The sequence below is a fragment of the Lolium rigidum genome, chromosome 3 (genome assembly GCF_022539505.1).
Source record: "Lolium rigidum isolate FL_2022 chromosome 3, APGP_CSIRO_Lrig_0.1, whole genome shotgun sequence".
Lineage (NCBI taxonomy): Eukaryota > Viridiplantae > Streptophyta > Magnoliopsida > Poales > Poaceae > Lolium > Lolium rigidum.
The window spans coordinates 61,794,621-61,866,709 of NC_061510.1; the positions used below are offsets into that span (position 1 = coordinate 61,794,621).

The window sequence follows — 72,089 nt, forward strand, 5'->3', positions numbered from 1 at the left end:
CATCACTAATTCTATACCAAGCATCTTTAAAGCTTTCTCCCCCTTGTTGCTTAAACGAACGAACTTCAACTTCAGGATTACTCATTTTAGCAATAATAAAGATAAACTAAGCAAAACCGAATTAAATAAAGTAAAACAAGTAACTAATTTTTGTGTGTTTTTGTTATAAAGAAAGCAAACAAAACAGAAAATAAAGTAAAGTAAAGCAACACAATAAACAAAGTAAAGAGATTGGGTGTGAGAGACTCCCCTTGCAGCGTGTCTTGATCTCCCCGGCAACGGCGCCAGAAAAGTAGCTGCTTGTGACGGTAAAGCACACGTCCGTTGGGAACCCCAAGAGGAAGGTATGATGAGTACAACAGCGAGTTTTCCCTCAGTAAGAAACCAAGGTTATCGAACCAGTAGGAGATGAAGGCCACGTGAAGGTTGTTGGTGAAGGAGTGTAGTGCGGCGCAACACCAGGGATTCCGGTGCCAACGTGGAACCTGCACAACACAATCAAAATACTTTTCCCCAACTTAACAGTGAGGTTGTCAATCTTACCGGCTTGCTGAAAACAAAGGATTAAACGTATGGTGTGGAGAATGATGTTTGCTTGCAGAAAACAAAAGAGAACAATGATTGCAGTAGGTTGTATTTCAGATGTAAAAGAATGGACCGGGGTCCACAGTTCACTAGTGGTGTCTCTCCAATAAGATAAATAACATGTTGGGTAAATAAATTACAGTTGGGCAATTGACAAATAGAGAGGGCATAACAATGCACATACATATCATGATGACTACTATGAGATTTACTTAGGGAATTACAACAAAGAACATAGACCGCCATCCAACATGCATCTATGCCTAAAAAGTCCACCTTCGGGTTAGCATCCGCACCCCTTCCAGTATTAAGTTGCAAACAACAGATAATTGCATTAAGTACTGTGCGTATGTAAACAATACAAATATCCTTAGACAAAGCATTGATGTTTTATCCCTAGTGGCAACAACACATCCACAACCTTAGAACTTTCTCGTCACTCGTCCGCAGTTCAATGGAGGCATGAACCCACTATCTAGCATAAATACCCCCACTTGGAGTTATAAGTATCAACTTGGCCAGAGCCTCTACTAGCAATGGAGAGCATGCAAGATCATAAACAACACATATATGATAGATCAATAATCAACTTGACATAGTATTCCATATTCATCGGATCCCAACAAACACAACATATTCATCGGATCATGATAGGCAGCTCACAAGATCTAAACATGATGGCATAATAGGAGAAGACAACCATCTAGCTACTGCTATGGACCCATAGTCCAAGGATGAACTACTCACGCATCAATCCGGAGGCGGGCATAGTGATGTAGAGCCCTCCGGTGATGATTCCCCTCTCCGGCAGGGTGCCGGAGGTGATCTTCAGAACCCCCCGAGATGGGGTTGACGGCGGCGGCGTGATGTCTACGGGTGCTTCTATTCTACTAGACAGTGTTGGGCCTCCAAGAGCAGAGGTTTGTAGAACAGCAGCAAGTTTCCCTTAAGTGGATCACCCAAGGTTTATCGAACTCAGGGAGGAAGAGGTCAAAGATATCCCTCTCATGCAACCACTGCAACCACAAAGCAAGAAGTCTCTTGTGTCCCCAACACACCTAATAGGTGTACTAGTTCGGCGAAGAGATAGTGAAATACGAGGTGGTATGAATAAGTAGTAGCAACGGCACTCGGAAAAGTGCTTTGCCCGGACGATAAACAAGCGGTAGTAACGCGAGCAGGTAGTAACGCAAGTAAAACAAGTAAACAAGCAGCGATAGCAGTATTTAGGAACAAGGCCTAGGGATTAGACTTTCACTAGTGGACACTCTCAACATTGATCACATAACGGAATAGATAAATGCATACTCTACACTCTCTTGTTGGATGATGAACACATTGCGTAGGATTACACGAACCCTCAATGCCGGAGTTAACAAGCTCCACAATTAAATGTTCATATTTAAATAACCTTAGAGTGCAAGAAAGATCAACACGACTAAACCAAGTACTAACATAGCATGCACACTCGTCACCTTCACGCCACGTAGGAGGAATAGATCACATCAATACTATCATAGCAATAGTTAACTTCACAATCTACAAGAGATCATGATCATAGCATACGCCAAGTACTAACACGGATGCACACACTGTCACCATTACACCGTGCAGGAGGAATAAACTACTTTAATAACATTGCTAGAGTAGCACATAGATAAATTGTGATACAAAATACATTGCAATCATAAAGAGATATAAATAAGCACTTCACTACGCCATCCATAACAGTGAGTAAGTATTCTGTGAAATATAGCCTAAGAGACCCACACGGTGCACACACTGTCACCTTTACACACGTGGGACAAGGAGTCTCCGGAGATCACATAAGTAAAACTCACTTGACTAGCATAGTGACATCTAGATTACAAGCATCATCATATGAATCTCAATCATGTAAGGCAGCTCATGAGATTATTGTATTGAAGCACATAGGAGAGAGATTAACCACATAGCTACCGGTACAGCCCCGAGCCTCGATGGAGAACTACTCCCTCCTCATGGGAGCAGCAGCGGTGATGAAGATGGCGGTGGAGATGGCAGCGGTGTCGATGGAGAAGCCTTCCGGGGCACTTCCCCGCTCCGACGGGTGCCGGAACAGAGACTCCTGTCCCCCAGATCTTGGCTTCGCGATGGCGGCGGCTCTGGAAGGTTTCTGTGGGTTTCGTCCAACGTAATAGGGTTTTCGCGACGGAGGCTTTAAATAGGCGGAAGGGCAGCCTCGGAGGGGTGACGAGGGGCCCACACCATAGGGCGGCGCGGGCCCCCCCTTGGCCGCGCGGCCCTATGGTGGCGGCGCCTCGTCGCCCCACTTCGTATCCCTTTCGGTCTTCTGGAAGGTTCGTGGCAAAATAGGACCCCGGGTCTTGATTTCGTCCAATTCCGAGAATATTTCGTTACTAGGATTTCTGAAACCAAAAACAGCGAGAAAACGACAGCGGCACTTCGGCATCTTGTTAATAGGTTAGTTCCAGAAAATGCACGAATATGACATAAAGTGTGCATAAAACGTGTAGGTATCATCAATAATATGGCATGGAACATAAGAAATTATCGATACGTCGGAGACGTATCAAGCATCCCCAAGCTTAGTTCTGCTCGTCCCGAGCAGGTAAAACGATAACAAAGATAATTTCGAAGTGACATGCCATCATAACCTTGATCATACTATTTGTAAACATATGTAGTGGATGCAGCGATCAAAACAATGGTAATGACATGAGTAAACAAGTGAATCATAAAGCAAAGACTTTTCATGAATAGTACTTCAAGACAAGCATCAATAAGTCTTGCATAAGAGTTAACTCATAAAGCAATAAATCAAAGTAAAGGCATTGAAGCAACACAAAGGAAGATTAAGTTTCAGCGGTTGCTTTCAACTTGTAACATGTATATCTCATGGATAATTGTCAACATAGAGTAATATAACAAGTGCAATATGCAAGTATGTAGGAATCAATGCACAGTTCACACAAGTGTTTGCTTCTTGAGGTGGAGAGAGATAGGTGAACCGACTCAACATAAAAGTAAAGAGAATGGTCCTTCAAAGAGGAAAGCATCGATTGCTATATTTGTGCTAGAGCTTTTATTTTGAAAACATGAAACAATTTTGTCAACGGTAGTAATAAAGCATATGAGTTATGTAAATTATATCTTACAAGTTGCAAGCCTCATGCATAGTATACTAATAGTGCCCGCACCTTGTCCTAATTAGCTTGGACTACCGGGATCATCGCAATACACATGTTTTAACCAAGTGTCACAATGGGGTACCTCCATGCCGCTCGTACAAAGGTCTAAGGAGAAAGCTCGCATTTTGGATTTCTCGCTTTTGATTATTCTCAACTTAGACATCCATACCGGGACAACATGGACAACAGATAATGGACTCCTCTTTAATGCATAAGCATGTGGCAACAATTATTATTCTCATATGAGATTGAGGATATATGTCCAAAACTGAAACTTCCACCATGATTCATGGCTTTAGTTAGCGGCCCAACGTTCTTCTCTAACAATATGCATGCTCCAACCATTAAGGTGGTAGATCTCTCTTACTTCAGACAAGACGGACATGCATAGCAACTCACATGATATTCAACAAGGAGTAGTTGATGGCGTCCCCAGAAGCATGGTTATCGCACAACAAGCAACTTAATAAGAGATAAAGTGCATAAGTACATATTTAATACCACAATATTTTTAAGCTATTTGTCCCATGAGCTATATATTGCAAAGGTGAATGATGGAATTTTTAAAGGTAGCACTCAAGCAATTTACTTTGGAATGGCGGATAAATACCATGTAGTAGGTAGGTATGGTGGACACAAATGGCATAGTGGTTGGCTCAAGGATTTTGGATGCATGAGAAGTATTCCCTCTCGATACAAGGTTTAGGCTAGCAAGGTTATTTGAAACAAACACAAGGATGAACGGTGCAGAAAAACTCACATAAAATACATATTGTAAACATTATAAGACTCTACACCGTCTTCCTTGTTGTTCAAAACTCAATACTAGATGTTATCTAGACTCTAGAGAAACTAAATATGCAAACCAAATTAGCAAGCTCTAAGTGTTTCTTCATTAATGGGTGCAAAGTATATGATGCAAGAGCTTAAACATGAGCACAACAATTGCCAAGTATCAAATTATCCAAGACATTTTAGAATTACTACATGTAGCATTTTCCAATTCCAACCATATAACAAATTAACGAAGAAGAAACTTCGCCATGAATACTATGAGTAAAGCCTAAGGACATACTTGTCCATATGCTACAGCGGAGCGTGTCTCTCTCCCATAAAGTGAATGCTAGGATCCATTTTATTCAAACAAAACAAAAACAAAAACAAACCGACGCTCCAAGCAAAGTGCATAAGATGTGACGGAATAAAAATATAGTTTCAGGGGAGGAACCTGATAATGTTGTCGATGAAGAAGGGGAGGCATCCCCAAGCTTAGATGCTTGAGTCTTCTTGAAATATGCAGGGGTGAACCACCGGGGCATCCCCAAGCTTAGAGCTTTCACTCTCCTTGATCATATTGCATCATACTCCTCTCTTGATCCTTGAAAACTTCCTCCACACCAAACTCGAAACAACTCATTAGAGGGTTAGTGCACAATAAAAATTCACATGTTCAGAGGTGACACAATCATTCTTAACACTTCTGGACATTGCATAAAGCTACTGGACATTAATGGATCAAAGAAATTCATCCAACATAGCAAAAGAGGCAATGCGAAATAAAAGGCAGAATCTGTCAAAACAGAACAGTCCGTAAATATGGATTTTATTAGGGCACCAGACTTGCTCAAATGAAAATGCTCAAATTGAATGAAAGTTGCGTACATATCTGAGGATCACTCACGTAAATTGGCATAATTTTCTGAGTTACCTACAGAGAATTAGACCCAGATTCGTGACAGCAAAGAAATCTGTTTCTGCGCAGTAATCCAAATCTAGTACTTACTTTACTATCAAAGACTTTACTTGGCACAACAAAACACAAAACTAAGATAAGGAGAGGTTGCTACAGTAGTAAATAACTTCCAAGACACAAATATAAAACAAAGTACTGTAGCAAAATAACACATGGGTTATCTCCCAAGAAGTTCTTTCTTTATAGCCATTAAGATGGGCTCAGCAGTTTTAATGATGCACTCGCAGGAAATAGTATTTGAAGCAAAAGAGAGCATCAAGAGGCAAATTCAAAACACATTTAAGTCTAACATGCTTCCTATGAAAAGGAATTTTGTAAATAAACAAGTTCATGAAGAGCAAAGTAACAAGCATAGGAAGATAAAACAAGTGTAGCTTCAAAAATTTCAGCACATAGAGAGGCATTTTAGTAACATGAAAATTTCTACAACCATATTTTCCTCTCTCATAATAACTTTCAGTAGCAACATGAGCAAACTCAACAATATAACTATCACATAAACCATTCTTATCATGAGTTTCATGCATAAAATTATTACTCTCCACATAGGCATAATCAATTTTATTGGTAATAGTGGGAGCAAATTCAACAAAGTAGCTATCATTATTATTCTCATCAAGTGTAGGAGGCATAGTATAATCACAACAAAATTTATTCTCTATAGTAGGTGGCACCAAAAGACCACTATCATTATAATCATCATAAATAGGAGGCAAAGTATCATCAAAGTAAATTTTCTCCTCATTGCTTGGGGGACTAAAAATATCATGAAAACCAGCTTCCCCAAGCTTAGCATTTTCCATATCATTAGCAACAATGGTGTTCAAAGCGTTCATACTAATATTACTACCAGCATGCAAATAAGATTCCATAGGTTTTTTAATTTTCGCATCAAACCATCCATGTCTTAAATCAGGAAATAGAATAAGAAGCTCATTGTTGTCCATTATGCCAAACTAGTGTAAACAAGAAACAAAAAGATGCAATTGCAGGATCTAAAGGAAATAGCTTCGAGCACACACACAACGGCGCCGTAAAAGTACTTTACCTAGGACCGGAGTATGAGTGCCTTTTACCTTTCCTCCCGGCAACGGCGCCGAGAAAAGTGCTTGATGTCTACGGGTGCTTCTATTCTTGTAGACAGTGTTGGGCCTCCAAGAGCAGAGGTTTGTAGAACAAGCAGCAAGTTTCCCTTAAGTGGATCACCCAAGGTTTATCGAACTCGGGGAGGAAGAGGTCAAAGATATCCCTCTCATGCAACCCCGCAACCACAAAGCAAGAAGTCTCGTGTGTCCCCAACACACCTAATAGGTGTACTAGTTCGGCGAAGAGATAGTGAAATACGGGTGGTATGAATAAGTAGTAGCAACGGCACCAGTAAAAGTGCTTTGCCCGGGACGAGTAAACAAGCAGTAGTAACGAAGCGAGTAGTAACGCAGAGAAACGAGTAAACAAGCGAGTGATAGCAGTATTTAGGAACAAGGCCTAGGGATTAGACTTTCACTAGTGGACACTCTCAACATTGATCACATAACAGAATAGATAAATGCATACTCTACACTCTCTTGTTGGATGATGAACACATTGCGTAGGATTACACGAACCCTCAATGCCGGAGTTAACAAGCTCCACAATTAAATGTTCATATTTAAATAACCTTAGAGTGCAAGAAAGATCAACACGACTAAACCAAGTACTAACATAGCATGCACACTGTCACCTTCACGCCACGTAGGAGGAATAGATCACATCAATACTATCATAGCAATAGTTAACTTCACAATCTACAAGAGATCATGATCATAGCATACGCCAAGTACTAACACGGATGCACACCACTGTCACCATTACACCGTGCAGGAGGAATAAACTACTTTAATAACATTGCTAGAGTAGCACATAGATAAATTGTGATACAAAATACATTGCAATCATAAAGAGATATAAATAAGCACTTCACTACGCCATTCATAACAGTGAGTAAGTATTCTGTGAAATATAGCCTAAGAGACCCACACGGTGCACACACTCGTCACCTTTACACACGTGGGACAAGGAGTCTCCGGAGATCACATAAGTAAAACTCACTTGACTAGCATAGTGACATCTAGATTACAAGCATCATCATATGAATCTCAATCATGTAAGGAAGCTCATGAGATTATTGTATTGAAGAACATAGGAGAGAGATTAACCACATAGCTACCGGTACAGCCCCGAGCCTCGATGGAGAACTACTCCCTCCTCATGGGAGCAGCAGCGGTGATGAAGATGGCGGTGGAGATGGCAGCGGTGTCGATGGAGAAGCCTTCCGGGGGCACTTCCCCGCTCCGACAGGGTGCCGGAACAGAGACTCCTGTCCCCCAGATCTTGGCTTCGCGATGGCGGCGGCTCTGGAAGGTTTCTGTGGGTTTCGTCCAACGCAATAGGGTTTTCGCGACGGAGGCTTTAAATAGGCGGAAGGGCAGCCTCGGAGGGGTGACGAGGGGCCCACACCATAGGCGGCGCGGGCCCCCCTTGGCCGCGCGGCCCTATGGTGGCGGCGCCTCGTCGCCCCACTTCGTATCCCTTTCGGTCTTCCGGAAGGTTCGTGGCAAAATAGGACCCCGGGTCTTGATTTCGTCCAATTCCGAGAATATTTCGTTACTAGGATTTCTGAAACCAAAAACAGCAGAAAACAAGAATCGGCACTTCGGCATCTTGTTAATAGGTTAGTTCCAGAAAATGCACGAATATGACATAAAGTGTGCATAAAACATGTAGGTATCATCAATAATATGGCATGGAACATAAGAAATTATCGATACGTCGGAGACGTATCACGGCGTCTCTGGAACTTTTCTCGTATTTTGGCTCTCGGTACTAGGGTTTTCGCGACGGAGAGAATAAATAGGCGAAGGGGCAGAGTCGGGGGGCGCCCGAGGGGCCCACCCCATAGGGCGGCGCGGCCAGGGGTGGGGCCGCGCCCCCCTAGGGTGTGGCCGCCTCGCGTCCCCTCTTCGTCTCCTCTTCGGACTTCTGGAAGGCTCCGTGCAAAATAAGACCGTGGGCTTTTGTTTCGTCTAATTCGGGAATATTTCTGTGTAGGATTTCGAAACCAAAAACAGCAGTAAAACAGAACCGGCGCTTCAGCATCTTGTTAATAGGTTAGTGCCGGAAAATGCATCAAAATGATATAAAGTGTGTATAAAACATGTGTGTATTGTCATAAAACTAGCATGGAACATAAGAAATTATAGATACGTTTGAGACGTATCAGCGCACCACCAGATCTATGCTATCCTCAATGCAGGAAGTGCGAGGAACGGAGGAGGAGAAGAAGGAGATCGCACTTCACGCGCCAGCAGGAGACGCAACTCCTAAAATAGCGCCAGTAATGACGATAGCGATTACACTATCGCAGAGGAAGAGTGGGAAGCAGCTCGAGATGCTATAACCAACAACACGCCGCTTCCCACCGGAACTTCGGTTGGAACTCTTAATGCGCATCGGTCTATCTTGGAGAGGAATCGAGTACGGTTATCAAACGAGCAGGCCAATCTCAATCGTCGCCTACTCACAGCAGATCAATCTAGTGAGCGTCGGAGGGCCTCGCATGGAAGCGCGTCTCGAAGCAGTCAAGGTGTAGGGAGGCATCGTTCGAGGTTATCTAGACTCTCAAAGGATGATGCAAGGGAAATAACATGAACTTGTCCAAATCTTTTATGACTATGGACACTGCGGGTATGTTGAGACCAAAGACAATTGAAGGGGCAACTGCTAACCTCGCGACTTACTTGATCAATCAGCAACCAGCACCCGAAGGTCCTATGGCACAAGCTCATCGAGGTGCTCTGGAAAGCCTTGCGATCCTCGGAGACAAACTTGTTCCACGGAAGGAGAAATCTACACACCAAGCTAGTGGCTCCAGGCATCGTTTGAGAGATGCTCGAGACGACATTACTCAGAGCAGGATCGACAAAGCTCGACGACAGCGAGCGGCAAGGGAAGAATATGATAGTGATGATTCTGAAGTGAGTCAGGAATACGACGGCGAATTAAGAGGAGCCGATTGTTTAAGCTACAAAATCAGGGATATAATGCCGCCTAACAGATTCAAACCTACTCCCACTGATGCTGCGAAATACGACGGGCAGTAAGAGCCAAGGTCCTGGTTAGATGATTATCTACAGACCGTGATCCTGCATAAAGGGAATCAGACAGCGGCAATGCAATGTTTGCAGCTTTACTTAAAGGATTCAGCAAGAGCTTGGTTAAGAAGTCTGCCGAAGGGTTCCATCAAATCATGGGAAGATCTGGTTGACGCCTTCGTCAAGAATTTCCAGGCAACGTATAAAAGGCCTCTTGGAATCGACGAGTTGCGTCATTGTCAGCAAAAGCCGAAAGACTCGATGCGCACGTACATCAGAAGGTTCACTAAACTCTTGAACGCTGCCGAAGATGTCTCTATCGATAGAGCAATCGACGCTTTTAGTGATGGAATTTGACGAGAATCTTACATAGAGGAACTTGGACGAAAGAAGCCGAAGACCTTAACCAAGTTAATGGAAATTACCAATAGTTGGGCTGATGGCGAGGATAACGTACGAAAGCCTCGACCACGCAGCGACGATGAAGACGACGACCAGTGTTGGGAGGAAGACCCCGGGTATGGCAAAGAACTGGGAACAGTTGGCTCGAGGCCGGCTGGCCCGCGGCAAAGTCCAAGAAAAACAAGGCGAACAAGGTTGACGAGGAGACTAAACTTCTCTAGAACATCAACTTGCTTCGACCATTTTACACTTGAGGAAAGGAATGTATGTATCCCTTGTATCCCCTTTTGTGACCTATGATAATAAAAAAACTTGCGCCGAGTGCGCCAGGTACCAACGATTTTTTCGCGTACTTTACTACTTTCGCCAATTGGCTTGAACCCTCTCACGCGGTTGGCTTAGTACCGTGATCCGGCTTCCGGACAGCCAACTCCCGAACAAGCTACAGACCGCAACCCGGCTGTCAGACTGGCGGGGGTAGAAGCTTAAGGAACCGGTACGCGAAAAACAACTAAGGGAAAGAGTAAAAGCGAGTTGATTCTCGTTCAACATTTTCATATAAGCACCGGCGCGTTCAACTCGGCCTGATTGACTGAATTATTATCGGCCTCCCTCAGCGGCCTGCTCTTGATCCGGCTACAGACCGCAACCCGACTATATGGCCGGTAAGAGCATAGCCAAAGAGTGGAGCGGATGAGAAAAAGCAAGAAGGCGGAGGGAAAACAATTCGGAGCACAAATGAATAACAAACACACTAAAGTGTGACTTCATAAAAAGATAATAATACTGTCTTTACAGCTACACCCGGCATACCGGGGATTTAACCATTATCTTTGGCAAAAGCAAATTGATAAAACAGGTAAAGATTCAAGCGCCGGCTGGAGATGGACCAGCCGGGGGAACATCGGAGTCGGGAGCCGGATTCGCCTCCGACATTTCCTCCTCCGCATCCTCCATGTCCTCGTCCTCGGCCTCCTCCTCCTCCTCAGGTGGAGTTGGGTCGCTCACGAAGTCATTGTGGTTGACGAAGTCGGCGATGGCGCAGGCCCGGGCAAGCCGGCGAGTCTTCGTCTCCGCGCTGAGCGTACCCTCCATGCCAGCCCGGCGATTCTCCAGCTGGTCCAGGTCCACCTCCTCGTACCAAGAAAGCACAAAGGAGAGGGCCATGTCGGCGCCAGCGCGGGCAGCCGACTCCTTCCGGTCGAGCAGGTGGTCGGGTGCGGTCTCAAGCCACTTCACCAAGTTGGCGATCTCGCCCGACAGCGTCTCCGTTGGCCACAGCATCCGGTAGAGCTCTTCCGCCCGCCTTCCGGAGCTCATACCCCAGCTGGGTGATCGGCTCGATTAGGGCGGCCATGGAAGCGAGATGGTCATCCATTGAGAAGTACTCGGAGCTCTCCTCGCCAGTCGCAAGCCGGCGCGCCTCCTGCGGCTTGCCAGCCGCCTCCAGTGCCGCTTGCTGCGCCTCAGGGAAAGCTGTTGAAAAAGTACGAAGATTGTTAGAAGCCTGTAAATCCGGCTGACAACAACCGGCAGGTCCCTGCCAGCGGTATCAGCCGCAAGCCAGGGAAAGAACATAAAAAAGCAAATTTTCGAAGTAAAAGACTGGTGGCAGGCGGCGAGCGCGGCAGCCGGCGAGCAAACGCCGCCTGCCACCAGCCCGAAGATGGAGAACATCGAAGTAACAGGCCTGGCATCAGTTGGCGAACGAACGCCACCTGCCACCAGCCCGAAGATGGAGAACATCGAAGTAAACAAGGCCTGGTAGCAGCCAGCAAACGAACGTTGCCTGCCACCAGCCCGAAGATGGAGATACTCGAAATTTTTCCGGCTGCCAGCCACCAACAGAGTTCCTGCCGAAAGCCGACAGCCGGAAGCCGGGAATGTGGTGGAAGAAAAATTATAAGCAAAGGACTTACCCGCCAGGCCGCGGTCGAGAGCGCTGATCTCGTCCACCCAACGCTTGGCCGTAGCCGTCAGCACTTGGGACTTCGCGGTCATATCCTCGCGGAGCTTCCGGCACTCGTCGTCCAGCTCATCCAGCCGCTGGTTGAGGTTATCCACCTTCTCCTGCTCAACCCGTTTGACAGAGGCAAGTTCAGTGAGGTGGTTGGCCTCGAGCCGGCGCAGGCGTGCTAGCTCTCCCTCAGTCTCCTTCGCCTTGAGGGTGGCGGCCTTGACCGCCTCCTCGCTCTTGGCGCACTGCGTGCGCGCGGCTCGGAGATCCGCCTCCAGTTGAGGAACTCGGGCAGCGGCAGCTGCAAGCCGGCGAAATCCAAGACGTCAGCCGGCTACACCAAGAAAGCAAAATACAGACAAATGCAAGGAAAAAAGCCTTACCCTGGGCAACCTCCAGCTCGCGTGCCATGTTGGCGCCCTAAGCCTTGGCCTTGTGGTAGCTGGCCACAAGCCGGTTGTACAACCCGGTCCGCCTATCAGTGACGGACTACGGAAAGCAAGTCGAAAAATCAGCACATGAGCGAAACCCGGGCCGGCTCCACAGCAGCCGGCCCGTGCCTCGGAGGGCTACCAAGACTACCAAAATTGCAAAAATCGAATAAGGACCAAATTACCTGGTTGATCTTCTCCATCCGCTTCAGGCGGTTGCTGGCTTCAACAGCGGTGGCGTCGGCGAAGGCACGGAAGTCGGAGAAAAAACATCTCCATGGAGGCTATCCCCTTCCGCTTGTCCCGGCTCGTCACCTCGTGCACGTCGGTGTCGCGCCACTCCTTCTCCATGGTGCCGGCTGAGCCCAGGCTGGAGTCGGGGGCGGAAAGGACATTCATCAGGGGTGGCGCAGGCTGGAGTCGACGATACATGAAGGCTCACCAGGGGCGGCGCAGGCTCCTCCGCCGGGCCGTTGGCCTTGACTAGCGCCCTGGCGTCCGGGTCGGCTGAGACAGCCAGCTCCTCCCTGGACGGCTCCGAGGCTGGAGGCGGCACGTCTGACGTGGGCATTACCCTTCGGGTAACCGACATTGCCCTATCGTGTACAATCTAGTTGGAGGCCCATGAAGGCACTTGAAGGCAAGGCGGGCCACTTGGATGGCGCACCAGAAGGTTCCTTGGCGAGCAAGACAAGGAAGGAGCCGAACAAGGAAAGTTTGGATTTAGAACTACTTTAAAATCTAGTCGTACTCAGTTAGACCTCTTGAGACCTGGCCCCCAATATAAAGGCCAGGAGAGGGGCTGCCGAGGGACACGATCAATCTTAGCAATCTTAGCCACCAAAAGTCTAGAGCTAGGTCATCATAGCACTTAGCCTCTCTATGAGAACACAGCCGAACCCTTCGGCACCCCATTGTAACCCAATATCTTCATAATCAAGATCGGACGAGCAGGACGTAAGGGTTTTACCTCATCGAGGGCCCCGAACCTGGGTAAATCGCTCTCCCCGCTTGTCTGTGAACCGATGTCTCGTGTCAGCTTACAGGATTCCATCAACCCTAAGCCCCAATCGGAGGGCATTGCTGAGGAGTACCCTCGACAATTGGCGCCGTCTGTGGGAAGCCTGTCGGCACCAGGCAAGTCATCGGCAGTACCAGTCACATCTGCGGCGTTCTTACTCGAGTCACCAACGCCATCAGATCCAAGAGATTCGATCCGCTGCGGGTCCTTCGAGTTCGTGCCGCACCCTGAAGCGCCGCACCTGATCCCTGCAGGATCGTCAGGCGACATGGATACTACTTTCGGTGGTGTTCACTTCATCATCGACTCCGGGGGCTTCCTTCGCCTCCCTAGGACCAGCGCATCCGGCCCAAAGACCGCAGTTTCGGAAGGTGTCACTCCAATGACAACCCTAAAAATTCCATCCAGGAAAATACAAGAGAGCAACCGAGGAAGTTTCGACGTCATGACAGGGCGAAGGAAAAGACAAAGGGACTCGCACCGCGAGGGGGAAGAACAAACAGCAGCTCACCTTCGTCAGGTCGAACGAGGATGCCACGACACGTTATCAATCAAGGATCGCACTCGCTCACCATATCTATCGGCTACAGAGCAGCTCGAGGCATCATGTTACCTCCACTCTTACATCGATCCGAAGGATGGTCGAGAGAAATCTAGCCACCTATTAAGGAATTGTCGACATTTTCTGGAAATTCGGCAGTTCTGCGATGACCTCAGAGCCGAGGCCATGTCAAGAGTTCGCACAATGGAGAGAAGGGCAGGATCTTACAGTTATCCACCAGAACCATACGTACCGGAGCCGTACGTACCAGCAGGAGGAGGTGGGCATGAACCAACCGAGGTGTTTCCGAAACATGCGGGCAAGTCAACATGATCCATAAAACCAGCTTTTCAAAGAGAGAAATCAAAAAATTCTCCCGAGAAGTAAAGTATGCGGAAGTTGCCATGGTCGATGCACCCGAATTCATCGACTGGTCAGATCAGAGTATCTCCTTCAGTAGGGCGGATCACCCGAAAGCTGTTCTGAGGCCTGGTCACGCAGCCCTTGTCCTTGAAGCACAGATTGGAGGGTACAGTATGAGCAAAGTATTCATGGATGGAGGAAGTGGCCTGAACCTGTTATTCGCCAGCACAATGAGAGCAATGGGTTTGACAGTCGATATGCTAAGAGAGTCTGACACCGGATTCCACGGCATTATACCGACTCGACCCGCATATTCTCTTGGTAAAACATCATTGGATGTGGTCTTCGGCACGCCTAACAATTTCAGGAAGGAGAAGATCGAGTTTGAAGTAGTTGACTGGGAATCTCAGTATCACGCCATCCTCGGCAGGCCTGCGTTTGCCAAGTTTATGGCCGTACCCCATTATGCATACCTAAAACTGAAGATGCCAGGCAACAACGGGACCCCGATAACCGTTCATGGAAGCTTTACCCGATCAGACAACTGCGACAGGAACTTCCAGAAGATCGCCTCGAAGTTCGGAGCCAAGGAATAACTCAACGCAGTCGACGCCGTTACAGATCACACGCAGCCACCAGTCGACAATCGAAACGTAAGATCCGACGAGTTTGACGCTGCGAAGGAAGCCAAGAAGCTGCAGGTGCACCCCACTGACCCGAAGAAGACGGTCAATACGTCGGCTGACCTTACTGACGCATAGGAAGGCGTGCTCATCGAGTTCCTCCGTGAGCGCTGGGAGATATTTGCATGGGAACCATCCGACATGCCAAGTATCCCCAGGGAACTCACTGAGCACGCCCTTAATATTGACCCAACAGCCAAACCAGTACAGCAGTCAATGCGCCGATTTTTCGAACCAAAGAGAAGAGCAATTGGCGAAGAAATCAGTCGACTCCGTAAAGCAGGATTCATTCGAGAGCTCAAGGAAGCCGAGTGGGTGGCCAACCCTGTCATGGTGCCCAAAAAGGACACAACCGCTCTGCGCATGTGTATCGATTACACCAGTCTTAATAAACACTGTCCGAAAGACCACTTTCCGCTGCCTCGTATTGACCAGATAGTTGACTCCACGCCTGGATGCGATCGCCTCTCCTTCCTCGATGCATACTCCGGGTATAATCAGATCAAGCTGAAGAAAGAAGACCAGGAGCTAACTGCGTTCATCACCCCACACGGCGTTTTCTGCTACAACGTCATGACCTTCGGGCTGAAAAACGCAGGGGCAACTTACCAACGGTGCATGCAAGCTTGCCTCGGAGAGCAGATTGGGAGGAACATCGAAGTTTACATCGACGATATCGTGGTGAAGACGAAGCACGCCGCCACTCTCATCGACGATTTGCGGGAAACCTTCGACAACCTAGACAAGTACAAAATCAAGCTCGAATCCAAAGAAATGCTTCTTCGGAGTGCCGGGGGGACAAGTACTCGGGTACTTCATCTCAGCTAGAGGAATTGAAGCCAACCCTTTGAAGATCAAAGCTATTCTCGACATGGAGCCGCCAAAGAATCTGCACCAAGTGCAGCAATTGGCAGGACGATTAGCAGCGCTTAGCAGATTCATCGCCAAGCTAGGAGAAAAAGCTTTGCCTTTCTATAACTTGATGAAAAAGTCAGAAAAGTTCGAGTGGACGAAGGAGGCGCAGGAGTCCTTCGACAATCTGAAGAAAATCTTGTCGACGTCCCCAGTCCTCGTAACCCCACGCGAGAAAGAAACGCTGCTTATGTACATAGCCGCAACAGTACAAGTCTTCAGCAGCGTTCTGGTCGTTGAACGAGAAGAAGCAGTGAGAGTCCACGGTGTGCAGAGACCCGTTTACTATCTCAGTGAAGTACTCACGCCTGCGAAGCAGAGGTATCCTCATCACCAGAAGCTGGCATATGCGGTATGGAGGTCTGTGATGGCGTGTGACTCACACGTTCGTTGGGAACCCCAAGAGGAAGGTATGATGCGCACAGCAGTAAGTTTTCCCTCAGAAAGAAACCAAGGTTTATCGAACCAGGAGGAGCCAAGAAGCACGTTGAAGGTTGATGGCGGCGGGATGTAGTGCGGCGCAACACCGGAGATTCGGCGCCAACGTGGAACCTGCACAACACAACCAAAGTACTTTGCCCCAACGAAACGAGTGAGGTTGTCAATCTCACCGGCTTGTCTGTAACAAAGGATTAGATGTATAGTGTGGATGATGATTGTTTGCAGTAAAATAGTAAAGAACAAGTATTGCAGCAGATTTGTATTCGGATGTAAAAGAATGGACCGGGGTCCACGAGTTCACTAGAGGTGTCTCTCCCATAAGATAGCATGTTGGGTGAACAAATTACAGTCGGGCAATTGACAAATAGAGAGGGCATAACAATGCACATACATCACATGATGAATATTGTGAGATTTAATTGGGCATTACGACAAAGTACATAGACCGATATCCAGCATGCATCTATGCCTAATAAGTCCACCTTCAGGTTATCATCCGAACCCCTTCCAGTATTAAGTTGCAAAACAACAGACAATTGCATTAAGTATGGTGCGTAATGTAATCAATAACTACATCCTCGGACATAGCATCAATGTTTTATCCCTAGTGGCAACAAGTACATCCATAACCTTAGAGGTTTACGTCACTCCCCAGCATTCACGGAGACATGAACCCACTATCGAGCATAAATACTCCCTCTTGGAGTTAAGAGCAAAAACTTGGCCGAGCCTCTACTAATAACGGAGAGCATGCAAGATCATAAACAACACATAGGTAATAGATTGATAATCAACATAACATAGTATTCTCTATCCATCGGATCCCGACAAACACAACATATAGAATTACGAGATAGATGATCTTGATCATGTTAGGCAGCTCACAAGATCCGACAATGAAGCACATGACGAGAAGACAACCATCTAGCTACTGCTATGGACCCATAGTCCGGGGGTGAACTACTCACTCATCACTCCGGAGGCGACCATGGCGGTGAAGAGTCCTCCGGGAGATGATTCCCCTCTCCGGCAGGGTGCCGGAGGTGATCTCCGAATCCCCGAGATGGGATTGGCGGCGGCGGCGTCTCCGGAAGGTTTTCCGTATCGTGGCTCTCGCATGCGGGGGTTTCGCGACGAAGGCTTTAAGTAGGCGGAAGGGCAACGCGGGGGCCACACGAGGGCCCCACACACCAGGCCGGCGCGGCCAAGGGCCGGGCCGCGCCGCCCTAGCGTGTCGGCGCCTCGTGGCCCCGGTTCCTTTCCCCCTCGGTCTTCCGGAAGCTTCTTGCAAAAATAGGACCCCGGGCGTTGATTTCGTCCAATTCCGAGAATATTTCCTTTGTAGGATTTCTGAAACCAAAAACAGCAGAAAACAGAGAACCGGCTCTTCGGCATCTCGTTAATAGGTTAGTGCTTGGAAAATGCATAAATACGACATATAATGTGTATAAAACATGTATATATCATCAATAATGTGGCATGGAACATAAGAAATTATCGATACGTCGGAGACGTATCAGCATCCCCAAGCTTAGTTCCTGCTCGTCCCGAGCAGGTAAACGATAACAAAGATAATTTCTAGAGTGACATGCCATCATAACCTTGATCATACTATTGTAAACATATGTAATGAATGCAGCGATCAAAACAATGGTAATGACATGAGTAAACAACTGAATCATAAAGCAAATACTTTTCATGAATAGCATTTCAAGACAAGCATCAATAAGTCTTGCATAAGAGTTAACTCATAAAGCAATAAATCAAAGTAAAGGTATTGAAGCAACACAAAAGAAGATTAAGTTTCAGCGGTTGCTTTCAACTTGTAACATGTATATCTCATGGATAATTGTCAACATAGAGTAATATAACAAGTGCAATATGCAAGTATGTAGGAATCAATGCACAGTTCACACAAGTGTTTGCTTCTTGAGGTGGAGAGAGATAGGTGAACTGACTCATCATAAAAGTAAAAGAAAGGTCCTTCAAAGAGGAAAGCCTCGATTGCTATATTTGTGCTAGAGCTTTTATTTTGAAAACAAGAAACAATTTTGTCAACGGTAGTAATAAAGCATATGTATTATGTAAATTATATCTTACAAGTTGCAAGCCTCATGCATAGTATACTAATAGTGCCCGCACCTTGTCCTAATTAGCTTGGACTACCGGATCATCGCAATACACATGTTTTAACCAAGTGTCACAAAGGGGTACCTCCATGCCGCACTGTACAAAGGTCTAAGGAGAAAGCTCGCATTTTGGATTTCTCGCTTTTGATTATTCTCAACTTAGACATCCATACCGGGACAACATGGACAACAGATAATGGACTCCTCTTTAATGCATAAGCATGTAGCAACAATTAGTGTTCTCATATGAGATTGAGGATATATGTCCAAAACTGAAACTTCCACCATGATTCATGGCTTTAGTTAGCGGCCCAATGTTCTTCTCTAACAATATGCATGCTCCAACCATTAAGGTGGTAGATCTCTCTTACTTCAGACAAGACGAACATGCATAGCAACTCACATGATATTCAACAAAGAGTAGTTGATGGGTGTCCCCAGGAACATGGTTATCGCACAACAAGCAACTTAATAAGAGATAAAGTGCATAAGTACATATTCAATACCACAATAGTTTTTAAGCTATTTGTCCCATGAGCTATATATTGCAAAGGTAAAGAATGGAAATTTTAAAGCTAGCACTCAAGCAATTTACTTTGGAATGGCGGAGAAATACCATGTAGTAGGTAGGTATGGTGGACACAAATGGCATAGTGGTTGGCTCAAGGATTTTGGATGCATGAGAAGTATTCCCTCTCGATACAAGGTTTAGGCTAGCAAGGTTATTTGAAACAAACACAAGGATGAACCGGTGTAGCAAAACTCACATAAAAGACATATTGTAAACATTATAAGACTCTACACCGTCTTCCTTGTTGTTCAAAACTCAATACTAGAAATTATCTAGACTTTAGAGAGACCAAATATGCAAACCAAATTTAGCAAGCTCTAGGTGTTTCTTCATTAATGGGTGCAAAGTATACGATGCAAGAGCTTAAACATGAGCACAACAATTGCCAAGTATCAAATTATTCAAGACATTTTAGAATTACTACATGTAGCATTTCCCGATTCCAACCATATAACAATTTAACGAAGAAGATTCAATCTTCGCCATGAATACTATGAGTAAAGCCTAAGGATATATTTGTCCATATGCAACAGCGGAGCGTGTCTCTCTCCCACACAATGAATGCTAGGATCCATTTTATTCAAACAAAACAAAAACAAAAACAAACTGACGCTCCAAGCAAAGCACATAAGATGTGACGGAATAAAAATATAGTTTCAGGGGAGGAACCTGATAATGTTGTCGATGAAGAAGGGGATGCCTTGGGCATCCCCAAGCTTAGACGCTTGAGTCTTCTTAGAATATGCAGTGGTGAACCACCGGGGCATCCCCAAGCTTAGAGCTTTCACTCTCCTTGATCATATTGAATCATTCTCCTCTCTTGATCCTTGAAAACTTCCTCCACACCAAACTCGAAACAACTCATTAGAGGGTTAGTGGACAATAAAAATTAACATGTTCAGAGGTGACACAATCATTCTTAACACTTCTGGACATTGCATAAAGCTACTGGACATTAATGGATCAAAGAAATTCATCCAACATAGCAAAAGAGGCAATGCGAAATAAAAGGCAGAATCTGTCAAAACAGAACAGTCCGTAAAGATGGATTTTATTGAGGCACCAGACTTGCTCAAATGAAAATGCCCAAATTGAATGAAAGTTGCGCACATATCTGAGGATCACGCACGTAAATTGGCTTAATTTTATGAGCTACCTACAGGGAGGCAGGTCGAAATTCGTGACAGACAAAGAAATCAGTAATCGCTAGCAGTAATCCAAATCTAGTATTCACTTTACTATCATAGACTTTACTTGGCACAAAAAAGCACAAAACTAAGATAAGGAGAAGTTGCTACAGTAGTAAACAACTTCCAAGACTCAAATATAAAACAAAAATACTGTAGTAAAAACATGGGTTGTCTCCCATAAGCGTTTTTCTTTAACGCCTTTCAGCTAGGCGCAGAAAATGTATATCAAGTATTATCGAGAGATGGGGCATCGGCATTACCTTGGGTTTTACCATTACCTTTCTTGTTCTTTTTCTTACTCTTTGGTTTAGGGAATATATGTCTACCCCCAGGTGTAGAGGTGAATTTTAGGGTACCTTCTCCCATATCTATGACTGCTCCCAATAGTTTCAGCAGGGATCTTCCGAGTGTGATTTTTCCTGTTTCTGCACATTCAATAACAAGATAATCAATGGATATTGTTCTCCCAAGAATGGTTGTATGCACACCCGCAGCTATTCCTTTAGGAATTATAACAAAGTTATCAATAAGAGTTATTCTTTCTCCCCCTTCAGCGAATTCCCAAAGTTTCAAAGATTTATGAATACTCTTAGGCATTAGGCAAAATTCAGTCATAATATCACAATTAGCATGAAGAGTTTGGTCACCTATAACAATTTTAATAGTAGGATCCCATAATGAAGGCTCGAGTTCAATAAAACTTGATCAAGACGGTTACGAACATATCCATAATTTTCATTCAAGCGAGATGCACTTGTCTCAAGAGTGTTTAATCTATTATAAATGCTAATAAGGGCTGAATCAAAGTTATTAGCTGAATCATGTGATGCAACCAACTTATTTATGGCATTAAAAGCTTGATCCCCATTGCAATGAAGGAAATCTCCTCCTACTATAGCATCCAAGGCATATCTATAGCGAATCATAAGACCAAAAAAAAAATTACTAAGGAGCAAACTTAGAGTCATTTGAGGTTCAGTTTTACGATAAGAAGTAAAAATTCTGGACCAAGCATCTTTAAAACTCTCCTCATCCCCTTGTTTAAAAGTAAAGACTAGTTCCTCAGGTGAAGAAGTAACAAGTGCAGAACTAGACATGGTAACAAAAGTAAAATGCAAGTAACTAATTTTTTTGTGTTTTTGATATAGAGTGCAAGACAGTAAATAAAGTAAAGCTAGCAACTAATTTTTTTGTGTTTTGATATAATGCAGCAAACAAAGTAGTAAATAAAATAAAGCAAGACAAAAACAAAGTAAAGAGATTGGATTGTGGAGACTCCCCTTGCAGCGTATCTTGATCTCCCCGGCAATGGCGCCAGAAAATATGCTTGATGACGTGTAACTCACACGTTCGTTGGGAACCCCAAGAGGAAGGTATGATGCGCACAGCAGCAAGTTTTCCCTCAGAAAGAAACCAAGGTTTATCGAACCAGGAGGAGCCAAGAAGCACGTTGAAGGTTGATGGCGGCGGGATGTAGTGCGGCGCAACACCGAGATTCCGGCGCCAACGTGGAACCCGCACAACACAACCAAAGTACTTTGCCCCAACGAAACAGTGAGGTTGTCAATCTCACCGGCTTGCTGTAACAAAGGATTAGATGTATAGTGTGGATGATGATTGTTTGCAGAAAACAGTAAAGAACAAGTATTGCAGCAGATTTGTATTCAGATGTAAAAGAATGGACCGGGGTCCACAGTTCACTAGAGGTGTCTCTCCCATAAGATAGCATGTTGGGTGGATAAATTACAGTCGGGCAATTGACAAATAGAGAGGGCATAACAATGCACATACATGACATGATGAATATTGTGAGATTTAATTGGGCATTACGACAAAGTACATAGACCGCTATCCGAGCATGCATCTATGCCTAAAAAGTCCACCTTCGAGGTTATCATCCGAACCCCTTCCGGTATTAAGTTGCAAAACAACGAGACAATTGCACTAAGTATGGTGCGTAATGTAATCAATAACTACATCCTCGGACATAGCATCAATGTTTTATCCCTAGTGGCAACAGTACATCCATAACCTTAGAGGTTTCTGTCACTCCCGCATTCACGGAGACATGAACCCACTATCGAGCATAAATACTCCCTCTTGGAGTTAAGAGCAAAAACTTGGCCGAGCCTCTACTAATAACGGAGATCATGCAAGATCATAAACAACACATAGGTAATAGATTGATAATCAACATAACATAGTATTCTCTATCCATCGGATCCCGACAAACACAACATATAGAATTACGGATAGATGATCTTGATCATGTTAGGCAGCTCACAAGATCCGACAATGAAGCACATGAGGAGAAGACAACCATCTAGCTACTGCTATGGACCCATAGTCCGAGGGTGAACTACTCACTCATCACTCCGGAGGCGACCATGGCGGTGAAGAGTCCTCCGGGAGATGATTCCCCTCTCCGGCAGGGTGCCGGAGGTGATCTCCAGAATCCCCCGAGATGGGATTGGCGGCGGCGGCGTCTCTGGAAGGTTTTCCGTATCGTGGCTCTCGGTACTGGGGTTTCGCGACGAAGGCTTTAAGTAGGCGGAAGGGCAACGCGGGGGGCCACACGAGGGCCCCACACACCAGGCCGGCGCGGCCAAGGGCCAGGCCGCGCCGCCCTAGCGTGTCGGTGCCTCGTGGCCCCACTTCCTTTCCCCCTCGGTCTTCTGGAAGCTTCGTGCAAAAATAGGACCCTGGGCGTTGATTTCGTCCAATTCCGAGAATATTTCCTTTGTAGGATTTCTGAAAGCAAAAACAGCAGAAAACATGACAAGCGGCTCTTCGGCATCTCGTTAATAGGTTAGTGCCGGAAAATGCATAAATACGACATATAATGTGTATAAAACATGTAGATATCATCAATAATGTGGCATGGAACATAAGAAATTATCGATACGTCGGAGACGTATCAGTCTGCTCGCAAGCTACGACATTATTTCACGGAGCATCCGATTATTGTCGTAAGTGATGCACCATTGAAGAACATAATGACTAACCCAGAGGCCACGGGTCGAGTGTCTCAATGGGCCATCGAAATAGCACCGCACGATATAACTTATGTCAACCGAACGGCGATAAAATCCTAAATCCTCCCAGATTTCATGGCAGATTAGATCCAGTCACAAACGCCAGCAGCACCCGACATGTCGGGGTCGTGGACAATGTACTTCGACAGATCGAAACGGAGCACAGGCGCTGGAGCAGGGGTGATACTAATATCGCCGCTGGGAGATAAGATGAAGTACATACTACGTATGAATTTCTCCCTGCCAACCAACAATGAAGCAGAATACGAAGCGCTGCTGCATGGAATGAAGATGGCAAAGGCATGCGGAGCAACTCGCCTGGAAATCTATGGTGATTCAAACCCGGTGGTACAACAGTCGATGAATCTATGCGACGCGGTCAGTGACAACATGATTGCCTACCGACAGTTGTATCAAAATATGGAAGCCAAATTCGAAGGGTGCGAGCTTAAACACATCGGCAGAGCCAGCAACGAGGAAGCCGACACTCTGGCGAACATCGGGTCGGCGATATAACTTATGTCAACCGAACGGCGATAAAATCCCAAATCCTCCCAGATTTCGTGGCAGATTGGATCCGATCACAAACGCTCGGCGACACCCGACATGTCGGGGTCGTAGACAATGTACTTCGACAGATCGAAACGGAGCACAGGCGCAGGAGCAGGCGTGATACTAATATCGCCGCAGGGAGATAAGATGAAGTACATACTACGTATGAATTTCTCCCTGCCAACCAACAATGAAGCAGAATACGAAGCGCTGTTGCATGGAATGAAGATGGCAAAGGCATGCGGAGCGACTCGCCTGGAAATCTATGGTGATTCAAACCTGGTGGTACAACAGTCGATGAATCTATGCGACGCGGTCAGTGACAACATGATTGCCTACCGACAGTTGTATCAAAATATGGAAGCCAAATTTGAAGGGTGCGAGCTTAAACACATCGGCAGAGCCAGCAACGAGGAAGCCGATACTCTGGCGAACATCGGGTCGGCGATATAACTTATGTCAACCGAACGGAGATAAAATCCCAAATCCTCCCAGATTTCGTGGCAGATTGGATCCAATCACAAACGCCAGCAGCACCCGACATGTCGGGGTCGTGGACAATGTACTTCGACGGATCGAAACGGAGCACGGGCGCGGGAGCGGGGGTGATACTAATATGGCCGCAGGGAGATAAGATGAAGTACATACTACGTATGAATTTCTCCCTGCCAACCAACAATGAAGCAGAATACGAAGCGCTGCTGCATGGAAGGCATGCGGAGCGACTCGCCTGGAAATCTACGGTGATTCAAACCTGGTGGTACAACAGGCGATGAATCTATGCGACGCGGTCAGTGACAACATGTTTGCCTACCGACAGTTGTATCAAAATATGGAAGCCAAATTCGAAGGGTGCGAGCTTAAACACATTGGCAGAGCCAGCAACGAGGAAGCCGACACTCTGGCGAACATCGGGTCGGCGATATAACTTATGTCAACCGAACGGCGATAAAATCCCAAATCCTCCCAGATTTCGTGGCGGATTGGATCCGATCACAAACGCCGGCAGACACACGACATGTCGGGGTCGTGGACAATGTACTTCGACGGATCGAAACGGAGCACGAGGCGCGGGAGCAGAGGTGATACTAATATCGCCGCAGGGAGATAAGATGAAGTACATACTACGTATGAATTTCTCCCTGCCAACCAACAATGAAGCAGAATACGAAGCGCTGCTGCATGGAATGAAGATGACAAAGGCATGCGGAGCGACTCGCCTGGAAATCTATGGTGTTTCAAACCTGGTGGTACAACACTCGATGAATCTATGCGACGCGGTCAGTGACAACATGATTGCCTACCGACAGTTGTATCAAAATATGGAAGCCAAATTCGAAGGGTACGAGCTTAAACACATTGGCAGAGCCAGCAACGAGGAAGCCGACACTCTGGCGAACATCGGGTCGGCGATATAACTTATGTCAACCGAACGGCGATAAAATCCCAAATCCTCCCAGATTTCGTGGCAGATTGGATCCGATCACAAACGCCGACAGACACCCGACATGTCGGGGTCGTGGACAATGTACTTCGACGGATCGAAACGGAGCACGAGCGCAGGAGCAGGGGTGATACTAATATCGCCGCTGGGAGATAAGATGAAGTACATACTACGTATGAATTTCTCCCTGCCAACCAACAATGAAGCAGAATACGAAGCGCTGCTGCATGGAATGAAGATGGCAAAGGCATGCGGAGCGACTCCCCTGGAAATCTGTGGTGATTCAAACCTGGTGGTACAACAGTCGATGAATCTATGCGACGCGGTCAGTGACAACATGATTGCCTACCGACAGTTGTATCAAAATATGGAAGCCAAATTCGAAGGGTGCGAGCTTAAACACATCGGCAGAGCCAGCAACGAGGAAGCCGACACTCTGGCGAACATCGGGTCGGAGATATAACTTATGTCAACCGAACGGCGATAAAATCCCAAATCCTCCCAGATTTCGTGGCAGATTGGATCCAGTCACAAACGCCAGCAGCACCCGACATGTCGGGGTCGTAGACAATGTACTTCGACAGATCGAAACGGAGCACAGGCGCAGGAGCAGGCGTGATACTAATATCACCGCAGGGAGATAAGATGAAGTACATACTACGTATGAATTTCTCCCTGCCAACCAACAATGAAGCAGAATACGAAGCGCTGCTGCATGGAATGAAGATGGCAAAGGCATGCGGAGCGACTCGCCTGGAAATCTATGGTGATTCAAACCTGGTGGTACAACAGTCGATGAATCTATGCGACGTGGTCAGTGACAACATGATTGCCTACCGACAGTTGTATCAAAATATGGAAGCCAAATTCGAAGGGTGCGAGCTTAAACACATCGGCAGAGCCAGCAACGAGGAAGCCGACACTCTGGCGAACATCGGGTCGGCGATATAACTTATGTCAACCGAATGGCGATAAAATCCCAAATCCTCCCAGATTTCGTGGCAGATTGGATCCAGTCACAAACGCCAGCAGCACCCGACATGTCGGGGTCGTGGACAATGTACTTCGACGGATCGAAACGGAGCACAGGCGCAGGAGCAGGGGTGATACTAATATCGCCGCAGGGAGATAAGATGAAGTACATACTACGTATGAATTTCTCCCTGCCAACCAACAATGAAGCAGAATACGAAGCGCTGCTGCATGGAAGGCATGCGGAGCGACTCGCCTGGAAATCTACGGTGATTCAAACCTGGTGGTACAACAGTCGATGAATCTATGCGACGCGGTCAGTGACAACATGATTGCCTACCTGTTATCACCAGATTTTGGCTAAATCAGGAGGTGGGCCGCGATCAGGATGGGCTTGGAAGATTACATGTGGAAGATCTCTGAAGCGGCCTTGCCCGAAGAATTTGGGCTAGAGTGCCCGTGTATCTTTAATAATAGTAGATTGTATCGTAGAGTTTGTCTCGTGCACGGTGGGGATTTTTCCCACGTTAGAAAGTCCGCTGGACTATAAATATGTATCTAGGGTTTATGGAATAAACAACAACCAACGTTCAACACAAACAAATCTCGGCGCATCGCCAACTCCTTAGTCTCGAGGGTTTCTCCGGTAATGTAGCACCCTACCTTTTAATAAAGGTAAGATACCTGTGTATAGTGCTATTCCCGGGATCACTGATAGCACACACATTACAAAATATAGTAATCATTGCATTATTATCAAATTACTACATCGTTGATCCAGAGGGTAAAGTAAAACCTTACAAATTGCATAGTCACATGGACTAGCTCAACAATGTTCAGAACAAACACAGCGGAAAGTATATTATCAATGAGCCTTCATCATCTTCATGTGCCACGAGCAATCATGTTGGAATGTAGACTCGAGATCCTACCAAGTACTTCTCCTTAGAAAAACCTGCACGTTTGAATATGCAGCCCCACGAATGGAGGTCAGTACAATGATGTACTGGCAAATGACACTTATATGGTGGCAATTTTTAGGCATGACTATCTACATGATATTTGGCTAGTGGAGTTTAGGCTAATTTGCATAAAGCCAATTTTATCCTATATTTTATTTAAAACAAAACATTTTGAAAATCTTTGAATGACATTATGAAATCACACCATGGTTAAATCCTCCATGGGTTTTAGAATAATCACATGGTTACATCTCCCATGATTTTTACAAGGTTGATCAAATTTTAATACATTCGAGAAAAGGTGATGAGATTCCTCCGTACATTCCCTGCCTAGAAGCTCAAATTGTCCATAACCGGGGACACGGCTAAGATCTTAGGTTTAACTCTCGAGAGGTTGTGCACTTTCACCTTACGACCCACCCTTCCCAAGAGAAGAATGAGACAAGATCTTTCAGAAGAAGAATTCAACCATACAAACTAGACCCGTTCCCACTTGGTCGTCGCCACAACCCACTTGTCTAGCCACAAGTTGAATTCTCACAACTTAATTAATCCCGGCGAGCCCATAATACCATAAGGCTGCACTTGGAAGCTATCTAAAACATGGACGACTTGGAAATCTCTTTAATCCTGGGTGGCCAACCACAAGTGGAACTCACAAGCTTAAAACCCATCCCGGGTAATAAACCCCCACACGATCCCCTGGTGAAAACCAGGTGTGCGATCAAAAGCGACCACTCTACAAATGCAAACTCTCAGGGATTCACCACTTTAGCCCACTAGCTACGACTAGGAGCGTGGACCTGAGCAGCCGCCCACCAATCAACCAATCCACCCAGGTGTTTCATTAGGGTTGTTAATTTTAATTTTTCAAACACTCACAACCAATAACGAAACAACATTTGGCATTTGATGTTGCATAGCAAAAATTAAAGCATCCTAGCAATGGGTTCAAGAGTTGCTACACACTACTAGGGTTTGCTAAGCATAGCATAATACTTTAATTTTGAAAACAAAATCCTACCATGCATACTAGTTTCAAAACACTAATGCATAAAGAAAATAAGTAGGATTTGAATGTCACTTGCCTTTTAGGTAGTCGAAGCGCGTTCACTTCTCTTAATCAAAATACGTGCCTCTCCGTACGAACTATAATATAAAATATAGCACAATATAAACACACCATTCAACAACAACAACAACAACAACAACAACAACAACAACAACAAAATCAAGCAAGATAACAATCGGAAATCGCTCTATGGTACTAAGGTGTGGCATGAGGTTTGGCTTGCAAAATTTGGTTTCGATATATTGAATGACAAGATCATATATTTAGAGAGAAAATTGGATCATCTAAGATATATGTAAACGAACTGGTGGATTACTTTAGTATGGATAGAACTTAGGAATGGCTCATGTGAAACGAATCACATAGGTACCAAATTGTGCGTCTAAAATACTATCAAGTAAAGTGTGACAACACTTAACAAAATAGCACTAGTTCCACTAGGCTTGGGTTGATATGACAATCTACTCAAATAACTCATTTGTAGTTTGAATAGCCCAAACCAAGTCAAAAGGATCGAAGAATGACGTGAGGTTGGCTAGGTATGAATGTTATGGAGAAAGTGATTCAGGGATGCAAATGGATATCAATGGTCGGTACACATGTTCATTCGTGTAGAGTATCTCAACACAACACTTGCACATGGAAAAGCTAGAATTACAATTTACCCAAATAACTCAATTGTTATTTGAATAATATGAACTAGGATAATATATTGGAGAGATGTGATCAAGGAACAAGATGAATGTGTCTAAATGATTTGTATAGTCGGAGAACGATATTGCGGACCATAGAAATACCGCAAAAACAAGGAGTGTGAATCCGACATGCAAAATATCTAGAATGATCTAGGCATTTTACTGATTCCAACGGTACAAAGTTTGTCGGAAACCGACGTGTAGAACTCAGGGTATAAATTTTACAATATCATATCGAAGCGACTACAGATTTAATGGTGTACGAAAAGTTGTCCGAGCAAGTTTTTCGGATGAAAAAGGTTTCTACACGAAAGTTGTAGAGGATTATATTAAAAATCCAAAGCAAAAAGAATTAATTTAATCGGAGTTATGAAATTCACGCTATGAATTTTACAAGTTGCGGATCAGTTTTGAGCTGGCTCATGCGATCGATCAGACTATGCGTTCAGTTAACTGGGCTAATATGAATCTTCAGATTATGATCTAACGGCCTACAACACGTAAAGGAAAAAAAATCTAAATGCTGGTGGGTCGACTGCTTACAGGGGCGTTCTTGGTGGTCGTGGACTCGTGGTGGTTGTGCGCTCCGGTGGTCGTTGTCGGCGATGTATCAGTGCTCCTCCGGGGAAGTGCATGAGGTGGAGGTCTACGAGGTTCAGCATGATGCAGTGAGTTCGATGGTGCTGGCTGCCGTGCGCTTGCTGGGACGATGACGATAGACGGCCGAAGATGCTCCGGTCGACGGTGACCTTCGGGCGACGACGCTCAGGTGAGGTATAAAATAAAAAAGGATATCAGGAGGGGCGCAAGCACAAGAGGATCCCGTGGATACTAAACGGGGCGGCGGGATACCTCGTGGTCGACGAAAACAGGCTCGCACGGTGGCGGATACCGTGGTCTTCGGCGAGAAATTGAGGCAGCCTGGGGGCACGATTGTCTGAGGAAACAGAGGGGAAATGAAGAGGGAGTCGAGGGCTTTAAGTAGGAACAAACCGCTCGTTAAATGGTGGCTTAAATCACCGGGAATCAATTGGAGAGTAAAATCATAGAAACTGAAAGAATTGCAGCGTGCGTGCGTGCGTTTCGTTTCGTTTCGTTTCCTGGAGATTGAAGACGATGGTGACTTGGCAGCGGGTCCATGTGTCAGGGAAAAGGAAAAGAAAACAAAAACAATGGGCAACGCTGGTTAAGCTGGACTGATTGCTTCGTGGCTGGTTTGGCCTTCCTGGCACGTCTATGCGGTTTTCGGCTGGGTCGGCATGGCCGATTGACTTTCTCTTCTTTTCTTTTCTTTTTCCTTTTCTATTTCTGATTTCTTTTGTAAAATTTTATTAAAAACTTTAAATTAAGTGTAACAAATTCTTACAGATTTGCAAAAAAAAAAATAAAAAAAAAATATTAGTTTAGAACATTGTGAGACTATTTTCAGACCAAATAAAAAGTACAAGGATAAACTTTTATGCATTTGGCCTAGTAGCATATTAGGAAACTAAAAAACATAGATCGGATTTTATGAAATTGGGTAATTATAATAGTTCCCGAAGCTGAAAACTGCATGCAAGTTTTATTGCAACATGGATTTTGATATTGAAGTCGAAATGACTCAATAACTTTATAAAACTAATATTGGTCAAAACCAAGTTACAAAATATTATTATGCATATAACACTTTATATGGTTACTTGGGCATTGCTATTTCAAAATAATGTTTTGGGCTTTTGTCACAAAATAGAAGCTTATATGATTTCAAAAAACATTAAACAGAAATAGGTTTGGTTTGGAAATATTTTTTAAAACAAATCTTTGTGAAAACCTATTTTTGGGAAAGGCTTTTAAATAAAACTCAAAAAGTTTTAATTCCTAGTCAAACTTCAACAAAGAAAAACAATTCAATCAACTAAATTTATTTATTTTTACATTCCAAAATTTAGAAAATTTCGGGATGTGACAGACTACCACCCTTAAAAGGAATCTCGTCCTCGAGATTCGAGAAAGGTTAGAAAGAAGGATGGGTTTAGGGTATGTTGGTGTGGGCTACCACCCTTAAAAGAAACTTGTGTAGGTAGTCTTAGGTCTTGGGTTTAGGCTAAGCTCATCTTGGGTATGAGTTGGCATTGGGTCATCTTTTGAAACATATGTGGCTTCTCACTTCTTATCCAATGCGGTTGTTTATTCACATATAGTGAACAACATATCACTTGTAAGTGACTTGAGTAGGATTTTCCTCATGCTTGGGATTCAAATCCATATAGGATGGTGGTTGATCTAATTTTGACACTGAGGGGTCACTCTTTGGGTCAATCAGGAGACCAAGATGATAGTACTTCATCTTTTGCTTCTTGGTGTCTTCGGCGGTCTTTCACTATCTTCATCCAGTAGTTGGATGTTCATTCTCACCGTAGTCCTACGATTGGCAGCACTTGCCTACTATAAAGGTATAATACTTATCCACCCTAGGGTTTAAGCTTATTCGCCGACATCTCTTTTGTAGGTATGTCTCTCTAGATTCGCAAAGTCAACATTACGAAAGCGAATAATAAGAGTAGTAGGAATGGTGATCAATCCATCCTGCACCCAGATCATTACTCCGTATTTGATTTATTGAATCACGTATTCTAACTCTTGGTCAACCTCACAAGTTTGATAAAAACTTCTATGGAGAATTGAATCAATGTTTCAGTCCCCATTATTGAATTGTTTTGAAAACACTTCTATCGATCCTTAACTAGGGTTTTGTGTATCTCGCATTCTACGCTTCTTCATCTTGATAGGAAACATCAAGGTTGGTTTCACTACTGGTGTCTTCATGGCGAGTTGCCGAGAAAACATTTTCGGGATTGGGTATAGATGAGAATGGATAGAAAGATTCTAGAGAAGATTCCTACCCAAACACAACAGATCAAAGCAATTCATCAAACAACAATCATCTAACATTCAAGCATCCTGGTTTAACACGAACAAACTTGTATGGTCATACCTCAATTTGGTATGATCAATGCTTTCTTACGATATCATTGGTTCAATAAAAGAGAACTAATGGTGGTCTGGTCTATTTCTATATTGGATGTTTCAAGTTTCTATTCTACTCCTTCGGTGTATCTTTTGCAGCCTGCATCGAAGTCTTCCTTCAAGTTCTTCATTGGTCTCCCATGCAACACTTCTAGCAAAGTCGAAGAATGTCGCATGAAGCAGTAGTCCCTCACTTCAGGCACGAGGTCATCATCGGTCCTTGTTGATAGTTTTGATAAGGTGGTCATCTAAAGTGAGAGGAAAACAATTTTGAAGATGGAATAGATGAGAATACAAGAGGTTCACAAAGCAAACATCTTTTTAATTGAAATAGATTAGACAAATTTTTCATCCTAGGGTCTTCCTATTTCTAATCCAAACCTAGGGTCTCGATCCTACAGGCAACACTATGCTCTGATACCATTCTGTAGCACCCTACCTTTTAATAAAGGTAAGATACCTGTGTATAGTGCTATTCCCGGGATCACTGATAGCACACACATTACAAAATACTAGATTTAGATGTGCGCCTTGGCGCACGACCCCGTAGAATTCGCACAAATTTATAGTTCATATGATTGTTTTGTAAAATGATGGAAAAAAATTGTGAACTGATCTGTTTTAAATGTATTGACTCTCACTGACGCGAGGAAAAAAAATTATAATTTCAGCAAGCATGTCATGTACACGAAATAAAAAAATTCACCAGGGTTACTTAACTTAGACCATGCAACATGCATTTTCTTTATATACTGTAAAGAGTATGTTCAGATTTTTCCTAGAAACAGCATGGCACTCTATAAAAAAGAAAGGCCTATTGCAGCAATCAGATAAGATGCCAGTGACATTGCTAATATGAAGTTTCCAAAGAAGCACCATTGCACGGTCAAAGAGCCTATCAGAGTGAGTTCCGGTGTTTATAGTGGCAAGCAAACTTAGATTCTGTTTGTAACACGGCAATCACCGCCTAGTGCAACATGTTTTTTTTGTCTAGGATTTCTTCCTCATCATCTTCCGACGCTCATCCCGAGTACCCGAGCAAAGGTCAGCTTCTCCCCGCGGCTGCATATTTTGGAGGCTTAACCAGCTCAACCTGAATTTTAACCTGCATGAAAAAACAACCCATGCACAATTCAGAACTCAATAGCATCATGCGACATGCATCTTTCTCAAAGAAAATGTATTTAGGAGAAAATGTGAACCATGCAGGTGAGTGTAGAAATGATAACCAATTAGAAGAAATTCTTTGGTATGCATCTGCCCAGGATTTAGGGACAATCCAGAAGTACCTATCCATGTTCTAACATGTGAACATGACATCGGTTTCTGAAAATAACAAAGCAATAAACATCTACATTAGTATATATTTCTACAACTTCACCAATTGATGTATCGGGAACAAAAGACCATTATTATCAAACACCATATGATCTGGTGCTCACTTCACACGCTCACTGAACATTCAAATCATGCAAGATCACAAGAACCACACACAAACACATACTTCACTGTCAGATAAACTAATCAGAATGATGCATCGTACCTTCAGAAGCCAGCCAGAGGATTTCTCATACAATCATCGAAGAACAACATCAGGCAGCTGGGCACCAAACGGGACCAACCATGGAGCCACATAATGGTGAATACCACCACACGCTATGGAAAACAACAAACAACAATAGAAAAATAAGAGCATTATATCAATAGGTCACAAATTTAATAACATGCCGACAAATGGATCAAGGCACGGCGTTTGATGCCCAACATCAACAATAAGCTGGTTGATATATGTCACCCTCTATGGAAACAAGTTCTGATGTTTTAAGAAATAACATTCCATTAAGGTACTCGCTCATGTCATCATATTTTACCCAAAATGGGCACAATTACTTCATTTCAGACTTTAGTTCTTAAACCAAAGTAAAATGCATTCAACCTTAGTTGTGTTCGGCACCATACTTCTTACGTTGTTCATGAAAAAGAACAACCTCATTGACAAAACTACTCCCAGATGTACATGTAGAAATCCCCTTGCAAATCTGTTAAAACTGATATTATAATATCTACGCAAAAAAGGAACCAAGACCCTAGAACATCTTGTGATCGACTGCATAAAACCTCTAATGTTGTTTTTTTACCTAAATAGCCTGCATGTGGAGGTGGAATGAAAAATCCTTTATTTTGATAGCTTCTGAACACATTTCTAGAAAGAGTTCAGTCGGAGAAAACCCAAGTTAAGTATTCAGTAGGGGTTCAATATAACCAGTAAAAAAGGGTCAACTTTGCGCAAAGTTTATACTAAAAACATATTTGTCCTCTAAATGTAATTAACAGTTTCAAGGATCAAGATAAGACATAAACTTTGAACAATTCAATCAGTGTCACCAGATGCACAAAACAAATACAGTGAGTACCAAGATCCCCATAACTTCACGAGACTCATCCCATGAAGACGAGGGGGAGAACATTGGCCAAGGAAGTCAGTAATTTACGTAAAGCATAATAAGGGTCTTGAAAAATAAAGGAAGATGGATGCAACAAATATTTACCTGACAAAACTGTAGGCAGTTGCAAGAAAGGAGGCATATGACTGGAATTGCATATCCGATCAGATGCAAGTGCAAGTCAAAAATTAACATGGATATCTTGATCATGGATCCATGTTAATTTTTGACTGAGAAACTGTGTCAGACTTAGAAGGAAGGAGGGATGGGTCTTGAACTTCAAAGAATATAGAAGTTGAATCCAATATCCAGTATTGCACTGAAATCAGTAAACCGATATTGGATCCTTGAGCAGGACAACAAGGTCCACTATATCAGAATCCCAGTTTGCACCTAGCTGGTAACAGTAACCACCTCCCATTTTATGAGTAAAGGATGTAAAGTATAGTACCGACTATAAAAAAACTCATGTGTGGACTGAAATAGCACAACCTCAATAAGTCCAGAATCAATTGTCTAGAAATAAGAATTAACCAAGCAATGGAGAACAAAGCCACACAAAACCAAGTAAATTATGGGCTTGACTTATTATTCTTAGAACATGTTCAGTCAACTTATGCTGATATGAATGATATAATATTGAAGAGTAATTAGAAGTGTCAGACTGATAAAGACATTTTCTATGCACACCATTTCACGAAAAGGTTGATTAATCCTTCCTTGCTAACCTAACTTATCACCTATCATCTAGAACACTATAAGAAGAAAACACCTACCTATTTATGGTAGTTTTCACTTAGACTGGCGGTGGCATATAATGAACTTGTTAAGCATGAGATCAGAATAGTATGTTTCAGCGTCAAACAAGTTTAATAGACACCGGCCACCTCCGTCCCTTATGTTCTACAAAGTAAAGAAACAACTTTGAGCAAAGTTAAGGGGAAATAATGTAAGCATCCAAGCATAATACCTCACCTTGGCTTTGAATAAAAAATGGGATGCAATCAAGGGTGAGCATGCATACATGTATGAAGTGGTGAGCATGCAGATATGTTTACCGACACATTCATTTTAAATGTCTACTAAAATAGTAAGGCCTTACGCATCATCTTAGTAGAGGATTATTCAGCAAACTTTATGCATCATTAAAATTAAACGACTCATAGTCAGAACACCAAAATCCAAATGCCAATATATTATATGCATACCCTGTGGACATATGTTTCAGCATTCTTGGGGAAATCTGATAACAACATTAACAACTTGGATATTTACTACCCTTGTAAAGAATCTGCAAAAGAAAACACAAATGTCGGAACCAGAAGTTCATCTCACCCAACACGAATAATCATATGACCCATCTAGCTTTACATAAAAATAGGTCAAGAAACTAATACATTATATTCTCAAGTAATGACTAATGAATGAAAATGCGAAGAGCAGTGATTCCTGAATGTTTTCATAAAAGGTAGAATACTACTGAATTCTAATTCACAGAAGCGATGAAATATATTAGACCATTTCCAAATTTCACCACCCATAATAAAATACAAAATTCCTCAGATCAAAGCATATACACTCAACTATAGAATAAAAGTAAATTCTCTGAATATAAATTACACCAAAGTTGCAACTAAAGTCAAGTACTTTGGTGTAAAAGATTAATACATTAAACACATAAATGGATAGTAAGGGAAACGCTAAAATATTGCAGATTGCTAATCATAAGTCCTACACATTCTGATGAACTTCTTTTTCCTGTATTAACTGTAGCTGTAGTCAAAGGCAACAAACATGCAAAGTTGGAAACTGGCAAATACCTTCAAACCCATCCAACCGGTGATGCTGTGATCATCCCTGGACGGGCTTATAACAGCGGCATAATCTTTGTCAGCGAGGTGCCAAAAACAAGGTTTAATCGCACCACAAGAAGTCCTCGAAAAAACACGTTATTTAATTATAAGAAGGCAATACACAATATAATCGCACCAACTTCAGTTTTTTTTCCCTTGCTTAAGCCCATGATTTTAAGTTCTAGCTGAACCCAAGCAAGCACAAAAAATAAAGCGGTACTTCTCAAACAATTTTTTGTATCATAGGTGTGCAATTTACAACTTAATTGAACATGGTTAAGACCATTTAAAGCACTTTAATCATAAAAACATGATAATGAATTTTACCATAGTTGTACAGTTTACAACCTGATTGCCTCACTTTTGCTAATTTGTGAAGGCAACTTTTCATTTCAGAAGTTTAGGAAACATGGCTAAGACCATGCAAACCACTTTAGTCTTGATCATAAGAACACGTTACCGGTACTACCTGAGAATTATATGGCTACTTTATTTATTTTTATCGTACCTCTACAACTTAATAATTTCCACACTACTGCTAATCAACTTGGCTTTTCAGAAGCTCAGACAACATCTATCCCCCAAGTAAAACATCTGCTAGACAACATCAGAGCTACAAGCCAGCAAACGAAGCAAAGACAGTAATTTCATGCTAGAAATAAATCATCTTTCCTCCCCCTCTCTTTCTCCACGTCTCTCTATCCTCCACACACACCTTGATGGAAACTAAGATAAGATAATATGGGCTGATCTCTGACCAGCGAAATAAACAGGTACATCTATCACTGTGTGGCTACAATTAGTACAGAGGGTTTATTTTCGACCTGATCAAACGCACGAGGATGGAACAGAGGACACTCCCTCTCTTCCTACAGATGTATCCGTACTCTGCACACCAAGATGTAAACTAAGGAACGAATGAACTACTTTCATAAGGGAATAGCTATATTTCAGCAGATTAATTAGGTGTGGTTCTTTACTACCCGTACTCACGTTTCTTTGGCTCTATCGATATATGGATACACATAAACTGGCAGCTACACCGGTAAATAGGAGGATGGAACAGACCAAAGTCATCAAGATTCAAACCAAACAGCAGGCCAACAAAAGCAGCCGCATCCACCTGACGTGGTAATTCCAGAAACGGGAGGACCTGCAAAGACGAAAAACAGGACATGGGTAAGCTTCAAGGCTAAGGAAAGAACATGCCTGAGTAATCACGACTGCGAAGACCAGGATGAAGAAGTACGGAAATCCAGGCGGAAGAACAAGGAAAGAAGAGAAAAGGTCTGCAAACACCGGATCGTCCGCGAGAAAAGCGACAGAACGAACATTCCCAAAACGGTTGGCACGACGGTGGTAGGCAAAGAAGAATCAAAGGAGGGAAAAGAGGGCCGGGAAGATCGGAAGAACCGAATCCACGGCGGAGCGCCGTCCTCGAGAATCGCAACCAAACAAACTTTGCCAAAACGGCCGGCAGGACGGTGCCAGGCAAAGAAGAATCGAAAGGAGGGGAAAAGAGGGCCAGGAAGATCACCTCAACCAAATCCACAGCCCAGCGCCGCCATACTGCAACGCCGGTGCCCGCCGCCATCCTGCAACGCCGGTGGCCTCCGCCGATGCCGAGGAAGTGTCTGGGACGGACGACGGCGGATCTTCGTCCGATCTACGGTGCATCGAGCGGGTGGACGAGGCGAGGAGGAGACGACGGTGACTGGTGGCCGCAGATGATGCCAAGGAAGCGGCCGGGATGGACGACGGCGGATCTGCGGCTCCACCGGCAACGACGCTCCTCGGCGCTCGCGACGTGCTCCACCTGCGGCGGCGCCGCTCCCGCTCTCAACCGGCAGTGCAGGGAGAGAAGGAGAGGGAAGAGAGGTGTGCGGCGGCGGGGATGCGGGCGCGAGGAGAGAGGAGGAGAACGAGCGAGGCGGCCAGGGATTGGGTAGGTTTCCTACCGGAAACGAGGGATTGCTGGAGCGCGACATCGGGCCGAGCGGGCTTTTTAGCGACCCATGGATAAAATGCGGGTTCACGGGAGGGCCTCACGCCCTGGACGGAACGGCCGGCCGAGATCGCTCCACGTCAGCTCGATCGGACGGCCCAAAATCCAAACGCTTGTGAGAGCCCCATGGGGGTGCAGCAATCATACCGTGAGATAGTAATCATTGCATTAGTATCAAATTACTACATCGTTGATCCAGAGGGTAAAGTAAAACCTTACAAATTGCATAGTCACATGGACTAGCTCAACAATGTTCAGAACAAACACAGCGGAAAGTATATTATCAATGAGCCTTCATCATCTTCATGTGCCACAGGCAGTCATGTTGGAATGTAGACTCGAGATCCTACCAAGTACTTCTCCTTAGAAAAACCTGCACGTTTGAATATGCAGCCCCACGAATGGAGGTCAGTACAATGATGTACTGGCAAATGACACTTATATGGTGGCAATTTTTAGGCATGACTATCTACATGATATTTGGCTAGTGGAGTTTAGGCTAATTTGCATAAAGCCAATTTTATCCTATATTTTATTTAAAACAAAACATTTTGAAAATCTTTGAATGACATTATGAAATCACACCATGGTTAAATCCTCCATGGGTTTTAGAATAATCACATGGTTACATCTCCCATGATTTTTACAAGGTTGATCAAATTTTAATACATTCAGAAAAGGTGATGAGATTCCTCCGTACATTTCCTGCCTAGAAGCTCAAATTGTCCATAACCGGGGACACGGCTAAGATCTTAGGTTTAACTCTCGAGAGGTTGTGCACTTTCACCTTACGACCCACCCTTCCCAAGAGAAGAATGAGACAAGATCTTTCAGAAGAAGAATTCAACCATACAAACTAGACCCGTTCCCACTTGGCCGTCGCCACAACCCACTGTCTAGCCACAAGTTGAATTCTCACAACTTAATTAATCCTGGCAGAGCCCATAATACCATAAGGCTGCACTGGAAGCTATCTAAAACATGGACGACTTGGAAATCTCTTTAATCCTGGGTGGCCAACCACAAGTGGAACTCACAAGCTTAAAACCCATCCCAGGTAATAAACCCCCACACGATCCCCTGGTGAAAACCAGGTGTGCAGTCAAAAGCGACCACTCTACAAATGCAAACTCTCAGGGATTCACCACTTTAGCCCACTAGCTACGACTAGGAGCGTGGACCTGAGCAGCCGCCCACCAATCAACCAATCCACCCAGGTGTTTCATTAGGGTTGTTAATTTTAATTTTTCAAACACTCACAACCAATAACGAAACAACATTTGGCATTTGATGTTGCATAGCAAAAATTAAAGCATCCTAGCAATGGGTTCAGGAGTTGCTACACACTACTAGGGTTTGCTAAGCATAGCATAATACTTTAATTTTGAAAACAAAATCCTACCATGCATACTAGTTTCAAAACACTAATGCATAAAGAAAATAAGTAGGATTTGAATGTCACTTGCCTTTTAGGTAGTCGAAGCGCGTTCACTTCTCTTAATCAAAATACGTGCCTCTCCGTACGAACTATAATATAAAATATAGCACAATATAAACACACCATTCAACAACAACAACAACAACAACAACAACAAAATCAAGCAAGACAACAATCGGAAATCGCTCTATGGTACTAAGGTGTGGCATGAGGTTTGGCTTGCAAAATTTGGTTTCGATATATTGAATGACAAGATCATATATTTAGAGAGAAAATTGGATCATCTAAGATATATGTAAACGAACTGGTGGATTACTTTAGTATGGATAGAACTTAGGAATGGCTCATGTGAAACGAATCACATAGGTACCAAATTGTGCGTCTAAAATACTATCAAGTAAAGTGTGACAACACTTAACAAAATAGCACTAGTTCCACTAGGCTTGGGTTGATATGACAATCTACTCAAATAACTCATTTGTAGTTTGAATAGCCCAAACCAAGTCAAAAGGATCGAAGAATGACGTGAGGTTGGCTAGGTATGAATGTTATGGAGAAAGTGATTCAGGGATGCAAATGGATATCAATGGTCGGTACACATGTTCATTCGTGTAGAGTATCTCAACACAACACTTGCACATGGAAAAGCTAGAATTACAATTTACCCAAATAACTCAATTGTTATTTGAATAATATGAACTAGGATAATATATTGGAGAGATGTGATCAAGGAACAAGATGAATGTGTCTAAATGATTTGTATAGTCGGAGAACGATATTGCGGACCATAGAAATACCGCAAAAACAAGGAGTGTGAATCCGACATGCAAAATGTCTAGAATGATCTAGGCATTTTACTGATTCCAACGGTACAAAGTTTGTCGGAAACCGACGTGTAGAACTCAGGGTATAAATTTTACAATATCATATCGAGCGACTACAGATTTAATGGTGTACGAAAAGTTGTCCGAGCAAGTTTTTCGGATGAAAAAGGTTTCTACACGAAAGTTGTAGAGGATTATATTAAAAATCCAAAGAAAAAAGAATTAATTTAATCGGAGTTATGAAATTCACGCTATGAATTTTACAAGTTGCGGATCAGTTTTGAGCTGGCTCATGCGATCGATCAGACTATGCGTTCAGTTAACTGGGCTAATATGAATCTTCAGATTATGATCTAACGGCCTACAACACGTAAAGGAAAAAAAATCTAAATGCTGGTGGGTCGACTGCTTACAGGGGCGTTCTTGGTGGTCGTGGACTCGTGGTGGTTGTGCGCTCCGGTGGTCGTTGTCGGCGATGTATCAGTGCTCCTCCGGGGAAGTGCATGAGGTGGAGGTCTACGAGGTTCAGCATGATGCAGTGAGTTCGATGGTGCTGGCTGCCGTGCGCTTGCTGGGACGATGACGATAGACGGCCGAAGATGCTCCGGTCGACGGTGACCTTCGGGCGACGACGCTCAGGTGAGGTATAAAATAAAAAAGGATATCAGGAGGGGCGCAAGCACAAGAGTATCCCGTAGATACTAAACGGGGCGGCGGGATACCTCGTGGTCGACGAAAACAGGCTCGCACGGTGGCGGATACCGTGGTCTTCGGCGAGAAATTGAGGCAGCCTGGGGGCACGATTGTCTGAGGAAACAGAGGGGAAATGAAGAGGGAGTCGAGGGCTTTAAGTAGGAACAAACCGCTCGTTAAATGGTGGCTTAAATCACCGGGAATCAATTGGAGAGTAAAATCATAGAAACTGAAAGAATTGCAGCGTGCGTGCGTGCGTTTCGTTTCGTTTCGTTTCCTGGAGATTGAAGACGATGGTGACTTGGCAGCGGGTCCATGTGTCAGGGAAAAGGAAAAGAAAACAAAAACAATGGGCAACGCTGGTTAAGCTGGACTGATTGCTTCGTGGCTGGTTTGGCCTTCCTGGCACGTCTATGCGGTTTTCGGCTGGGTCGGCATGGCCGATTGACTTTCTCTTCTTTTCTTTTCTTTTTCCTTTTCTATTTCTGATTTCTTTTGTAAAATTTTATTAAAAACTTTAAATTAAGTGTAACAAATTCTTACAGATTTGCAAAAAAAAAATAAAAAAAAATAAATATTAGTTTAGAACATTGTGAGACTATTTTCAGACCAAATAAAAAGTACAAGGATAAACTTTTATGCATTTGGCCTAGTAGCATATTAGGAAACTAAAAAACATAGATCGGATTTTATGAAATTGGGTAATTATAATAGTTCCCGAAGCTGAAAACTGTCGCAAGTTTTATTGCAACATGGATTTTGATATTGAAGTCGAAATGACTCAATAACTTTATAAAACTAATATTGGTCAAAACCAAGTTACAAAATATTATTATGCATATAACACTTTATATGGTTACTTGGGCATTGCTATTTCAAAATAATGTTTTGGGCTTTTGTCACAAAATAGAAGCTTATATGATTTCAAAAAACATTAAACAGAAATAGGTTTGGTTTGGAAATATTTTTTTAAAACAAATCTTTGTGAAAACCTATTTTTGGGAAAGGCTTTTAAATAAAACTCAAAAAGTTTTAATTCCTAGTCAAACTTCAACAAAGAAAAACAATTCAATCAACTAAATTTATTTATTTTTACATTCCAAAATTTAGAAAATTTCGGGATGTGACAGGTAAGCACCATGCTGCCTAGATCGCATCTTGCGATCTAGGCAGCACAAGCCTGCCCACGTTGTTCATGCGTTGCTCGTACTGTATGGCGAGCAACGTAGTTATCTTAGATGTGTTAGGGTTAGCATTGTTCTTCGAATTACATGCTTTCGTTATGCAACCCTTGCACATCTAGCCGCCCTTACACCTATCTTAGGTGTAGGGGCGGCACCCCGCTTGATCATAATTTAGTAGATCTGATCCGTTACGATTGCTCCTTGTTTCATCAAGGATTAGTTTAACATCCGCAATCGTGAGTAGGATGATCCGATTATGCGGTGAAAACCTTAAATCGTCGTAGATCTAATTAGCTTTATCTTGATCAAGCAGGACCACCATATATTCGGACACCTCGTTCGAATCATGGGTGGATCGGCTCTTTGAGCCGATTCACGAGATAACTCGAGAGCCGATCGAGGCTCGTATTTAATGTTTACGTGTATGCCATGCAGGAAACTAAGCGAGGCATCATCCACACCTTCCCGACCGGGTATAGGTCAGGTGGCACGCCCTTGCGATAGCATCGGCGCGTGCGACCAGGGAGGCTTTGCGGGCCGTCGCTCCGAGGGACCGGGGCCAGCCCGCAGCCCTAGTTGTTCCCGGCTCTACCGTGTTGACCGTCTCCGCCCGCCGGGGGGTTTCGACGTCAACACATTCTCGGCACGCCCGGTGGGACAACCTTCGACATCCACAACATCGCCATCTACATCCGAGATGGCGGAAGACACTCCGGTCACGTACGAGGATCCGCCTCGATGAACTCAAGAAGAAACATGACGAGATCAAGGCAACCCTCGAGGCCGAACTCATCGGCTCTTTTCACGCGAACTCGCTCCCATGGCGTCGGGTGGAAGGGTTTCACACCCGAAGGCGCACTCGATGGAGTGGACCTTTCCGCCCCGTCGAAGAACGCACCAGGTCGCCGCGGCAGAAATCAACTACATGGTGGCTCATTCGCCGCACCGCCACTCGAGAGCCTGGTGAACACTTTGGAGCGTGTCGCTCGCGCGTGGTCCAGAAATCATGAGCCACCGGTATTCTCCGTCGGGACCGGCTCCGGGGACTTTCAAAGGAGAGATGCCACTCCAGCCCCGGCCGTTCGCATGGGCAGCACCGGAACTGCCGAACTCATCGGCATACGTCGTCTACAAGATTGGTGGTGATCCTAGTGACTACCAATTCCTACCCGAGGCACCCAAGGAGATCCCGCACGGATACGCGTGCGCATACGTACCGCGATCGCAACGCCTGGGCACTCTCGAACCAGGCTGCAACGTCAGGGGCCTCTGGAACGGCAGGAGGAACGTCGGGAGCCGATCCTGAGAAGCAAACGTGGCTAGCTAAGTACGCCACTCCGACAAACCTCCACAGCCCAGCTCCCGCAGTTGGCTTAGAACCGGAAAAGCAAGCATGGCTGGTTAAGTATGCCACCCCGGCGAACCTTCGTGGTTCGACACCTTCAGCCATCACGGCGGATCAGATTTGTGCAATCCTCGAAAGATCAGTTCGGCATGATGCCGAAAAGGAAGACGTTCGGCTACACCAAGCCGTACCCCAACGACTACGAACCGATCCCGCTACCACCCAAATATCGGCTCCCGGACTTCACAAAGTTTAGTGGATCGGATGGTTCCAGCTCCATCGAGCATGTGAGCCGATATTTGGCACAGCTGGGCACGATCTCAAGCATCGGACGAGTTGCGTGTGAGGTTCTTCGCACGATCCCTCACAGGATCGGCTTTCGGGTGGTACACATCGCTGCCACCGAACTCCATCCGGACTTGGAAGCGATTGGAAGAGCAGCTCCATGAGCAGTATCACTCGGAGGCTTCCGATGTTGGTATTGCCGATCTAGCGCAAGTACGACGAAGCGCGGGGAAACGAGTGTCGAATACGTCCAGCGCTTCAGGACCATTAGGAACCGATGCTTTTCGGCTCATATAAGTGAAAAAGAAGCAGTCGAGTTGGCGGTGGTGGGTCTCTCATCATCGATTAAGGATGTGGCCTCCCAAGCAGACTACCCTTCATTGGCGCACATGGTGCAGAAGCTGTTAGCATATGAGCAGCGCCACCCGCATGTTTACCGAGGACAAATTCAAGCGTGCGGTGACCCCGGTTGAGTGCGTGACGAGGATGAAGGTGCTGCGGGAGATCGAGAGGTAGCAAGTGGCTGAATGGACTCGAGCGACAGGCCCCGTGACCTCGCAAATGGGTGAAGCCACAAGGCCCTCCAAAAGGGTTTGACTTCGACGTGACCAAGACCGAGCAGATTTTTGATCTCTTACTCACGGAGAAGCATATAAAGGTACCCGAAGGCCACAAGATCCCCACGGTGCAAGAGCTGAACGGAAAGCCATACCGCAAGTGGCATAACACGTTCACCCACACCACCAACGACTGCAGGGTGTGGCGGCAGCAGATCCAAATGGCGATAGAAAACGGACGGTTGATTTTCAACCAATACGCCATGAAGGTCGACACACACCCCTTCCCCGCCGTGAACATGGTGGAGTATACTTACCATGGAGGGTGCCAGCCGGATTTCTCGTGCAAAATCAACATGGTAGATCTTGGGCACCACTCTGGTAAGGACGGAGATGAGGGCAGCTGCTCTCATAGCAAAGATACAGAGGAAGCCGCTCCACGCGATCGGCTCCGCCAAGACGGCAAGCGCTACGTCACAGAGGGAGAGGTGAAAAACATAAGGTATCAACGACCTCTCTCTGATCACCTCCTCAACAAGTATGTGAGTCAGTATGACCAACGCCGACGATACAACGGCGATGATGAAGAAGATCGTCTGGCTAGGGACGACAGGAGACGTCGTCGGCATGATCATGATGAGGAGGAGCACGAGCGTCGTGCCAAGGAAAAGCTGGGGGAGCGAGTCGACGAGGATAGGCACTGGGACTGTCCCTTCTTCGTACACCGCTGGGATTCATGAATGAGCCGATTGCCCACAATCGGCAATTGCCCGTAATGCAACCGAAGAAGAAGGAGGCAGCCAACGTGTCCGTATTCAAGCGCCTAGGGCCTCTCCCGCCACAGCAGCAAACGAGTTGAGTCCCTCGGTTGAAAGATCTCGAAGATTCGAAGACGAGGGAGAAGAAGAAGACAGGTATCACCGGCCAAGGTGGTGCCCCGATGGACTCAGCCGTTCCCGAAACGCAGGGTTCAACGATTGCGCGGCCCGGAGGAGGCCGAGAGGTTATACTTGCATACATTGAGGAAGGCAAGGCCTGATCTCGGCCGCGAAGGTTCAGCGAACCCTGGATGAAGAGGGTCGTCCACGGAAAATGGAGTGGCGCCCCAAGCAAAGGAAAGCCGATGATGAAACATCGGCTGGCACAAACATGGGGCTCGTTCTTCCGACGAAGCTTAGTGCTCCACGATTATATGGTGCACTCAAGGTGGACGACAGCAAGCACGCCAACATGATAAAGTCAGAGATTGGGCTGGTTTTATCTACCGGCCTGAACGTGTAGCAAGAGCACGTCAATGAGCAAACGTGGCGAGGCTGATCCTTGTGATCGGCCCCAAAAAATTTATGAAGGGACATCACAAAACCTTCACTGAGCAAGCAACGTGGAGGCCGATTCCAGCAATCGGCCAAAATTATCCTCACCATCCATCCTGCCTGGGTTCAACATGTTATCCAACAGAGCCGATACCATCAATTCTCTTGACAGAATCGGCTCGTGGGGCACCTGGTGGATAAAACACGAGGATATGCGGTAGAAGTGTCTCATCCTTTGGGGATGGGTATTGAAGTATGGGGGCCGATGCACAAGTCGGCCGTAAAAATTCTGAAATTCGAAAATTTTTGAGCACAGCCGATGCAGCAGACATCGACTTAAGGATATAAAAGCCGATGCATGGCCATCGACTCAAGAGGAATAACTGTTACGATCAGAGGGTCAATGGAGCAAGAAGTGGACCACGAAGAGAAGCTATGATGGGAGAACTCCTCAATGAGTGGTTCAGTGGTTCAATGGCTCGAATCTTCTCTTCAAGGACAATGCCGAGAGCAGCGTGGTTGCGCAGATCAGGCCAAGGGTGGGTTGTCCCAGATCCACCGAAGGAAAGGAGCCGATCTAATCAACGAGGCGCAAGGGGTACACTGAAGAAGCTCGGGGGGCAGCTCACCCTGAAGGTTTTCTGCTCTGGGGAGCCGATTTTGTTAGAATCGGCTGGCTCTGCATTGTGACGTGAGGTCAATGGCGACATGATTGGCTATTTCGCTACCTTTCTCGCCTTGACCAAGGCTCGGAGGGCCACTAACTTGGGAGGTGCTATTTTTGAGAGCCAATTGGAGTTGCATTGGCTGACATGGCATCATGATCTTCTCAGGGAGGAGCTGGGAAGGAAAAGCCGTCGTCTTGTACGAGGTTTGGACCGCGCTGGTGCTGCAAGAAAAGGAAGGAGACTGGTTTCTCAAATTAGCCGATGAACAGTCATCGGCTGCGGGACTGCAAAATACCACGGTCAAGTAAAACAATAATAATCCGATTCGTTGCTATCGGTCTTGGTGTGGCAAGCGGAAGGATGGAAATTGAATTAATGGAAGGAGAAATTGAAAGAACAATTCTCATTAATTCAAAGGAGCGGCTTTACAAGAAGAGCCGATGGCTCTCAAAAGAGGGATCCGGTGCCTAGTGCACTCGCTATCGCTAGTCCTACTCTACTAGTCGTCGCTGTCCTCATCATCGCCGTCGTCGAGGTCGTCGGCGCTCGCTCCCGAGAAGCTCCTCGCCGTTGCTGCCCCAGCCGTCGGCTGGAGCTTCCTCCTCCTCCTCGTCATCATCATCATCCTCGCTATCCGCCCAGCTGCGGAAGCGCTTTGTGGGAGGATACCCAACGGAGGAGGAGGAATCATCTTCCTCCTCCTCATCTTCTTCTTCCTCGTCGTCATCGTCGTCCTCGCTGTCCGCCCACATGCGGGAGCGCTTCTTCGGCGGAAGCCTGGCGGAGGGGGAGGCCTTGGTCCTCTCCGCTTCCCCTCCTTTCTTCTCCTTGTCAGAGGAGATGGGGTTCGCCCCGGAGCGGGGATCGTCCTCTTCCTTGTTCTTCGGCGACGGTTGGAGAGAGAGGCCTGAAGCGGAGGAGGAAGAGGAAGACATGGCTGCAGGGGAGGAGGGTTTTTTGGTTTGGTGAACAGAGCAGAGCAAGGGGATGGAGTGGTGAACCGTTTGGCACGGATAAATAAAGAGAGTGTAGTGGATATTTAATGCCATGACGGTTCTCGAGGACGTGATGCTGAGATTGACAATTCATACAGAGAAGCCCAGGAGGCGAGGCGTAATGATGGAAGATTCTGCGGCAGTTCTGCTCTGCCACGACATGACCCGACGAAAGAAGAGCATAATGATTTTGGAAATGTCATTTCCAAAACCAGGGGGCATGTGTTATCACCAGATTTTGGCTAAATCAGGAGGTGGGCCGCGATCAGGATGGGCTTGGAAGATTACATGTGGAAGATCTCTGAAGCGGCCTTGCACGAAGAATTTGGGCTAGAGTGCCCGTGTATCTTTAATAATAGTAGATTGTATCGTAGAGTTTGTCTCGTGCACGGTGGGGATTTTTCCCACGTTAGAAAGTCCGCTGGACTATAAATATGTATCTAGGGTTTATGGAATAAACAACAACCAACGTTCAACACAAACAAATCTCGGCGCATCGCCAACTCCTTCGTCTCGAGGGTTTCTCCGGTAAGCACCATGCTGCCTAGATCGCATCTTGCGATCTAGGCAGCACAAGCCTGCCCACGTTGTTCATGCGTTGCTCGTACTCGAAGCCTTTTTGATGGCGAGCAACGTAGTTATCTTAGATGTGTTAGGGTTAGCATTGTTCTTCGAATTACATGCTTTCGTTATGCAACCCTTGCACATCTAGCCGCCCTTACACCTATCTTAGGTGTAGGGGCGGCACCCCGCTTGATCATAATTTAGTAGATCTGATCCATTACGATTGCTCCTTGTTTCATCAAGGATTAGTTTAACATCCGCAATAGTTAGGCCTTACAAAGGGTTGGAGGATCCAGCGGCGTGTAGGGTGGCGTTTGCTAGCCCTAGAAAGGATGTTCCGGGGATCAACCTCGTGTTGGTTTTTAGGCCCTGTCTAGGATCGGCTTACGGTCACCGTGCGCGAGCGCGAGGCCCAATCGTGAGTAGGATGATCCGATTATGCGGTGAAAACCCTAAATCGTCGTAGATCTAATTAGCTTTATCTTGATCAAGCAGGACCACCATATATTCGGACACCTCGTTCGAATCATGGGTGGATCGGCTCTTTGAGCCGATTCACAGGATAACCTGAGAGCCGATCGAGGCTCGTATTTAATGTTTACGTGTATGCCATGCAGGAAACTAAGCGAGGCATCATCCACACCTTCCTGACCAGGTATAGGTCAGGTGGCACGCCCTTGCGATAGCATCGGCGCGTGCGACCAGGAGGCTTTGCGGGCCGTCGCTCTGAGGGACTGGGGCCAGCCGCAGCCCTAGTTGTTCCCGGCTCTACCGTGTTGACCGCCTCTGCCCGCCAGGGGGTTTCTGACGTCAACACTACCGACAGTTGTATCAAAATATGGAAGCCAAATTCGAAGGGTGCGAGCTTAAACACATCGGCAGAGCCAGCAACAAGGAAGCCGACACTCTGGCGAACATCGGGTCGGCGATATAACTTATGTCAACCGAACGGCGATAAAATCCCAAATCCTCCCAGATTTCGTGGCAGATTGGATCCAGTCACAAACGCCAGCAGCACACGCCATGTCGGGGTCGTGGACAATGTACTTCGACAGATCGAAACGGAGCACAGGCGCAGGAGCAGGGGTGATACTAATATCGCCGCAGGGAGATAAGATGAAGTACATACTACGTATGAATTTCTCCCTGCCAACCAACAATGAAGCAGAATACGAAGCGCTGCTGCATGGAATGAAGATGGCAAGGCATGCGGAGCGACTCGCCTGGAAATCTATGGTGATTCAAACCTGGTGGTACAACAGTCGATGAATCTATGCGACGCGGTCAGTGACAACATGATTGCCTACCGACAGTTGTATCAAAATATGGAAGCCAAATTCGAAGGGTGCGAGCTTAAACACATTGGCAGAGCCAGCAACGAGGAAGCCGACACTCTGGCGAACATCGGGTCGGCGATATAACTTATGTCAACCGAACGGCGATAAAATCCCAAATCCTCCCAGATTTCGTGGCAGATTGGATCCAGTCACAAACGCCAGCAGCACCCGACATGTCGGGGTCGTGGACAATGTACTTCGACGGATCGAAACGGAGCACAGGCGCAGGAGCAGGGGTGATACTAATATCGCCGCAGGGAGATAAGATGAAGTACATACTACGTATGAATTTCTCCCTGCCAACCAACAATGAAGCAGAATACGAAGCGCTGCTGCATGGAATGAAGATGGCAAAGGCATGCGGAGCGACTCGCCTGGAAACCTACGGTGATTCAAACCTGGTGGTACAGCAGTCGATGAATCTGTGCGACGCGGTCAGTGACAACATGATTACCTACCGACAGTTGTATCAAAATATGGAAGCAAAATTCGAAGGGTGCGAGCTTAAACACATCGGCAGAGCCAGCAACGAGGAAGCGGACACTCTGGCGAACATCGGGTCCATGTGCTCCCCCATTCCAGACAGAGTGTTCTACGAAGTTATCACTCAACGGTCGATAAAAGAAAAAGCGTCGACACTCCCAAAAACTTCGGCTGACGAACCAGAGGCAAGCCTGCAACAAGCTGCCAAAGAATCTCCATCAACATCTGCGGAACAGTTTCTCCTCCTCGAGCCACTATGGACCAAACCGTTCCTAGCATACTTGGCGAAGCAAGAATTGCCAGAGGATCCGCTGGAAGCAAGACGAATCATCAGACGGTCGAAAGCCTTTACTGTGGTGAATGGTGAACTCTACAAACGTAGAATCTCTGGTATGTTTCAAAGGTGTATCGCCATTGACGATGGAAAAGCACTGTTGCGCGAGATACACGAAGGAACTTGCGGACATCATGCGGGGAGCAGGGCCCTTGTGGCGAAAGCCTTCAGGGCAGGATTTTACTGGCCAACAGCGGCATCGGATGCTCGAGATCTGGTCATGAAGTGTGACCCCTGCCAACGTTTCTCACCAAAACCGCACGCCATGCGACAGATCTGATGACAATTCCTTTGGCGTGGCCCTTCGCCCAGTGGGGACTCGACCAAGTTGGACCATTGCCGAGGTCGTCGCCTGGAGGACATACGTACTTATTGGTCGCGGTCGACAAATTCACCAAGTGGATTGAGGCGGTACCTGTTCGAAACCAGAAAGCCGAAACAGCAGTTCAGTTCTTCAGGGGAATAACTTGTCGATTTGGTATGCCTCACAGTATCGTCACAAACAATGGATCTAACTTTGACTCCAAAGAGTTTCGAAAATTTTGTGACGACGGAGGAATCAAACTGAAATTTGCATCAGTAGCCCACCCACAGACCAACTTCCAGGTGGAAAGGATCAACGACCTAATAGGGGATGGAATCAAGAAACGCCTTACGGGTGCGACCGGAGCCTGGGTCGAGGAGTTACCATCTGTACTTTGGAGTTTGCGTACTACACCTAACAGGTCGACCCAATATACCCCGTTCTTCTTGGTACATGGAGCCGAAGCAGTTCTGCCAGCCGACGTTCGGTTCGAAGCTCCTTGGGTGACAGCATACACAGAATCTTCTTCCAACATCGCGCTGCAGGATGCTTTGGACCTCCTTGACGAAGCTCGAGATATTGCTTTAGCAAGAACAACAGTATACCAGCAGGCATTGAGAAATTATCACAGCCGACGAATACGCAGTCGAAGCTTTAATGTTGGAGATATGGTACTACGGTTGAAGCAAGAGAGACCCTTGAAACTAGAATCTCCATGGGAAGGACCATACATCATCACTGAAGTGATACCAGGAGGAGCATATCGGCTCAAAAACCCAACTTTGGGAAAAGACGTTGCGAATCCATGGAACGTCGCACAGTTGCGACGGTTCTATACATAGGATACAATTGTTTTTATTCACTCAACAGCCCTTAAGGTCGCTTTTACATTATGAATAAAATTCTAATCAGATTTTCTACCTTTTTCCTTGATCCAGGCCTCATCATCCGAACAAATCGTTCGGGGCCCCTGTCGTTGGCTCTTACTCCCATCGGGAGCGTTGGCCAAAAACACAATCGCACAGTGTCATTAATTAAATACTCTCAACGAGAGCTAAGGTTAATGACACACAAAAAACAACCAATCCAAGCCTCGAGAAAATACGCGAGTGCTGCAGTCGATGGTTATACTATCACAAAAAGAGGCTCAAACCGGTGCACCGTGTGACGAAGCCAAGTGTTTAATTCCCTCGATTAAGTCAACGGGTATCGCTCCTACAAAACTTACATATCGACTTCGCAATAAAATTTGCAAACTACAACGAAGTCGTCGGGAGAGCAGGCTGAATTGATCACTCAGCCGCCCTCGACAATAAATTATCAATCGAATTAACAAATTCGACAGAACTACATGACGTGCAAAGCACGCGTTGAATTTACACAAAACAATCTTATGCAGGTACAAGATTATTACATTTACGACGGGGCTCCCTGGTTCCCTCGGGCCCTCAGATCTCTTTCGATACCTGCCTCCATCCTTGAAATGATGGTATACGCAGGACCTCTGGCGATATCATAATATTGGTCTAAATTTCTATCGACGTTTGCTATGGCCTTCAAGTCTAAAGATGGATGACACGCCAATACTGAAGCAAAGGCAAGTTCAGCACCAGCTAGGAGCTCTTTCCGCACCAGCAGTCGAATCCTCTCAGGAGATTTGAATCGGGTAAACAAAGCGAGACGAGTTTCTGGTGCTTGATCCAGAGGGAACAAAGTCTTCCAAACCATCATGAGATGAGCGTGGAATTTGTCAAAGTAGTAGTGCACCTTCTCTGCCCGATGCTCGAACTCGCTACGATAACAGCTTTCGGACGATGCAACCATAAATCATGTTTCGGGTGAGCAACGTCGGTCATCGCCTCGACCTTTTCATAAATCTTCTTGTTCTCCTCAGATTTATCTGAAGATACGACTGTAAAGGAACGAGTATCAGTCAAAGAGAACATCCAAGCTCCGTCAAGAATCAAAGGATGGGTTAACACTTACAGCCCAAACTTTCGGTAGCAATATGAAGACGATCGAGAGCGTGTTGTTCAATGGCGGTTGCTATCTCACTCTTCTTTTTCAACAACGCTGCCATCGCGTGAAGGGAGGTAGTATCTTTGTTCAAACGAGACACCTGATCACGTAAACAACGAACAAGGCCAGACTCATCACTAGCCGAAGAATTTGGAAAAGGTTCGGCACGGGAAGAAGATGAAGGAATCTGCAGTACAACTCTCAGATCAGAACAGCACTAGCATAAATCTCCCATCGGGAGCGCTGGAGTCTATATGTTACATCAAAAGATTGTTTGGAGTAGGCTACAGAGCCAAAATAAAACAGAATCAAGTCAAATTGCATCAGGTCTTAATTACAAATTAACAGAGCAAGCAGTCAAGGAAGTGCCGATGATGAGCCAGGGGCAGCTTCAGGTGCAGATTTTGTCTTTGCTTCATCGACCAATTTGAGGAGCTGATTAGCACATGTCACTGCTGATCGCTTGAAGGGTTCAAGGTCGATTAGATGATTGTCGTCGTCCACAGGCAATGCCTTAGACAACTTCTCTAATTCAGACCCCATCCCATGGCCCATCAGCAGCTGGAAAGTAAGAACCGCCCCAAACAAGCGGGAACGGCGTTTCAGTACCTCTACAGGCTCAGAAGGGTCGACGAGGAAAGCATCAGCCATCTCGCCAAGAGTCTTGTCCTGCTTCACCTTTGGGAAGATCATCGAGTATAACCTCAACAATGCTCCTTTAGTCTTCTGCAGAAGTCCAAGAACTTGGACGTTCAACTCAGTGGCGAGAGAAAGGGCGTCAGATGTAGAGTCCTCCCGAAGCATGCGCTCCCGAGTAATGCTTATATCGGCAACCTCTGAAAGAGGACAGATCAGCAACCAGAAAGGAAATGCAAAAACAGGAGCTATGTGCCAAGAACTTTACCCAATAAATTCGTGATGGATTCACGGAGGACGCCTTCCTTCTTGTCGGTTGCGGCTGCAGCCGCGCTCGGCGTCTTGCTCATCCTTCATTTGTCGCTTCAGCTTCTTCAACTCCTCCTTCAGCAAGACGTTTTCGTTCTTGGCGTCGGTGGCAAGCCTGTTGCCCTCCAGCACCTGATCAGCTGAAGTTTTGACAGTCTTCCGAAGCTGGGCGTTTTCAGATTCCAGTCGGGTGAATTGCTCGGCAAAATCTACCACAGCATCGACTGTGGCATAAATCGGCTGCAACGAAGAAAACCAAGAAGATTTAATTGAAAGGAAAAAAAGCTTGGCGAAGCAAGAAAGAAATCAAGACAAATAAAAACACTTACGTGGTCACGGGAAGCCGACGAGGTGGGAGCATCACCAGGAGGAATAACCTTCGACATTGGAATCTTCTCTACAGTCGTTCGCGAGGGCGGCGTCAACTTGGTGGGAGAAGGATTCGGCTCCTTAGCTGATGCCCTTCTCTCAAAGGATAATTTGGCCCTCTTTGCGAGAGGAACTTCGTCATCATCAGAGCTACTTAAGAAGAATAGACAGTTAGCACACAAAACAACATAAGATAAGTCACAAAGGAGTATAGATGATCACAGGTCCAGGTCATCTTCGGCAGCGAAAAAGCCTGTCGAACTTTTCTTAGCAGGAGAAGGCGGAGCTGTTCCAATGGCATCATTATCTTGTCCGCTAGGACTTGATTCAGCCGTTGTAATAAAATCCTCGTTTATCTGCATGCGTCGCCTGCTCCTGATGAAGGCATCATCCTCGGCAGCTTCTTCCTCTTGGACATCGCTGTCCTCAAGGGTGTGTTGGACGTCTTCGATCTTCTCGGAGTCATCATCGTCATCCTCTGGTTCCACACCGCTTTCGGGTGTAGGAGGATAGCATTGAGCAACGACCGAGGCCCATCAAGAGAAGAAAGTTCGTAAAGCGCAATGAAGAAAGAAACAACAACAACAAGCAAGAAACGGTGAAAATTACCTCAGTCGGGAGGTGGTCTAGATCATAAGGGGGACGAGCCGATGTCAGGACAGTATTGTCCTTCATACTGAGGCACGTTAAGCGACGGACTTCATCTCGGAGTTCATCAGCCGACAGGTCGGCAGAGTTGACCCTAGATTTGTCGTCCTTGCCAGTATAAAGCCACAATTGATGAGGTCGAGACATCAGCGGCTGCACTCGACGTTGTAGGAACACTGAGACTACTTCAGTGCCGCACATCTTCAAGCCTCCCGTATTCTTCAGAACGACGACCTGGTCGAATAGCCTATCAGCTATCACCCTCTCTTCGGGAGAAAGGGCGTTTCTCCAGGACTTCTTCGGTTGAGCAATCAAGACATCTTCAAAGGGAGGGATATTCGAGCGCCGCCCATGCACCAAAGGGTCTCGCAGATAAAACCATTTGTTGCGCCAGCCCTGGACGGATTCCTTCATTGGATAGTCAAAGTAATCGACCTCCTTCCTGACAACAAAGCCAACGCCACCGACGACGGGGGGGGGGGGGGCATTGCTGTCGTTGTGACGCTTCACATTGAAGATCTTCCTCCAAAGACCCTAGTGGGGGTCAATGCCAAGGAAGGCCTCGCTGTCAGTAATGAAGATGGAAAGGTGGAGAATGGAGTTTGGGGTCAGCTGCCAGAGCTGAATCCCGTAGAAAAAAAGAAGGGAGTGGAGAAACTCGTAGGCAGGAAGAGAGAGACCACGGAACAAGAAAGCAGCAAACATAACAGTGAAGCCCTTCGGAGGCCTTGGGCGAGAAACAGCACCTGGAAGACGAATGTCATCGTCAGATGCGGAGATGAAGCCGAGGGCTCGCAGCTTGTTCACATCGCGATTGGAAATGGCGGAGGCGCTCCAGTCGCGGCTGACTTTGGCCGCGTCCGAGGTGCTGTCGCTCTTCTTCTTGCCCATGGCGTGTGGAGCTTCTGAAGGAGGAACAGAGGAGGCAGGAAAGCTTGAACGAGAAGATGAGCAGTAAGAGGCGTGAAAAGTAAAAACGAGGAGGCCCTCTATTTATGCCGTAAAAATTTATGCAAGATCGTGGCCATAACTCCACAGACATCGTGGGAGGTGGATAAAATCTGGCTGTACGCGTGGCGTCTAAAGAACGAACGGAACCGGCGGCCCATTATTCCCACGATGTGCGAAAATCGAGGAGACGCCTCGGTCGGCGCGCGTGCACTGGTCACTTCCTAAAAACTGCCCGCGCAGAACTAGGGTGGGCCCGTCAGGTCAAGTCTTGTCAATCAAACCACAGCAGCAATACGTCAACAGTGACGTCATAAAGATTGTTGTGAGCAGTCGAAGAAAAATGAAGAAACATCGGATGGTCTTGTGCCCAGACTCGGGGGCTACTCCCATCGGGAGCGCTGGACGCGCACCCGACATAATGAAGACTCGAAGAAAAAAGACTGAAAAAAAAGATGATTGCTCAGCTCGAGTCTGCACCCGGTTGCAAGCACCCGTGCCCAGACTCGGGGGCTACTCCCATCGGGAGCGCTGGACGCGCACCCGACAGAACTTTTTTGCACTCCAGGATCATGCCCGGGGACTTGATTCTGTGTAGGGTAATGTTGTTTTGCCATCGGTAGTTAACCAGCAAAAGTTGGGCACGTTACTCGTTATCCCTTGCGTGCAGAAAATATATCGGATGACCTATGAAGACTTGCAGAAAAACTTCGGCAGAGCAAAACGTTCGAGTGGTACAACTTGAGTCTACGCACGGATTGCAAGCATCCGTACCTAGACTCGGGGGCTACTCCCATCGAGAGCGCTGACGCGCACCCGACAAAAGAAGATGATGCTGATCCAAGATGAACAAGAACAATCAAGGAGAAGAACATTAAGAGGAGGCATGCTTCAGTCTCTACCCGAACTATTTTCGGCTAGACACTCGGGGGCTACTGACGTAGGCATTACCCTTCGGGTAACCGACATTGCCCTATCCTGTACAATCTAGTTGGAGGCCTATGAAGGCACTTGAAGGCAAGGCGGGCCACTTGGATGGCGCACCAGAAGGTTCCTTGGCGGGCAAGACAAGGAAGGAGACGAACAAGGAAAGTTTGGATTTAGAACTACTGTAAAATCTAGTCGTACTCGGTTAGACCTCTTGAGACCTGCCCCCCTATATAAAGGCCAGGAGAGGGGCTGCCGAGGGACACGATCAATCTTAGCCACCAAAAGTCTAGAGCTAGGTCATCATAGCACTTAGCCTCTCGACGAGAACACAGCCGAACCCTTCGGCACCCCATTGTAACCCAATATCTTCATAATCAAGATCAGACAGGCAGGACGTAAGGGTTTTACCTCATCGAGGGCCCCGTACCTAGGTAAATCGCTCTCCCCGCTTGTCTGTGAACCGGTGTCTCGTGTCAGCTTACAGGATTCGATCAACCCTAAGCCCCAATCGGAGGGCATTGCCGAGGAGTACCCTCGACAACGTCCTAGCCCACCTGGCCGGGAGAAACAACAACCTCCGGCGGTGGCAGTGGCGCAGCCCTCGGGCTCACATCAAGAACAACCACCTCCAGCGCGGTCCCGCCTGCTCCTGCTGGCGGCCCTTCGGGCCGGCGGCGCTGAAGTATATCGCCGATGGAAGGCAGGCTTGAGCGGCGGGCCGGCTCGCCCTCAGAGCTAGAGCCGGGAGCGCTTGACGGCGGCGCAGAAGATGAAGAACCCGCCCCAGTAGTATGCGACGGGAAGACTGGCGGCGTCCGCGCCCGGGGCTGCGGAGTCGGCTCCCTCCTTGCCCGCTCCCTTGGAGAATTTGATGGGGGCCCTTCGCCGCCATCCGGTGCCTCTTCTTCAGCGCCGCCTCGATCAAGGCGGTGGTTCTCTTCTGCACCCGGGGCGCAGATACGGAAGCTGCAGGCGGCTTCACGCGCAGGGAGTCACGCGGAGCGGCACCCCGCCAGCCGAAGCGGCTGGTCCTTCCGGCTGCACAGACGGTGGCGGGTTGGCATGCCCCTCAGCCTCCTGCTGGGCAGCCTCCGGACTCTCATCATCGCCGGCTGCGCGGTCAGCCGGGTCGATGTGGTCAGGCGTCCACACCTTTAGCGCCAGGTCCCCATCCTCGACCGCCTGGCGCGCAAATTTCTGCAACACGACACAGAAAATAAGGCAAGCCGATAATCGGCAAAATACAAGAGCTTACTAGAGGCGGCGGGTCATCCTGGTGGTAGGGCTCCATCCCCCACTGCCAGTTGTCTGGCAGCTTGGCCTGGGAGATCCAGTTGACCCGCTTGGCCATCCCCGCGGGAGAGAGCTCCAGCTTGGACGTCCGGGTCGGGTCGAACCGGCCGCTCATGTGGCATATCTTGTGGGCCCGCGCCTGCAGCGGTAGCACCCGCCGGCTGGCGTAGAAGCAAAGGAGATTCGTAGCCGTCAGCCTGTCCTCCGTGACGAGGGTCCGGAGGTGCTCCCACAACATGTTGACTTCGGCTTCGGGGTCAGCCGGCTTATAGCAGTGGCCCCAGTTCAGGTTGTTGGTGGGCGGCTCCAGCGTGACTTCCGGTAGGTTGATCCAGTCGAATGTTGGGTTCGCGTTATTCACGTAGAAGAAGGTGGCCTGCCACTTCTTCACCGAGTCCACAGTCGGGATCTTCGGGAAGGGGGTCTGCGGCCGGCTGTAGAGAGAAGCCGCCCCGCAGGTCCGCAGCTGGCCATCGGTGGTCTGGGCCTTGATGAAGAAAAGCCGGCTCCAGAATTCCACGTAAGGCCACAAGCCAGCGTAGCCCTCGCAGAAGGCCACGTAGCAGGAAAGCGTGACGTAGGCGTTGACCGGCAGGTGTGCAGGCCAAAGTAGTCAAGGAAGGCGCGAAAGAAGGCGCTCACCGGCAGCCCGAAGCCTCGCTCGAAGTGCGAGACGAAGACCACCCGCTCGCCCGGCTGCGGATCCGGCATCGTCTCCCCCTCCGGGATGCGTGTCTCCACTTGCGGCGGGATGCGGAGAGTCCGGCGGAGACGCTCCACGTCTTCGGCGGAGACGATCGAGCCCTCCCAGGATCCGCTCGGCTGCGCCATGGCTTCCGTGGTCGACGCTGCGGAGGGCGGCGAAGAGCGCGGCGGAGAGAAGCGCGGCGTGGAAAAGCGGCCCCCCGTGGCACCGAAGCGGCTGCGCTGCGGTTGGCGGTCGACGGAGCAGCCTCGCCGCGGCCGGATGCAACGTCTGGCCGAAGTTCGCCGGAGAGAATGGCCTGCGCGCGGTGGTGCGAAAGAGCAGAGAGAGGCGCGACAAGAGCGAGGATTTCTTTATCTGAGGTTACAACTAAGCCTACCAACTCTACTTTTTGGAAGGGATTGATGGGGGTTAAGGATGATTTCTTTAGTAGAGGTTTTTTAAAAGTTGGCAATGAAGCAAATACTCGTTTTTTGGAAGATACTTGGTTAGGAAAAGTACCACTAGCCCAGCAATATCCATCTTTATATAATATTGTGCATCACAAGAATGTAACAGTAGCCCATGTGTTAGCTGAAACACATCTGAATATCAGTTTCAGAAGGATGTTGGTGGGTAACAAATGGACTTTGTGGTTACAGTTATGCCAAAAACTTATGATGGTTAATCCAAATGAGGAAAACGATCGATTTGTTTGGAATTTGACAATCAATGGCTTGTTTACGGTCAAATCTATGTATGAGGATCTTATGAATGACCACACACCTTTCTTGAGAAAGTACCTATGAAAAGTTAAAGTCCCACTTAAGATAAAAATATTTATGTGGTTTCTGAGTAATAATATTTTGCTTACTAAAGATAATTTAGCTAAACGTCGATGAAATGGGTGGACGAAATGTGTTTTTTTACGGAGAGCAGGAGACTATTGAACACCTCTTCATAACTTGTCCTTTAGCTAAACTAATTTGGCGTACGGTCAATTTTACTTATGATCTTCCACCTCCAACCAATATTACAAATATGTTTGGTAATTGGTTAAATGGAGTTGATAGACAATCTAAGACATTCATCCGTATTGTGGTTTCTGCTTTATGTTGATCTATATGGAGGGCGAGAAATGATATTATTTTTAACAAAAAACAATCTTTTCACTTTTTGCAGGTTATCCATATGGTGGCACACTGAGTTCAACTGTGGACTCTACTATCACCAGAGGGGCAGCGGGATGTTATGGCTACTGGCTGCACACGGCTCCAGATGGTCGCTCAGGATATCTTGTGCCAGACTGATTGGCGTCACACTAGACGGCTACATTGATGTGTAGTCTTTTTTTGCTTTGTTTTTTTCGCTGGTTGATTCTTGTATCAATTCTGGGCGATGCTTGAGATGTTCTAAAACTTTGTAATCATAACTTTTTAATAAAAGGCCATGTGCATCATCATGATGCAGAACCCGGGGTTTTAATCCCCATTTCGAAAAAAAATCCCCACTAGTTCTGAAAGACACATTAGTTTCATCTATGACAATTTATTATACTGCAGTTTAGTTTAGGATGTTAAGTTGAACATCCACCTAGATAATGAGTTACACTTGACTATAACCTAACAAACGATTATAACTCTAATTGTCAGTCTTGTGCAAAAGTTTCACTCACCGCCGGTACAAGTAATCCTCGGTCTTTTGTGAGCTTAATAGAGATGCACCGAAATCTTAGACTGTGGCCAACTGTGTGACTCATATACTCCCACTATATTTGCACACCGCATAAAACACACGACGAACATAAACCAAACCAGTATGAATTTATGGGTGCCAGTAAGACAAGACATTATATAAAAGTACCTAAACACGTTAGACACACCAATACCAGAATTGAAAAAAAAAACGCTAATAATTATGTAGCGTCAACAACGCTATGCCAAAATGAATGCAGGCGGCACGGCCAAGCAAGCTTCTTCATCTAGTAAAAAAATTATTATGTTTACAAATCTTCGCCAGCCACATAGAAACACTCACTCAAAGAAGATGAAGAGAATAGTACACTAGACCCTCTTATTACTATTAGATGTTCGGTATGATCCATATCTCCGTAGGAGGAGGGTTGATCAAACGTTCAGACACACGCAAGGGAAATGCAATCTCGAATGTCCTTGCTTGGAGGTCGTAGGCCCTGACGCCGCCCCAGTCACCACCACATCGCCCAAGCAAACCAAATGTGTACGTCATCCAAGGAGGAGAGAAATAGATGACATGAGGTTTTATGCCACGAAACTTGTTTGTTGGTAAACACGCTGAGTGATTCAGTCCAAGGAACAGAGCATGCTCACCCAAGTCCTGTCGGGGTAACTCCTTGCGCCCTCCTGCGTCAACCATGCGAAACACAAATCTAACACACGGCTCTTTATTTTTTTCGAAATGGTGAATTACCTCAGACTCTGCATCAAAGATCGGGCGCTCTTCATATATGGCACTAACTTGCAAGAGATCACCCCACGGTGCAGGCACTAGGTGCCTAGTAAGGAGTGCTCCATGTTGCCTTGTGGCAACAAGAACCTCTTTTATTGGTCCATTGGCTTCATCTAGAGTCCATCTCTCGACTATTCCATAGTAGGTCACAGTATATAACCTGCCATTGTGGTAAGCACAGTCGGCGTACCGGTCCTCTTGATTCATATCTAGAGTTGAAACCACTCTCCACCTGTCCTCTCCTGCCCTAGCAAAAGAAACCCAATTGCTATCATTATGAATAGTGGCAAGAATGTAGTTACCGCCTTTGGACGGCCTGCAGGACAACACAGCCTTCGTATAGAAGAACGTTGCTAGATAATTTGCATCATATAGTGAACGACGATTGAAAACACGATAACCGTCCAGCTTTCCTTGCTTATCATCATACACGGCTTCGACAAAAGTGAAATCGGTTATTGGGGGGAGAGGGATCATGTCCGAGGTGAAGGGGTTGTAGAGCAGGAGATTGCACAGCTCATTGACCAGAACCAGCCATCCATGCGAGGATCCACAACAGGTGACGAAACAACCCTTGGGAAAAGTAACATCATAAGCCTTATCAACGTCAAGGAGATGACGGAACTTGCAGATCACGGCTGAGTTCATGTTGCTGTTGTTGGCCCTGGAATCCCTTTCCTCCACCAGGTGTGCCCAGGACATGAGCCACGGTGTGCAGTAACGTGGGATGCCGGCGGCTGTCGCGGTGGAGCACCATGACTTGCAGACAGCAGAAAAGGCAAGCGCTTCCGGGAGCTCGATGCGTTCCAGGATACTCATGAGGAGATCAGTCGGGAGGTCCGACCAGGTGGAACTTGTATCAGGTCCTGCCATGGTCAATGTTTGAGTCACGAGGGGTGTTTTTGAGCAGATTTATATATGCAAACAAAACGGTAAAATACATCTAGCAGTCGGACAAGGACTCTATTGGCATCACCAGGCCAGTACCTCCGTTTATCAAAGAAATTGGAAAGCCAAGTGGGAGCTGAATATATTTTGGACAATCCTTGCACTCGAATAAAATTTATACAGAAAGAAGCCAACTTGTGACGTGAAAGATTTAAGTAAAAGTTCTGTTAGAGGTAATCTTGTTTAATGAGTCGGTTAGAGTTGTGGATGCATTTTTGCTAGTCATACTACATGCATCCATGTGCGTATGAGCTAGTTAGTTTCCTAACTAGCGTCACGTGTTGGAGTTGGCCTAGAATAGCTAGGTTAGAGTTCCTCCTTGAAAATAAGCTTTCGCTACGCTATATTAATATAGCAACCACATAGTACAAATGTTGGAATCTCAGCACTAGCACGCCAGAACAAAAAATAAGAGAAAGAAGAAAGAAAAGAATGCCAACAAAGTTGGATTGACGAAAACGGTGATGATCCGCAACCAGTGCCCTCCGGAGAATTCCCACCACGCTCTTAGCCCTCTGAAATGCCGCATACCAAACCAACGCCTTCAAAAAGGGATGCGACGATGACGATGCTCCACTGCCCGGATAGATCCTAAGGTGTCGAGGTTTTAACCACGGCATATGTTACAGGGTAGCACATGAGAGGTGTCACTAGTGGAGAACAGACCTATAGTCGCGGGCCGTAAGCGCCTTTTGTCGCGGGCGGCGACCCGCGACAACGGAGGCGGGACAAAAGGTCCACCCTTTTGTCGCGGGTCTCTTACCACCCGCGACATATGCACCAGCACGTGACAGGCGCGGGGCGCCCAAGGGGCATACCCTTTTGTCGCGGGTCGTAATACCACCCGCGACAAAAAGGCCTCTACGTGGCGCGCGCAGAACGCTGCTGCTTTATGGTTTAAGGGGTGCAGCCCCCCCCCCCACCTCGCTACCGGCACCGCCCACGATTTGTTTCATTTTTCATTTTAAAATAAAGTTGCATACTTTTATAAGCTATTACAAGTTGTACACGTTCAATTATTATATATAGATCGAACAAACAAATATTGGAAGCAAAAGTCTATTCGTAGATTCCCCTTACACATATACATGGAGCTTACTACTATCGGGACAAAAGCCCTTCATCTATTCGAACTAATACATATACATGGAGCTTCCTACTTCCGACACCTCTTTGGACTAAACCGGCCGTTGTCGTCTATTACTTCTGTCAACAGAAATCTCGCCAGTTTCTCCAAAATTCCTAGTATGTGTTCCTGTGGTTGGAGGTTCTCCCGCATGCAGTCGACCTATATAGGAAAATGAGATGAATATGATTATATCAATCTTGATAACGAAATATTGACGATAATAAATAAAAGTTGTGAATGTTATTGCTTATGTTGAATCTATTATCGTTGTGCTTCTCAGTGGTTAATATGCGAATGAACTCGCAAACGTAGTATCCACATAGATTCGTCCCCTGTGACTGTTGGGCGCACGGTACAATAGTAAATGTTAGCTGTTCTGCGAAGTTACCCGTATTAATCTCCTTGCAAGATGTCCAAACCCTGCCAGGCAAAAGAATGATAGAATGATTGGATGATTAATTGATATCTCACGAAAGATATAGCGCGACAATGATTGAAATTACGTCTGGAGAATCTCCTGCAAGTCGTGGAACCCGTCCAGGCCTCTATTCAATGGGTCGCTTACTTCAACAATTCTCTTATCAACTTTAATGTTTAGCAGAATCCAGTGGAAACTGCACATGTTTATATAGACGTCATGAATTAGACTTAACATCGAGTAAGAAAAACTGAATGTGCACAATAGATCAGTAAGACGCTCACCTGTAGTTGTAAGGAAAGAGTATTGAATCACAGAAGCTTTGCTCCACTATAAACCTCGTTAGGTTTTCCACCGTTTCTTCGATTTTATTCTTTACGGTTTCATGATGTACTTTATCTGGGTCAACAAACCCAATATTGTACACCTTATTACGGCTGCATTCAACCATCTTCAGTCTGCATAAGAGAACACATATGATATAATGAGTATATGCAATGAACAGGAACAACTGAATGAACATGAACTTATATGTAGTTAACAACTTACAAGCAGTAGCAACTCATGAGAGATTTGTCGAGGGCGTCTAAATTGAATAACTGCCAGAGTTCATTCATCTCCATATGGATCTGCTCCCTTCGGAAGTAATAATCTCCTGGGATATCCGCCACGATGAAACTTATGTTCTCCTTGCACGCATTAAGGTACCACAGACGCAAATTCTGCATATGCGTTGGCAGTTTATGCAGCCTCTCTTTGCTGACCAACTCAGCCCCGTAGACAAATGTAGGAGTTGTATCAGCAATGGGTAATACAACATCTGCGGCATTCAGCAAATCCTCCACGGTACATCCACAGTCAGCCGCTAGCTTTGCAGCTTCTTCCATATTGATACCACTATGTTCCTGGTACACCAGGGGAACAGCTAAGACTTTGAGTGGTGGGATCGATTGTTTGGCCTGTTGTCCGAGCTGGGAAACTTCCTTTCCTTTTCTGCCTGCTGTCGCTTGCTTGGCCTTGAGGGGTGCACTTGTTGAAATTGATTTCTTCCCGGCTACACTTCTTGCTGATGATTTGCTCGTGCTAGCACTATCCTTCTTCTTACCAGCACTATCCTTCTTGTCCTTAATTACCTTCGCAAGTGTGCGTGTATAGTCATCCTTCTTCTCGTGTAAGTCATATTGCGATGGTGTGTTCAGAAAACTAAGAGCCTATGCTTTTTGCTTCTTTGTGTATGGTGCTGGGGCCTTGGATTTCTCCTTATGAAAATGTTCATAATTGTGTTTCTTGACAGCAGCCTCATTTTCCTCTTCGGTAAGATCGTAAGCACGGGGGGGGGGGGGGGGAGGAGGAACCTTTGGTACTCTTGGTAGGGGCGACATTTTGCGGACAGGACTCTTCACACGCTTCCGCTTGGGTGCATTCCGAGTCTTAGTGGGTGCAGGCGGCGGCGCAGGATATGGAGATGGACTAGGGATGTGGTGGTCAAACTCATGGGGTGATGGTGGCGACATGTGATCAGTCGGAGGAGGTGATGGTGGCCTTCGATCATTTGAAGGAGGTGATGGTGACCTGGTGGGACGACTAGTAGAGGTTACCATGCCTGGAAGCTTGAAGTTTTCTTTTCCCAAAGAATGATTTCTCCCAGTACGTCTCCGAGTGTATCCCAGCCATCACCTCCAGCGATTACGAGCTCCAATGACTCCCATGTCGGTACAACTGTATCCACCCCGACACGAGCATAGCCAGCTGGAATCTCATTGCCATGCCATGTTGCCGGCTCACCTTCAGGTCCAAATGCAGGTAAGACATAGCCGACCGCCACCTTAACAGACATGTTCCTGAACACCTCATGGAGATCACAAGGTGTTTGCTCCTTGATTCCATCCACGGGGTCGCCAGGACCGCCATCTATTATCCGTGTAGGCGGGGCCTCCGAGTCGGCCACGCTGCTGTCTCGTCGCTGAGATATGCCGACGGTATTATCTGGCTCGCACTGTCCTTTAAGTTCATTAATCTCCCGCTGCTGCTGCTGAATCTCCCGCTTCTGCTGGTCTAGTTGGCGTTGGAACTCAGCCATCCGGTCATTCTGCACCTCCAGCTCGCGTTTTTTTGCTCTCGCTCGGCATCTATAAGTCTCCGCGTCGTTCGGAAACCCAAGCGCCCACGGAACACTACGGCCGAAGCCTCTTGTTCGTCCCCCCTTTTCCGGATTACCGAGGACAAGTGTCAGCAAGTCTTTCTCTCTATCAGGAGCAAACTTCAGTTTTCCCGCTTTAATATCTGCCATCACTTCAATCCATTTCCCCCTGGGTATCTTAACCTTGCTATCACTTTCAACAAGGTCCCCTGTCTTCATGTCATACTCACAGCCATGCCCAAGGAACCAATTTCGAGCCCTAGTGTCCCATCCTTTTCGCTCGGGTTCTGGAGTGATCCCATTCCGCTTCATCTCAGCCTCTTGTGCATCCCACTTAGTCATGGCTACTTCGTAGCCCCCTCGCCCCGTATGATGGTGATATAACTTTTCGCTTGCATTCTTCTTGTTTTTCTTTGACAATGCCACAGCATCCTCTGAGCTCTTGTACTTCACAAATTCTTCTCAGTTGTGCTCCTGCTTCGATAGATAGCCTTCGAATACTGGAGGCTTCTTCTCGGCCTTATAAGTTACCCATAACCGGTTCTTCCACGCTCGGAAAAGTTCCCCCATCTTCTGAAGAGCCCATTTCTTCACTAGTGCCCTCTGCTTGTTCATCTCAGTCTCCGATCCCAATTGTGGAAAACTGAAATGTGCCATGAGGTCGTCAAAAAGCGTGTCTTTGTACCTATCGGCAACCTCACTTTCAGACACCTTCTTGGTCTTGTTCCATTCTTTAATAGTGATCGGGATGCGATCCCTAACCAGAACTCCGCACTGATTTTTGTATTTCGTTGCGACAAATTGGGGTGCCACCGGTTTGCCTTTAGGTGATATAGCTTCAATTGTGAAGTGGTCTTTCTTGGTCAACTTCTTTGCCGGTCTTCGTTTCTCCAACTTATCTTCGGAGGCCTAAGAGAACAAAAATTAATTAATTTTTATACATATGTACATATCGAATTCCATTAATGCCTCTAGTGATCGTATACCTCGCCTTCACCAGAGCACTTGGCTTCTCCATCACCAGAGCACTCGGCTTCTCCATCACGGAGCCGCGGTCTTCTCCGTCGACTTCTGGACCATCGCGGATTATGTTCTCGACTAGGTCTTCCTGTTCCAAGTCTCGATTGAATTAAATCGATAAGTACATGTTCTAAACCTAACCCATTCGGATGGGGTAGGCTCAAGGAGGGGAAGGCGGCGTGGAGAAGGGAGAAGAGGGCGCGTCAGGTAGAGGATCTCGACAATCTTCACGTGTTTGCGAGAGGGAGAGGGCGTCGGTTGTTTGCGAGAGGGAGAGGGCGTCGGGTGTTTGCGAGAGGGTGAGGGTGTCGGCGTCAGTGTTTTGCGAGAGGGAGAGGGTGTCGTCGTCGGTTTTTTGCGAGAGGGAGAGGGTGTCGGTGTCGGTTGTTTGCGAGAGGGAGAGGGTGTCGGTGGTGGGTGTTTGCGAGAGGGAGAGGGTGTCGGTGACGGGTCTTTGCGAGAGGGAGAGGGAGTCGGCGACGTGTGTTTGCGAGATGGAGAGGGGTGGTGTTGGCGTCGGGTTCATCGGTGGAGGAGTCGTCTGCTAGGGTTTGTCGTCGGGTTCGAAAATTACGAAACTAAATTACGAAACTTAATACATATACTAAATTACTAACTAACTAAAAAATACTTAAAAAACTTAAACTAACTAAATACAAAATACTTACAAAAAACTTGAACTAACTAACTAAAAAAATACTTACAAAAAACTTAAACCAACTAACTAAAAAATACTTACAAAAAACTTAAACTAACTAAATAGAAAATACAAAAACAATTTACAGAAAAAATAAAACGAATTGTGCTGTCACGCTGATGTCACTGTGATGTCAGCGCATCCTGGAGCTCGCAGATGGAGGAGCAGCACTGCGTTGCGGGGCTCTCTGGGACGCGCGCGTGGGTGCTTCAGATGCACGGCGCCGTGGCGAGCACAACGGTGGTGGCGCCGCTCGTTTTTGGCCACCGGAGCTTCGCCGGAGATGGAGTCCGGCGGCGAGACGAGCAGATGCACGAGGAGCTAGGGGCTACAGAGGGAGAGGGGAGGAGCGAGGAGCGGCAATCGACGCGGCAGCTCACCTCGGTTGTAGAGGAGGGGTCGGCGATGCCGGAGGAGGCTCGCCGGCGGCGAATCGACGGAGTTCGGCAGCGGCAGTGAGCTAGGGTTGTGAGGGTGCGGGAGAGCACAGGGAGGGGGAATGGGGCTAGGGTGGGCGGCGGCGGCGCGTAGGCAGCGGCGGCACGTAGGGTGGCGGCGGCTACGGAATCGAGCAGCCTGGCGGCGTCAATGGCGATGGCGGCGGCCTCCAGTGTTGCGGGTGGTGGCTCCGCCCGCGACGCGGAGGTTATATAGCATACCCCATTTTGTCGCGGGTCGAGCCACGACCCGTGATAAAAGGCCCCCTTTTATCACGGGTGGTGCCACAAAAGGGTGGGTCTTTTGTCGCGGGTCGAGCCACCACCCGCGACAAAAGGGGGTTTGGGCTGATCCATGGGAGCTGCATCCAACGGCTCCGGCCGTTTGAATCCAACGGCCTGGAGCCGTTGGACGCGGATCAGCCCTTTTCCTCTCAGACACTTTTCTGTTTTCTATTTTAAATTAACAAAACTATTATTTTAATAACTTTTGAATGGTAACTGAAATACAAATGTTTTATATCTGAAAATTGATCAAAAAAAGCTAATGAATATGAATATGAGATCCATATACCTATTTGCATCTCGCATCCTATCAAACATTGATAGTCGTGTATGTTTCACCCCTCCACGTGCCTCCCCCCCGTGCCACGTGTCGCCGCCGCTTCCACTTTCCTCGCCCCCCGTGCCACGTGTCGCCGCCGCTTACACGTGCCATGCCCCGCGTGTGCTATATAAAGCGCCGTGTGCGCGCGCAACCACACGTCGCCGCCGCCTCCGCTCATTCATCTCCGGGATGCCGCCACGCCGTCGCGGATCGTCCGGTTTTCGTGGCGTCTGATACGTCTCCGACGTATCGATAATTTCTTATGTTCTATGCCATATTATTGATGATACCTACATGTTTTATGCACACTTTATGTCATATTCGTGCATTTTCTGGAACTAACCTATTAACAAGATGTCGAAGAGCCAGTTGCTATTTTCTGCTTTTTTTGGTTTCAGAAATCCTAGTAACGAAATATTCTCGGAATTGGACGAAATCAAGACCCAGGGTCCTATTTTGCCACGAACCTTCTAGAAGACCGAAAGGGATACGAAGTGGGGCGACGAGGCGCCGCCACTATAGGGCCGCGCGGCCAGAGGGGGGCCCGCGCCGCCCTATGGTGTGGGCCCCTCGTCAGCCCTCCGACTCGCCCTTCCGCCTACTTAAAGCCTCCGTCGCGAAACCCCCGATGCGAAAAACCACGATACGGAAAACCTTCCGGAGACGCCGCCGCCGCCAATCCCATCTCGGGGGATTCGGAGATCTCCTCCGGCACTCTGCCGGAGAGGGGATTCATCTCCCGGAGGGCTCTACACCGCCATGGTCGCCTCCGGAGTGATGAGTGAGTAGTTCACCCCTGGACTATGGGTCCATAGCAGTAGCTAGATGGTTGTCTTCTCCTCATTGTGCTTCATTGTTGGATCTTGTGAGCTGCCTAACATGATCAAGATCATCTATCCGTAATACTCTATGTTGTGTTTGTCGGGATCCGATGGATAGAGAATACCATGTTATGTTAATTATCAAGTTATTACATATGTGTTGTTTATGATCTTGCATGCTCTCCGTTATTAGTAGAGGCTCTGGCCAAGTTTTTGCTCTTAACTCCAAGAGGGAGTATTTATGCTCGATAGTGGGTTCATGCCCGCATTGACACCGGGACAGTGACGAGAAAGTTCTAAGGTTGTGTTGTGCTTGTTGCCACTAGGGATAAAACATTGGCGCTATGTCCGAGGATGTAGTTGTTGATTACATTACGCACCATACTTAATGCAATTGTCTGTTGCTTTGCAACTTAATACTGGAAGGGGTTCGGACGATAACCCGAAGGTGGACTTTTTAGGCATAGATGCAGTTGGATGGCGGTCTATGTACTTTGTCGTAATGCCCAATTAAATCTCACTCGTACTTATCATGACATGTATGTGCATTGTTATGCTCTCTCTATTTGTCAATTGCCCGACTGTAATTTGTTCACCCAACATGCTTTTATCTTATGGGAGAGACGCCTCTAGTGAACTGTGGACCCCGGTCCATTCTTTAATACTTGAAATACAAATCTGCTGCAATACTTGTTTTATCTGTTTTCTCTGCAAACAATCATCTTCCACACAATATGGTTAATCCTTTGTTACAGCAAGCCGGTGAGATTGAAAACCTCACTTGTTTCGTTGGGGCAAAGTACTTTGGTTGTGTTGTGCAGGTTCCACGTTGGCGCCGGAATCCCTGGTGTTGCGCCGCACTACATCCCGCCGCCATCAACCTTCAACGTGCTTCTTGGCTCCTCCTGGTTCGATAAACCTTGGTTTCTTTCCGAGGGAAAACTTGCTCGCTGTGCGCATCATACCTTCCTCTTGGGGTTCCCAACGAACGTGTGAAATACACGCCATCAAGCATATTTTCACGGCGCCGTTGCCGGGGAGATCAAGACACGCCGCAAGGGGAGTCTCCACTTCTCAATCTCTTTACTTTGTTTTTGTCTTGCTTTATTTTATTTACTACTTTGTTTGCTGCATTATATCAAAACACAAAAAAATTAGTTGCTAGCTTTACTTTATTTATTGTCTTGTTTGCTATATCAAAAACACAAAAAAATTAGTTCACTTGCATTTACTTTATCTAGTTTTCTTTATTTACTACTGCTAAAATGTCTACCCCTGAAAATACTAAGTTGTGTGATTTCACAACCACAAATAATAATGATTTCCTATGCACACCTATTGCTCCACCTGCTACTACAGCGGAATTCTTTGAAATTAAACCTGCTTTACTTAATCTTGTTATGCGAGAGCAATTTTCTGGTGTTAGTTCCGATGATGCTGCTGCCCATCTCAATAATTTTGTTGAACTATGTGAAATGCAAAAGTATAAAGATGTAGATGGTGACATTATAAAATTAAAATTGTTTCCTTTCTCATTAAGAGGAAGAGCTAAAGATTGGTTGCTATCTCTCGCCTAAGAATAGTATTGATTCATGGACTAAATGCAAGGATGCTTTTATTGGTAGATATTATCCCCCTGCTAAAATTATATCTTTGAGGAGTAGCATAATGAATTTTAAACAATTGGATAATGAACATGTTGCTCAAGCTTGGGAAAGAATGAAATCTTTGGTTAAAAATTGCCCAACCCATGGACTGACTACTTGGATGATCATCCAAACTTTCTATGCAGGACTAAATTTTTCTTCGCGGAATTTATTGGATTCAGCTGCTGGAGGTACCTTTATGTCCATCACTCTTGGTGAAGCAAACAAAGCTTCTTGATAATATGATGGTTAATTACTCTGAATGGCACACGGAAAGAGCTCCACAAGGTAAGAAGGTAAATTCTGTTGAAGAATCCTCTTCCTTGAATGATAAGGTTGATGCTATTATGTCTATGCTTGTGAATTATAGGACTAATGTTGATCCTAATAATGTTCCATTAGCTTCATTGGTTGCCCAAGAAGAACATGTTGATGTAAACTTCATTAAAAATAATAATTTCAACAACAATGCTTATCGGAACAATTCTAGTAATAACTATAGGCCATATCCTTATAATAATGGTAACGGTTATGCTAATTCTTATGGGAACTCTTACAACAATAATAGGAATATACCCCCTGGACTTGAAGCTATGCTTAAAGAATTTATTAGTACACAAACTGCCTTTAACAAATCTGTTGAGGAAAAGCTCAATAAAATTTATATTCTTGCTTCTAGAGTTGATAGTCTTGCCTCTGATGTTGATCTTTTGAAATCGAAAGTTATGCCTAATAGGGATATTGAAAATAAAATTGTTACTACAGAAAATGCCATCCAAGTTAGAATTAATGAGAATATAAGATTAATGGCTGAACTGCGTGCTAGGTGGGATAGAGAAGAAAATGAAAAACTAGCTAAAGAGAAAAATGTAGCTAAAGTTTGGACTATTACCACCACTAGCAATGCTAATGATTCACATGTTGCTGCACTTCCTACTATCAATAATAAAATAATTGGTGTTGGCAATGTTTCTACTCCTAGTGCAAAGCGCGCAAAATTACCCGAAACTGCTAAAACTGCTGAAACTGCTTGTGATAAAACTGCTGAAATTTTTTCCAACCTTGGGGATGATAATCCCATTGCTTTAGATTGTAATAATTTAGATTTTGATGATTGCCACATCTCTGAAGTTATAAAGTTCTTACAAAAACTTGCTAAGAGTCCCAATGCTAGCGCCGTAAACTTGGCTTTCACAAAACATATTACAAATGCTCTCATAAAAGCTAGAGAAGAG

General features: G+C 46.2%; 1 protein-coding gene and 2 long non-coding RNA genes across 9 annotated transcripts; all 3 read right to left on the reverse strand.

Moving 5' to 3' along the window:
• Nucleotides 1-33,092: 33,092 nt before the first annotated feature.
• Nucleotides 33,093-37,044, reverse strand: LOC124701678. 7 transcript variants are annotated; one of them, XR_007002163.1, is made up of 6 exons: nucleotides 36,306-37,044; nucleotides 35,694-35,776; nucleotides 34,591-35,388; nucleotides 33,585-33,697; nucleotides 33,244-33,367; nucleotides 33,093-33,146 (listed from the first exon to the last, which is right to left on the reverse strand). It is a non-coding gene; the product is annotated as an uncharacterized LOC124701678 (long non-coding RNA). The 7 variants fall into 7 exon arrangements; XR_007002164.1 differs by having other exon boundaries at nucleotides 33,096-33,146; nucleotides 33,271-33,367; XR_007002162.1 differs by having other exon boundaries at nucleotides 33,102-33,367; nucleotides 34,591-34,882; nucleotides 35,262-35,388.
• Nucleotides 37,045-37,052: 8 nt separating this feature from the next.
• Nucleotides 37,053-38,254, reverse strand: LOC124701676. Its single transcript, XM_047233771.1, has 3 exons — nucleotides 37,876-38,254; nucleotides 37,332-37,491; nucleotides 37,053-37,226 (listed from the first exon to the last, which is right to left on the reverse strand). The coding sequence occupies exons 1-3, from the start codon at nucleotides 37,930-37,932 to the stop codon at nucleotides 37,138-37,140; spliced, it is 306 nt and encodes a 101-aa protein (XP_047089727.1). The 5' UTR covers nucleotides 37,933-38,254; the 3' UTR covers nucleotides 37,053-37,137.
• Nucleotides 38,255-39,820: 1,566 nt separating this feature from the next.
• LOC124696397 lies at nucleotides 39,821-41,545 on the reverse strand. The gene is made up of 3 exons (XR_007000683.1): nucleotides 41,328-41,545; nucleotides 41,019-41,224; nucleotides 39,821-39,870 (listed from the first exon to the last, which is right to left on the reverse strand). It is a non-coding gene; the product is annotated as an uncharacterized LOC124696397 (long non-coding RNA).
• Nucleotides 41,546-72,089: the final 30,544 nt, after the last annotated feature.

Coding starts and splice junctions, on each gene's coding strand:
- LOC124701676 (XM_047233771.1), bottom strand. CDS start 37,932: ATGGCGGCGGGCACCGGCGTTGCAGTATGGCGGCGCTGGGCTGTGGAT. Junction 37,492..37,875: donor GGGCTGTGGATTTGGTTGAG/GTGATCTTCCTG, acceptor TCGTCTTTGCAG/GTCCTCCCGTTTCTGGAATT. Junction 37,227..37,331: donor ATCGATAGAGCCAAAGAAAC/GTGAGTACGGGT, acceptor CTTGGTGTGCAG/AGTACGGATACATCTGTAGG.